The sequence below is a fragment of the Doryrhamphus excisus genome, linkage group LG21, assembly GCF_037039965.1.
Source record: "Doryrhamphus excisus strain RoL-2023G ecotype Guam linkage group LG21, RoL_Dexc_Guam_v1.1, whole genome shotgun sequence".
NCBI lineage: Eukaryota > Metazoa > Chordata > Actinopteri > Syngnathiformes > Syngnathidae > Doryrhamphus > Doryrhamphus excisus.
In genome coordinates this window covers 2,000,744-2,061,691 of record NC_136377.1, presented here as the reverse complement: position 1 = coordinate 2,061,691, position 60,948 = coordinate 2,000,744, and the positions used below count along the sequence as shown (strand labels likewise).

The 60,948-nt window shown below is 39.8% G+C and overlaps 2 protein-coding genes and 1 long non-coding RNA gene across 6 annotated transcripts; 1 reads left to right on the top strand and 2 right to left on the bottom strand.

The window, feature by feature from the left end:
* Positions 1-16,472: 16,472 nt before the first annotated feature.
* On the top strand, positions 16,473-20,129 carry rnft1 (ring finger protein, transmembrane 1). 2 transcript variants are annotated; one of them, XM_058088271.2, is made up of 9 exons: positions 16,473-16,672; positions 17,140-17,472; positions 17,538-17,614; positions 17,684-17,784; positions 17,996-18,149; positions 18,249-18,407; positions 18,477-18,542; positions 19,032-19,133; positions 19,203-20,129. In XM_058088271.2, exons 1-9 carry the CDS (start codon positions 16,666-16,668, stop codon positions 19,335-19,337), a joined length of 1,134 nt encoding a protein of 377 aa, XP_057944254.2. In that variant the 5' UTR covers positions 16,473-16,665; the 3' UTR covers positions 19,338-20,129. The 2 variants fall into 2 exon arrangements, with proteins under 2 accessions (XP_057944254.2, XP_057944253.2); XM_058088270.2 differs by having other exon boundaries at positions 17,027-17,472.
* A 1,086-nt stretch (positions 20,130-21,215) lies between these two features.
* Positions 21,216-30,408, bottom strand: rps6kb1a (ribosomal protein S6 kinase b, polypeptide 1a). Of its 3 annotated transcripts, XR_013625181.1 has the most exons (16): positions 30,031-30,408; positions 29,150-29,193; positions 28,823-28,943; positions 28,034-28,102; positions 27,220-27,367; positions 27,082-27,139; positions 26,687-26,787; positions 25,471-25,561; positions 25,309-25,399; positions 25,116-25,223; positions 24,980-25,042; positions 24,715-24,792; positions 24,535-24,642; positions 23,391-23,503; positions 22,957-23,276; positions 21,216-21,972 (listed from the first exon to the last, which is right to left on the bottom strand). XR_013625181.1 is itself a non-coding variant. In XM_078787643.1 (15 exons), the coding sequence occupies exons 1-15, from the start codon at positions 30,100-30,102 to the stop codon at positions 23,012-23,014; spliced, it is 1,530 nt and encodes a 509-aa protein (XP_078643769.1). In that variant the 5' UTR covers positions 30,103-30,408; the 3' UTR covers positions 22,238-23,011. The 3 variants fall into 3 exon arrangements, 2 of the variants coding, with proteins under 2 accessions (XP_078643769.1, XP_078643770.1); XM_078787643.1 differs by lacking the exon at positions 21,216-21,972 and having other exon boundaries at positions 22,238-23,276; XM_078787644.1 differs by lacking the exons at positions 21,216-21,972; positions 30,031-30,408 and having other exon boundaries at positions 22,238-23,276; positions 28,823-28,908.
* Positions 30,409-33,858: 3,450 nt separating this feature from the next.
* On the bottom strand, positions 33,859-37,419 carry LOC144894553 (uncharacterized). Its single transcript, XR_013625174.1, has 3 exons — positions 36,981-37,419; positions 36,746-36,853; positions 33,859-35,620 (listed from the first exon to the last, which is right to left on the bottom strand). It is a non-coding gene; the product is annotated as an uncharacterized LOC144894553 (long non-coding RNA).
* Between the last annotated feature and the right edge of the window lie 23,529 nt (positions 37,420-60,948).

Sequence of the window (60,948 nt, the reverse complement as noted above, 5' to 3'; positions counted from 1 at the left end):
TCCAGCGTTATCCCGCAGCCAAATAAGTGTCTGCCTCCAGTGGGAGTTTCAACCCACAAGAGCGCAACCGCCGCTGTGCAAGTCAGAGTGGTGTTGGTGCTGAGGAGGAGGCGCCTGGGGAAGTGAAGTGAAGAGGAGGCGGGAAAAAAAAAAAAAAAGGCATCGCATGCTCACTCATAACGATGAAGAATGACAATGAGGGATTGCCTCGGGGGGGCGGAAAGGTCTTCTGGTTCAGACGGCAATGAAATTAAAGGAGACAAACTGGACAAGGCAGAAGATTTTGTTTCCTTTTTTTCATCCTGCACTGAGCTCCACAACAACACGAGCAGCAAGAGCAGCACTTCCTAGTCGTGGAACTGGGCAGGAACCTGACGTAACGGACCAGGCAAAGTGCAAACGGGGAAGTATTGTACGGACGCTAGATTGGTTCAGGCACTGCTCCGGAACAAACCTAAATGGCCCTAATTGATCAGGCAATGGAGAACCCACACGTAAGCATGTAAGGGAGGGGGGATTCTGCATGTAAAAGCACTTTGCCGTGTTACACAGCGACGAACCCCTAATTATTGTTATGCTGTTCAAAAAGAGGGCAGCACGGTGAGCGAGTGGTTAGCACACAGACCTCACAGCTAGGAGACCAGGGTTCAATTCCACCCTCGGTTTGCATGTTCTCCCCGTGCATGTGTGGGTTTTCTCCAGGTACTCCGATTTCTTCTCACATTCCAAAAACATGCTAGGTTAATTGGCGACTCCAAATTGTCCATAGGTATGAATGTGAGTGTGAATGGTTGTTTGTCTATGTGCCCTGTGATTGGCTGGCCACCAGTCCAGGGTGTACCCCACCTCTCGCCCGAAGACAGCTGGGATAGGCTCCAGCACCCCCTGCGACCGTCGTGAGGATAAGCGGTAGAAAATAAATTAATGAATGAACATTAGTAGAGCCCTCTAGACATGAACTAACACCCCTATAGTCAACTTTACACTCATATTCCCCAATATAGTAGACATAATGAGAGTTAGGGCTGCAAGGCGGTCGAGTGGTTAGCGCGCAGACCTCACAGCTCAGAGACCGGGGTTCAATTCCACCCTCGGCCATCTCTGTGTGGAGTTTGCATGTTCTCCCCGTGCATGCGTGGGTTTTATCCGGGTACTCCGGTTTTCCTCCCACATTCCAAAAACATGCTAGGTTAATTAGCGATTCCAAATTGTCCCTTGGTATGAATGTGAGTGTGAATGGTTGTTTGTCTATATGTGCCCTGTGATTGGCTGGCCACCAGTCCAGGGTGTACCCCAGTCTCCCGCCCGAAGACAGCTGGGATAGGCTCCAGCACCCCCGCGACCCTCATGCGGATAAGCGGTAGAAAATAAATGAACATTAGTAGAGTCCTCTAGACATGAACTAACACCCCTATAGTCAACTTTACACTCATATTCCCCAATATAGTAGACATAATGAGAGTTAGGGCTGCAAAGCGGTCGAGTGGTTAGCGCGCAGACCTCACCGCTAGGAGACCAGGGTTCAATTCCACCCTCGTTCTAAAAGACATCCTGAGGTGTTTCTAATGGCTGAAGGGTTTGCCGTTGTTCACAGTAGCAAGAGGCTCTGTGAAACCAAAGTAGGTAAAAAAAAAAATGCATGCCAGCTAAGCCATTCTTTCTTTTTCTAAGGCCATTTATTCTCCATTTTTTACTCCTCTCTTCCCCTCAAACCCCCGGCTGTGTTGGATGAGACTGATGCTTTTTTCCCTGCACTTTTCATTTGCCAAGGAGCTTGGCACAGGAATAATTACCTGTCTCTATGATCAATTACCTGATTACTCACCAGAGACACACAAGACGTCTGAAGAGAGTGCAGCCAGGGCTTGTGCTGTGGTGCCTCTACACACACACACACACACACACACACACACACACACACACACACACAACAAACCCTCTGTATGTACAGACACTCACACGACATGGGGGTCATAAGGAGACAAACATGTATAAATACATACATAAATAAACCCAGATAGCTCTAGAGTCAATGCACACAAAATTGAAAGCACACACACATATACACACACACACACACAACGTATCGCCATCTCCAGACAGCCAAGAGCTGTCAGAGTCAAGGACACACTGACTGAAAAACACAAAGATCATTAAGAACAATCCCTGACCTACATCAGGGCAAGAAAGCCTCCCTGTTCTGGAGGAATCATTGAAATTGCCCTGCTATGATGATAAATATCTTCCCGAGGAGAACGCATGAGGGAAAAATAAGCTTTGAACAAACAGCGCTGGACACCATGCAGTCATATCCGGGTATTTACCCCATTGTGAATGAATACATGACATGGTCAGATACTAGCAATTATATGACTTGCACATAATACATAATACATAATACATAATACACAGGAGCGATCACTCTTTTCACATGCTATCACATTAGTGGCATGAGTTACCGAGAAGCAAGAGTTTAAATATTTCAGTTGGGAAACACTCAACACGCCATCCCAGCTAGGATAGGCTCCAGCATACCCGCGACCCCAATAATGGGGACATTCATTCATTTTCTACCGCTTATCCTCACAAGGGACATGGGGTGTGCTGGAGCCTATCCCAGCTGTCTTGTACACCCTGGACTGAATGGTTGTTTGTCTGTATGTGCCCTGTGATTGGCTGGCGAATCACCCGCCTCTGGCCCGAAGTCAGCTGGGATAGGCTCCAGCATACCCGCGACCCTAATAATGGGGACATTCATTCATTTATTCATTTTCTACCGCCATCCATCCATTTTTCGATGCCGCTTATTCTCACGAGGGTCGCAAGATAGTCAGCTGGGATAGGCTCCAGCATACCCGCGACCCTAATTCTGGGGGCATTCATTCATTTTCTACCGCTTATCCTCACAATGGTCGCGGGGGTATGCTGGAACCTACCCCAGCTGACTTGGGGCGAGAGGCGGGGTACACCCTGGACTGGTGGCCAGCCAATCACAGGGCACATATAGACAAACAACCATTCACACTCACATTCATACCTATGGACAATTTGGAGTCAAAAATTGTCAACCCATCGAAAATCTCAAGAAGTCAACAGTCTCACACACTGTGTCATCTTTCAAAGAACACATTACTAACAGCACTAAATTCATCACACAGCAACTTAACACTCAAATGATTCATTCATTCATTTTACTACCACTTATCCTCACGAGCGTCGCGGGATGCTGGAGCCTATCCCAGCTGTCTTGGGGCGAGAGGTGGGGTACACCCTGGACTGGTGGCCAGCCAATCACAGGGCACATATAGACAAACAACCATTCACACTCACATTCATACCTATGGACAATTTGGAGTCAAAAAAATTGGAGTCAAAAATTGTCAACCCATCGAAAATCTCAAGAGGTCAACAGTCTGACACACTGTGTCATCTTTCAAAGAACACATTACGAACAGCACTAAATTCATCACACAGCAACTTAACACTCAAATGATTCATTCATTCATTTTACTACCACTTATCCTCACGAGGGTCGCGGGATGCTGGAGCCTATCCCAGCTGTCTTGGGGCGAGAGGCGGGGTACACCCTGGACTGGTGGCCAGCCAATCACAGGGCACATATAGACAAACAACCATTCACACTCACATTCATACCTATGGACAATTTGGAGTGGCTAATTAACCTAGCATGTTTTTGGAATGTGGGAGGAAACCGGAGTACCCGGAGAAAACCCACGCATGCACGGGGAATAATGGGGACAATCTACCACAAATAATTGTGCACAATTAATTAACATATTCCTGAAAATAATTTGAAACATAAAGTGGCGCCTTTTTGCGACTTTTCAACTACTTAGCTGGCGTTCTCCATGAATGACCAACACAGGAACCCCTGCCGCTGCAGAGATCAGTGTGGTTGTCCAAAAGCACACCGAGTGGGAGGACACGATTACCGTTGACTACAGCGTAATTACCGACTTTTCACGACTAAGCATCTCCATCGTGTAACCCTTCTGTAGCGGGCGTACAGCCCATGTCCTGACGGCTCTTTTGATCACATGATCAATTCAATTGTCTTCTAAAGGAGATCTCTTCTCTCCAGTGTGCTTTGCGGTGCATCTTAAGCAACACTCCTTCACAGCCCTGGTGCTCTCCAGTGCCCCCCCCCCCAATCATCAGGGGTGGTGTTGAGCGTTATTCTAATGGAGTGTGAGTCACAGTGAAGGATGGGATGCTTGAGCGAGCCACGCGAGGGCAAGAGGGGTGGCCATATGTGCCTCTTCTCGGAGATTTGCACTCATTTTGATTCCTGACGCTGCAATATGCAGTGAGAAGCTGCCATCAGGACGGAGACGGAGATGTGGGAAGAGGGCGGGGTAAACCGGCGGGGTGGTTGGAGACGTGCGGGGATAAAAATGAGGTGAGCCCCCGCCTCGTGACTCGGCGTGTGGGTGCTCAGAGTCATCTAATTAATGCATATGTTGTCAAATATACAGTATGTTCGTTCATGGACACTATATATTGTACTATACTACTATACTATATTGTAGTACTGGGAGGGGCCAGACCTTTTCTGGGGTGACATTTGGCATAAAATTTACTAAAAAGAACCCTGTACTTAATTAATTTCATCAGCATTTCACACATTGGAGAATGAAGTCGTAAATTTACGTTAACAAAGTTATTAATTTATGAGAAAAATGTTGTAAATTTACAAAAATAAAGTCCTAAATTTACTAGATTTCCCAGACGACACGTAATATTACATTTTTTGTTGTAGTCAATTTTCCCATTGAACTTTCTTTTCTAAATACGGGACAATTTTGTTTTTCTTGACTCAAACCCAGGTCTTCCCGATCTGACTGTGTAGCCAATATGCTAAAATAAATACATTTTTAAAAAGCTAGCTTGCTAGCTAGCTCTGATTTTAGATCAACATTTGCAACAAAAGTCACTACAAATTTCCGCCAAATAGATTTCAATATTAATAGCTGGAATAATTTAATAGAAAACAGTTTTTTAACATTAGAGCCCTCTAGATGTAAAATAACAACCCTATAGTCACCTCTACATTTGTATTACCCAATACAGTAAATATAATCAGCGAAAATAAGACATATTAGAGATAAATAAGATAATAGACTCACACATTATTAGCTCGTTATCTTTTTTTCCTGGAAAATGTACTTCCTGCAGTGGCTATTGCGTCATCAGTGTATTGCAAAGGCGGCTTTACAGTAAACGGTTTTACACTTGTATGTCATCTGAGGTCCAGAGTTGGGTATTAGCTTGTCATGTGTTGTTATTATTATTATTATAATTAAGTGCCTGTTCTGGCAAACACCGAACAAATACTGACACCTAGTGGCTAGAGTAGAATACTACATTCACAATTAGAATGCTTCTTTTGCCTCGTATGAAAGATCTGTCACATTTGAAGACTCTGTGCGACTTGACAATGAATCTATCTGCGACTGTGATCCCCCCCCCCAAAAAATGAAATTATTTTAGCGTGTGAATGCTTTAAATAAGCGGCGGCGGCGGCGGCGGAGGGGAAACCAGAAAAGCGGCTAAGCTGAACGATTGCACGAGGCGGCGACATAAACAACACATGCAGATTCCCCCCCGCCGGCACTGTTTGGTTTGTGCCTGATTATTTAACAGGAGCAACTGGAAGTGGTTGACATGGTTTCATGGGCTCCTCCATTATGGATGGGGAAAGTGACACTGTGACAGCTGTAGCTCTCAGGGGGGTGGGCGGGTGGGGTCATAGAGAGCGAGCGGGAGTCATTCAGGAGACAGTCTTCGACATAGATGTGACATGCGAAGGGAAAAAAAATAATCAAACACAGACATCCTCTCTCTTTCTCTCTGACGCTACTTGTTAAATTAAATATGCTGTGAAAATGACAAGAGGGTGGGGGGGGTAACGAGGAAATTATTCAGAATCCTTCACATGCTTTAAATCAGATTACGCCGTCCGCCCGCCTGCCCGACCATCCGCCCGCCTCACCAGGCCCCCGTGTAAAAGACACAGGCCGATCCATTTCTTGCTTCAGGCACGCCGCCTCCTACTCACACACTCGCAGACCCAAACACACTCGCTGATTGCTCCCAAAAAAATACATCTCCATCCATTTCAGGAAAAGACAGGCAGGCGAGGAGAGGAGAGGAGAGGAGAGGAGAGGTGAATTAGAAGCAAAGTGGAATAGTGGGACTCTGATGTGTCATCATGTGCCATCTCCCACAATCATTACATCCCCGTCCTGAAGGTGTGAGTGGAGACGATTAACCACGAGAGCGTGGCCTCCTGCCAAATAAAATGCATATCAGCTTGATAGGCTGGGACGGGGTGGGGGCGGGTGGGGGGGGAGCGCTTGCTGTTACGTCCCTATACACTCACAGAGGATGCCATGTTTAGCGATAAGGGCTCTTTCGCTAATGGAGGCGGCGACACTTTTGTGTACCTGCTCAATGAAGCAGCTACCGGCATTCTCGAGTGCTTGTTTGTGGGGATCGGATAGCACAGCTGCAAAAATGTTATCCTCTTATTTCTGTACGCTGGAGAGTCTCTGCGGTGACCTTGTAACATGCGTGATCTATGCTAATATATGGAAATTAAGATCAGTGATTGCATAAATTAGAGCTGGAGACGTGTGTTTAGAGATGTACGGTATGCGGGTGGGGTGACACCGTGGCTTTAAGGGGGCCGCGTGGACGGCGTTCCGCCGACATGTCAATCACTCACACCGCGCACATCCAGTAATAAAGCGTTGTAATCATGCGGCGATGATCACAATGCATTCCCGACACAATTCTAATTAGCGTGATTTAGCTTACCGTACAAACACAGGTCTTATCTGGAATAGATCGCATCTGCCTAAGAGGCCTGGTGGCGTTTGCGGGGGCGTCCTTGTGTGATTGCCCCCCCCCGAGGACAAGAGGGGTGAGGAAGCTGAGGATGACAGGCAACGTAAGGCGCTGAGGAATTAGCATAAGTACATGAGTTGATTCTGTATTAATAGGGAATCAAACAGTTACAGAGGGGAACCTGACACTGATTGGCTGTTTGCAGAGGCTCGTTTGAAAAAAGGTGAGCACACACGCACACACAATTAAGTCGCATACGGTGGGAAAAATACCTTCTAAATCCGGGGATCTATTTTTTTAAATCCAAAAATATTTGGAAAAAAATATTTTTTTTTACATAATCACTTGCCTATCCCAAAAAAAATCTGCCCATTTGTTGACGGAAATCTGAGAGAATTTACGTCATAGTAATAGTACCTTTGCCCGAGGCCAAAGGTCACAGAATTCTCGTAATGTTAGAACTTTTTTTCACGTAAATTTCCAATTTTATTTTTGTAAATGTGCTTCTTTTTTTCTCGCAACATTGCAACTTTTTTCCTCAAAAATTTATAACTTTTTCTAGTAATATTACGGCTTTTTTCATGTAAATTTCCAATTTTATTTTTGTAAATGTGCTTTTTTTCTTGCAACATTGCAACTTTTTTTCCTCATAAATTTATGACTTTATTCTAGTAATATTACAACTTTTTTCATGTAAATTTTCTATTTGATTTTTGTAAATGTGCTTCTTTTTTTCTCGCAACATTGCAACTTTTTTTCTCATAAATTTATGACTTTATTCTAGTAATATTACGACTTTTTTCATGTAAATTTTCTATTTTATTTTTGTAATATTACGATTGTATTCTTGTAAAATTACAATTTCATTCTAGTAATATAAGGAATTCATTCCCATGTTATCCCGTAATGTTTTTTTATTTTAATATATATTTATTTTAATTAAATTTTAACTTTTTTCTCATAAATTTGAATGAATTTATTCTCATAATATTGTAAATTTACAATTTAAAAAAAGTCAGAACTTTTTTGTCATTTGGTAAATTTACAATCTTTGCTATAGTTTCTCTCTAATACTTAATATCACAACTTTATTCTCGTAAATGTACAACTTTATTCTCATAATATAATGACTTTTTCACTTAAATTAATGACTTGAAATCTCAGTTTTTTTCCCCATGTGGTCTTACTACTCTGTCGTACATTTGTGCTTTTTCTTCCAGAAAACCCATCACATCCACCTGTCCATTTTTAGTCTTCACAGGAAGTGACATCAGCTCTGTTAAAGCAGTAGATAATTACCATTCTGTAATAAATCCATACATACATGGAACCGACTCCCCTTGTCTGCCTTTTCTCCATGCGTTTGTGATGATTTTGCAGCTGCAGGTGCAGCCGGAGGTCGTCTCTTGCATTAACATTTTGCCATCCTGTGAGAACAGGCTGGAGGATCAAGGACGGAGACATATTTTATCGCCGTCTCGCGTTCATGCGAGGCATAAAGGCTGTTTTGTCTCAAACGGGAGGCTTGGATGGCAAGGTTACGGCTCGCATTAAAGGCCTGTCGACCACCAGCATTAGAATAGCTTTACACCGACTGCCTTCTAAAATACTACAACTCTGCTTTTATGAACCCCGGTTAAAGAATTTCACAGGCGTGCTATCAAATAAAAAATGGTGTCAAGCCTTCTTCTTTTTAAAGACTCTATCAGACGCTAACCTCGCTTGGCTTGATTCTTGCTGTAATAATAATAATCATAATAATAATGTTTTACACGGCACATCATAAATAGTTCCACGCATACAAACACCCTTACCAAGAAATACGCGAGCGTACAATGTTGACCCAGTTTACAAGCTGATGAGCTGCAGAAAATCGAGTGTTTTGTTTTCCTTCGCCGCGGGGAAACAACGTGTAGCGTCTACGGGCGCTATAAAAACAACACCGCATGGAAAAAGAGAAGAGGGCTAAAAAAGCCCTCGTCGCTGCCACACTGCAAGCTCAGCTCGTAGTTCCTGTTAATTAGCTTTTGACAATCAGTGTGAGATTATCTGCTTAATGACTGGGGCGAACAAATGGCGTCCGCCCTACGGGGGGAGGGGCTTCGGACCGGACCGATCAAACGCCCAGCCTGATTAAGGATCCTGCATTGAAAATAATCAAGTTGAGGTTGAGGTTAGGCCCGTCGGGGGGGCGGGGGAACAAATAATCACACCGCATTATTACTGCTTATTATTACTGTTAATTACATATGCTGGTTTTCTAACTTGTAATTGGTCACTTGTGGATGTTGTTAGCTTCCTCTATAGAATATCTGTGGCAAGGGTGTCCACACGGGGGGGGGGGCACTTTGATAAGGTCAAGCCATATCACAAACCAAATGCTGGCGGAGTTGTTTCATGAATTAATTCAATGGATTCTATATGTTGGAATGAGATCGGGAGCTCGGTTGAAGACTATGATGTCATCTGGAGCAGTTCCCGATAATAACATGACCAAAACATAAACACTTTAAATAAAATGCATCTACTCACCAGATATGTCCATTTCTTCATTTCTCCTGCGCAGTCAGCCATTGTGGGCGTGTCAAACTGTTTTGCTCTGATCAACCAATCGGAGGAGAGAAAAATGCTGATGTTATTATAGGCCAGCAGAGGTAAAAAAACAGCTCTTTACTAATAAAGTTGAAGTGACATGGGCCAGCGCTCCTGATTCTGAAACCCATGGGCAGATTACATTGACATAGCAACACACATACAGTAAGCTAAAATCTGATTGGACGACAAAAATCTGGAAGCAGTGCAGCTAAGAGACAAGCTACGAAATATTCATGTAACAAGTACTAGGATAGAAATGTAGGTCAGGGCTTCTGATAGGGGGTTAGGCCAGCAGAGAAGGCTTTGCTGGCCCTGACTGCGCACTGCTTCATCTGCATGCCGATAGTGTAATAAAACCCCCTTCTGCATCTTGTTATCGTGACTTAAAGCAAAGATGGAGGATGACGTGCGCCCGTCAGGACCCTGAGAGACATGCAACATCCATGCAACACACACACACACACACACACACACAATTAGGGTCCGGGTATATCAGACAGCGCACCGCCTCATTTGCATTCACCACAGACTGAGCGCACACCGAAGGGAGCCCATCATCTTCACCGCCGCCGCCGCCGCCACCGCCGTGCCCCGAGGGAACTGCTGCTCCTGCTCCTCTCACCCCTCCGAGCGGCGACGCCCAGGCTGCCGCGCTGATGAGCGAGCATGATGTTACAAAACAGAAACAGAAAGATGAATGAGAGGAACAGGGGAAATGTGTTTCCGACTGAAAACATGAATTATTCATATTAACCGTGAAATTATTTTGGTTGGAAATGACTCACGACAGAGGCCAAAGACTTGTTATAGCAACAGTAGAAAAAAGTAAAACAGCCAGACGCGTCATCGTGGATTAATTCATGAATCAAGACTTGGACTATCCCACTTATTTCCCGCACATTTTACACAACTTCCTCATTTTACTAAGCCATCTAGAACAAATGAACACATTGTAAAGGGACCGTCAATGTAACTTGTCATTACAACTCCATACAGTAGGTGGCAGTAAGGAACTCATCTCTTTAACACACCTCACAAGCGCCTGTTCTAAAATAAGAACACGTAGCAGGAGGGTTCATTAAAAATGAGGCGTCACTACTAACACGAACCAGACTTGAATTTTTATCTCACAACAGGCACGATAATAAAATAAAAATAATAATAACATCACCATAATGACACTGGCTACTGTTGTGTACTCTGATTATATCTACAATACCGAGTGATATGAGTGAAGAGGGATAAGCTCCAGCATACCTGCAAACCTAGTGAGGGGACAAGAGGTATAGAAAATGGATGGATGTAGTGTAAATGTGACTATAGGGGTCGAATAATGTCTAGAGAGCTCGAATAATGGTAAAATCTTATTTAGTAAGTCATAAAAAGGTTTTCTTGCAAACTTGCTTACTTTGCAGTTATTGGCTTAACAAATTAACTCAATTAACTCAATTACTCTGTTGTAAACTTAAGAGAAAAAATATTTTTATGAGAATAAAAGTCAGAAATATGAGTCATTCATTAACAAGAAAAAAAAAGTCATAATTTCACCTTTGTCCAATGCCAACATAGCTGTCTCAGGCAATGCCTGTTCCGAATGTTCAAATAAAGTTGTACAAATTTACAAAAAAAAAAAAAAAAAACAACATGTAATATTACGAGAATAAAGTTGGAAAAAACTCAAAATACGAGTCGGGAATTTATGACTTTTATACTCTCAGTATTCGTATAAATCGCACCTTTTCATAGCTGTCTCAGACAATGCCTGTTCCGAATGTTCAAATAAAGTTGTACAAATTTACAAGAAAAAAAAACATGTAATATTACGAGAATAAAGTCGGAAACTTAAGAGAAAAAACTGAATGAGTCGGGAATTTACGACTTTTATACTCAGAGTATTCGTATAAATGCCCCCTTTTCATAGCCGTCTCAGGCAATGCCTGTTCTGAATGTTCGAATAAAGTCGTAATAAATTTACACACTCGTAACATTACAAGAATAAAGTTGTAAATTTACAAAAAAATAGAAAGGCAGAAGAGACGATCATCTGTTTGTGCTCAAATGCTCCGTTTTGCTGCCACGTTGTAAATAAAAGCTTGCCTGAAGCAAGAGGAAAATGTCCTTCCTTACTTCCTTCCTGAAGATCTACAGTATGCTCCATCTACCTTAAGACTTTATTCTTGGAAATTTACGACTTTACCCCCCCCAACCCCCCAAATGTGTGGTATTCTTGTATCCATTTCATGCCTAACCTTTCGACTCTCTGCTTAAACTGCTGGCATTTTCATTTCACTTGTTAAGAGTTTCTCACTCGCATGAATGCAAGCCTGTCTCAACGGCTCAGCACATAAGGTCAGAGAGTAAAATCCAGGGTGTTAAAGTGAAAACAGCGGACAGGAAGGTATTAAGTGAAGCCCTGGCACTGATAACACAGAGGAGAGCGGTGTCAGATGCCAGGCACGGTTGTGGCAGCGCCCGTCTCTGCAGTCTCCCACTGGGCCCCACAGCATTCATGTGCTGCTGTAATTAAACACGGACCACCAGTGTACACAAATACACACACACACAAAGTTGTAATTTGCAGGCGAGGTGCATTTGAATCATTATGTGCAAAATGAAAGCCATATATTAGCAATGCCTTGCTATGTATGGGGGGGGGGTCGTACAGTACCAATACAACATGATGACATCTGAATGCACACATTTGCCAAAAACAGAAAAATATACAAACTTTTTCAGTGCTTTGGTTCAGATTTTCTACAAGAAAAGCTCTGATAAAACATTCTACTGTTCTCAAATATCTTCATTTTTATTTTTCTACACAAAATAAGATGAAAAATAAACAAATCAAGAATAAAGAAAATCAATCAATCAGTAATAAATATAATAATAAAACAGCAAATAATAAAAACTTAAACCACATATAGTTGGTGGGTAGACAAATGATTTTTTTCAGATTAAAATGAACAAAGCATTATTAGAGCCCTGTAGACATGACAAAACACGACTATAGTCACATTTATACTCTTTTTATTTACAACATATTGCGCAACTGCAGGGTCTTGAGACACATGCTAACTCGCAAACTAGAGAGCTAGGGACCTAAACGGTAGCCTCCAAGTTATTTCCCTTAAACTTAAAAAAGCCAAAAACTTACCACTTCCACACAGATCGGGAGGATAACTATTAACAGTTATTTAACCTTTAACATGAACATGAATCAAACGTAATAATTTTTTCTGGGTACATGATACCATACAGCATCCATATCAAACTTGCGCGGGCCGCACTAACATTAAACTTTCATATCAAGGCGAGGGCCTCAAATTAGTGTCCTGCGGGCCACATTTGGCCCGCGGGCCGCGTGTTTGAGACCCCTGTTGTAAAGGGAGCGACAGTGTGAGTAGATCCGTTTCGAGCATTCCTGGCGTTTTTACAAGTACATCATGCTCCCCGTCACCGGGGAGCCCCTCTCATCTCTCTAAGCCAGGCTAACTGTTGCTCCATCTCAGAGTTGGCCCGACTCCTGGAGAATGTACGCCTTCCGCTGCCACCCCCGGAGCTGAGGATTTATTTGGAATGAAGAGGATGCCCCTTTAAGGAAAAGCTTTCTGTCTGTTTCTGAGGTCTTGCAAGCAGGTGGTTTGATTTAAGGCAGGGGTCTCAAACATGCGGCCCGCGGGCCAAATGTGGCCCGCAGGACACTAGTATGAGGCCCCCGCCTTGATATGAAAGTTTAATGTTAGTGCGGCCCGCGCAAGGTTGGTATGGATGCTGTATGGTATCATGTACCCAGAAAAAATTATTACGTTTGATTAATGTTCATGTTAAAGGTTAAATAACTGTTAATAGTTGTCCTCCCTATCTGTGTGGAAGTGGTAAGTTTTTGACTATTTAAGTTGAAAGGAAATAACTTGAAGGCTACCGTTTAGGTCGCTAGCTCTCTAGTTTGCAAGTTAGCATGTGTCTCAAAACCCTGCAGTTGCGCAATATGTTGTAAATAAAAAGAGTATAAATGTGACTATAGTCGTGTTTTGTCATGTCTACAGGGCTCTAATAATGCTTTGTTCATTTTAATCTGAAAAAAATCATTTGTCTACCCACCAACTAGTATATGTGGTTTCTTAAGTTTTTATTATTTGCCGTTTTATTATTATGATTATATTTATTTATTACTGATTGATTGATTTTCTTTATTCTTGATTTGTTTATTTATTTTTCATCTTATTTTGTGTAGAAAAATAAAAAGTAAGATATTTGAGAACAGTGGAATGTTTTATCAGAGCTTTTATTGTAGAAAATTGGAACCAAAGCGAAGTTTTTTTAATTTTTTTGTTTTTAATAAATGCGTTTTTTTTGGGGGGGGGGGGGTTGTGGAAAACCTGATGCGGCCCAGTCTCGCCCAGACCCTAGCTCCAGTGGCCCCCAAGTAAATTGAGTTTGAGACCCCTGATTTGAGGGAATGGCATGTGGCTCACAGATGGTCAGTGACAACATGAACTGCACATTATTAGACAATGTGCAGTACATATTGGGACACAGAACCACAATACGAGCAATAATAAACACGATGCCAGCAGATAGAGATCAGAAAGGCCTGATGTACGAGGAAGATGATGACATGGGAAGGAGGAAGAGCGCTGTCAGACATGATGGAATGATTTTGTTCACCTTCGCCACCTGTGTGCTCTGGGGATATGAATACACCCCTCATGTGGCATCGCTGGCAAATTATCATTCATCAGTCAATCTGCAGCCTAGGATTTGACCTCCGTTGAATAGAAATGGAGAAATCATTTCATTTGTCACCGAGTCAACCGGTTTGTTGGAATTACTTATCCAATACCGCCACCTGCTGGATGAGGGACGTCCCATCCAACAAATATACCATTTTGTTCTTGATACTACCTGCTCCTGTACAGCGTTTGTATTATTAATAAAAGGCAAATCCACAATAATATTTCCTTCCATTTGTTCTTAGGACAGTAAGCTCGTGTGTAATGTTTAGTAGTTATATCCGGTTATATTAAAAAATCTGTTATATAAAAATTATTTAAAAAAAATTTAATTATTATTTGTATAAAATAATATATATATTCATAGATATAATATATATAATAAATATATATATATTTAAAAAATCTGTTATATAAAAATTATTAAAAATTAAAATTATTATTTATATAAAAAATATTTTGTATAAATTTATATATATACATTATTTTGTATAAATAATAATATACATAATTTAATTTTTTAAAATAATTTTATGACAGATAAAAAATTAAAATTATTATTTATACAAAATAATTTACATATATATATAAAAAAATATTTTATATAAGTAATAATTTAATTTTTTAAATTATATTATAATATAAATAATTAAATAAATAAATAAATTTTTTAAAAAGTTTTATAAAAAATCTGATATGGATATCAACCGATATTGGATTATTATGCAAATATCTGGCCCCGAGTAATTACCTTTTGGCCCCTCTGGCAGTAAAGGGACCTTGGAATTGCCCTGACTTTTCCCCTTTACACCACCTTTTTCACCTCTGAGCACTCATCATAAATAAATATAAAAAATATAAATATACCATTTACGTATCTGTGTGATCGGTATCAGTATTACAAAAAACCACATGACACGCAACAGTGACCTTCGAAATGAGTGCGAGTGGTGGCCAAAAGCAGCACGGCGGCCGCTGGAGGGTTGCATGGGAGGAAGCGTTTGCGGGGCAGCATTGAATGAAGAGGCAAAGAGGAAACGACAGGAAATATCCATAGTCTGTCAGAATGGATGTCAGGTCACCCAGTGTGGTGCGCTCCATCCATCTTGGCAGATAGTAATTTATATGTCAAGTTAACCTTCCTCTGCTGACTGCCTCTGATGTCTTTACCGAGGCTGTAAAACACTACGGTGCAATAACACAATTACAGGGAGGATACAGCTGGGTGACTGCTGTCCAGGCCTTGCTGCGTTCATCTATTTTCACCATGGCGGCTAATGTGATGCTGAGAGGGTGCTGGGCTCCTGGAAAGACTGACATGAGAGACAAAACATCAGTGTCTATTTGACACACTTTTTAGGACATCTCCCCAAAGCCATGACGTTTATAGTATTGTTACATTCTAATACCATAGAAATGCACTGTTTGTTAATTACTGGAAGTGGGTGCATCAATGTTTACTTTTACAAATATTTGTGTTTCTGTTATATTGTTCAAATGTTATTTATATTTATACTGTACATTGTTTACAAACGTACGTTTTATCGTTTCAGCCCTGGGTGCCCTGAAACGATAGATTTTTTAAAAACTGCTCCAGCTATGTGGCATTAAAAACAATGACGTCAGCAAGCCGCCGTCGTCACGTGACCAGAAGTGAGTTTGTACAGCATATCGAAATATTCTGACTGACATGACTCACCGTGTCAACATTCTCCTGCGTGGTTTAAATACACAGAATGATAAAGAACAATACGTGGATATTGTTAGCAGCATTTGAGTGTGCTCGGAAATTCCAGAAAACACACCCGAAACGTGTAGTAAACTATAACTTTTAAATTACGTGATGTCTTTGAACGCCACCCACTCACTGCTCACAATAACAGTTCTACTGTCGTTAGAGACAAAAACACATCTCCAGACATGATTAGCTTGATTTAAATTTGCTGTTAACACATCGTGTCTTGTCATGTTGTCTTTCTTTTAATAGAAACCTAACTGAATTGCCAGCAAGCCTGATGAACTTCTTGTTCAACTTGATTTCTGCAACACAACTAGCCATTTTGAAATGAAGAAATGGGTGTGTTACACTAAACAATACCACAGTTAATTCCTCGAATGTTACTCAATAGGCTTGTCAGTTCGGAACAGAAGAACTAGCTTCACCTGCTCGGAGTGAAAACGTCTTATTTCTTTACAAACTCTTGAAACGTACACTCGACTTCACTTCGCTTCATAAAGAGACCGCTAGGTGGCGGTAATGTAACACTAGTCCACCAACACCACATCACTCCGCAAGAGGAAGTTTGTGATGACGTCACATGTAATAACGTCGGGGCGGCCAGTGTTTGCCTGGGGTAGAAAGTCGACGGCGTTGATTTTGTTGTTATTTTTGCTCGACTTTCGCTCGGCGCTTCAGACGCGGCGTTAAATGGGGACTGAGGGGTTACCATGAAACTCCGGTTGCAGAATGACAGGTGAGTTTGACGGCCGAGCTCAGCTGCCGAAAGTGGCCTGACAGAAAGCATCTGCTAGCTGCTAATGCTAACGATATTACACTGTAGTCGGATGGCGTCGGGCTGATTTCCTGAAAAAAGTTATATATAAATAGTAATATATATAATTTATAAATAGTTATATATATATATAAAAGCTATATTTCACTGAACATTATGCGTTTGAATAATTTACGTTTCAGGGTGTAACAAGTGTTCTAGTGCCGATGATACAAATGAGCTGGATAGAGTTTAAACAGTACCATCATTAAAATAAAGAGATGTGAATGAAGAGTGAGTAGAAGTAGGTGTAAAAGTTTGTTTTTGTGTCAAAAGGAGTGATTCCAGAGGAGCTGTAAAAGCGAGGGAGTCTCCAACTGTCATGCATCCTAACTCAAGACAGGAGGGCACTCATGCCAGAAATGGTTTATCCCTTACTCTGCAAGCAGAGCTTCCCACCAGGACCGTGCCCGCTGCCCAAGCTAAGAGCAACGAGGTGCGGGTGCCCATGACCGGCGGCCCGGGGGAGTCGGGCGGAGGTGCGTCCACCCGGCGATCCAGAGTCAACTCCCACAGCCACACCCATTCCCATGGACACGGACATCATTGTGGGCAGCGGCAATCCCATTCAGAGCCCGAGCTTGACCAGTCTGACTCCGATCCGGACTCTGGGGAACCCAGTGCCTCGTTGTCTGAGCTGCGGTGTCTGGTCCGTTGGCTCCAAAAGAGTCTTCCCTTTCTTGTGATATTAAGCGCCAAACTGGTCATCCAGCACGCACTCGGTGAGTTAAACCAGATGTGGTTTGCATTCAAACACCTTGACTAACATCTCCTCCTCGTTCACCAGGACTGGCAGTTGGCGTTGGCCTCGTCACCACGTTCCTCTACGTGAATAAAAACATCCAAATACAAGTATTTCTTCAGGTAAGCGCCGACGTAGAGCGGCTGGCATCACTCATGGCATGCTGAAGTTTTGCGTCTTTGCATCCTCAGGATCGCCACGCAAAGCTGCAGTGTGTGTGGTTGCTGGTCCTCCTGATCTCCTCCACGCTCCTGCTTTACTACACCTTTCTCACGGAGACACTTTACAACTGGTAATGTTTGCAATATCCCAGAAAATACAGCTGGTCCTCGGTTTGCGATGTTTTCCGTTTGACGAATGCGCTCCCGTAAAATTACTAAAAAGTTACTTTTCCTGGGTAAACATTTCTTACTGTTATTTGTCGTTACACCAAAACTCGACTTGCAGCTCAGGATGGAATCTGTTGTCTGTGGCGTTTAACCTGCTTTGTTCTGCTCCCCCAGCCTTGTGTTCCTCAGTCCAACTATTGAGCCGCTGGGATTCTGGGAGGTCCTGTGGGCCGTCGGCATCACCAACTTTATAATAAAATTCTTCTTTATGGGGATCAAGTGCCTTATCGTGCTTGTGCCTGCTGCCCTAGCCACCTACAGAACACAGGTGAGTATTATTATTTCATACCGTGGGTACTACTAATAAATACTACGGCCACCTGAACCTGGTGTAAACACGACCGTCCTAACGTGCGTTTGTCTGCAGGGGCGTTGGCTGCTGATGACCGAGGAGCTGGGTCAGGTCTACCAAGCTGTGGCTCCTGTTCCTCTTTGGTTCCGCTACCTGGTCACCTACCAGGAGGTCGATGGCGCCGCGGCGCTCACTCTGGGGGTTTTACTGGCTTTGCTCTACCTCATACTGAAGGTGCGGCGGTTTGACGGTGCATCTTCCCGTTGGCCTGTTGGCAACTTGTTTTTTTTCCCTCTCTTGCAGCTTTTAGGATTGTATGGACAGTGGACGTCTTTGCTGAAAACTGTGAGGATGTTTCTAATGAATGAGGTCAGTAAAACAGTCAGGGTGTAACATGCAACAGGCCTGCCACCTAGCTAACGCTCGGTCACTGGCGCTCTCCGCACGCTAACGCTCGGTCACTGGCGCTCTCCGCACGCTAACGCTCGGTCACTGGCGCTCTCCGCACGCTAACGCTCGGTCACTGGCGCTCTCCGCACGCTAACGCTCGGTCACTGGCGCTCTCCGCACGCTAACGCTCGGCCACTGGCGCTCTCCGCACGCTAACCACGCTAACACTCAGCAACTCTACAGTAGCTAGCTGACGTTTACAGTAATAATAGGACCTATTCATCCACAACAGTGGTACTTTATTAATTACTTTTTGAAAAAACGAGTGTAATGTTTGAATTGTGACTAAAAAAATTGCCCCAGAGAATTGCAATTTCAATTCTAATTCACAATTTTTGCGGAATCGTGTCGATACCATTTGTCATTCCCGGCTAGCACGGGTCCCAAATTTTGTCTTCTGTGCCTCAGCATACGGGGACGGCGGCCACGAGGAGCCAGTGCATGGAGGCTGGAGACGTGTGTCCCATCTGTCAGGGAGAATACAGGGAGCCTCAAGTGCTCCTCTGCCAGGTAAAACCCAGCAGATGTTTTTTTTTTTTTTTTTAATGGAAACATTCTGACTGCTACTCTGTCTTGCAGCACATATTCTGTGATGAATGCATCGCTCTGTGGTTTAACCGGGAGAAGAGCTGCCCTCTTTGCCGGACTGTGATCACAGAGAAGGTGTACAAGTGGAGAGATGGAGCCACTTCTCCACACCTGCAGATTTACTGATCGCACTTCTTTTTGGGAGGCTTTTGAGAAAAACTGCACTTTTTTTTTTTTTAAGAATTTTGCCGATCAGCCACAATTCTTATGCAAGACTCTTTATCTGTGTGTTTTTTCAGCTAAGAATGCACGTAAAAAAAAAACTCCCAAGATTGTTGTTGGACCATCTTTACAACACTGAAAAGACATAAAAAAAGAAAACGCATAAGGATTGTGGAGGATGGGCAAAGTTCCAAACAATAGTGCGGTTTTCCTTTCACTTTTGGGTGCTTCCATGAATGTGACCTTGTTGGATTGTTAAATTGTACAGCAGCGTTCCTTTATTTTCTTCCATTAAATTCAACCGATGCGTTTCCTTTTGGTGTTTTTCCAGGTTTGTTTTCTCTTTGTGTCGGTTTCTGCTGTAATATCCCCCATCCCCACGGGCCCGCATGTGGAAAACCATTTTCATTTAAAATGACTTTTCTGAATGACAGATTTTAAGAGACGTGCTACATTTTGCATACGTCATCTTGAAGGTTTAACATACATTTGGGACTGCTGGTAATTTGCACACTGCAACACCCTGGTAGCAGCCTGTATCAGGCACTGGTGACGTATGAGATGGTGCTTTCAGGGGCGATTTTTCTATTCTTCATCTCGCAAGTTTGATCAAAAACAAGTTTTTGAATATTTCTATGGAAGAGATCCTTGTAAAAAACCAAAGAATGGGAGAAATCTATTTTATTATGTCATGAAATATTCCCACTTTTTCTGTCCATGTCACTCCATGAACTCCGAATAAAAATGTGCATTGAGTGATGTCTGTGCGTTCTTATTTTTTTTATTAGCGGAACTCATCTCTACAACATCATACAATATTTCCTTTAACTTAATCTCTGTAAAGTTGTGGAATTGGTACCAAGTGTATTTTCACTGTCTGTCAAATGTTTGCAGCATTTCTTAAAATGCTGGCACTTCAATAGTTCCAGCTTGGAACTGAACCATTAATTACCGAATAAATACATGAGGCAAGAAACGCTTCCTATCACTTTTAATGAGTACCCCTAATTGCTAAATATAGCGACCACAGATCTCTTCTATGTACAATATAGGCCCCAACGACCACTGACTAGTAACCCTCGACTCCATTATTGTACAATCAGTGCTAATGACACATCTCGTTTCCCACCAATATGAGGGCATTCATGTAGCTGATAGAATATAAACTTACCAAGTAGTTGAAGTAGTTAGTTGTTGCTCACCTGTAGTCTGTGCCGGAAGAAGAGTTGACGATTTCCCATTGAAAAAAGACGATGCTTCGGTTGGTTATGTCGTTTTTAAACGTTCCGCGGCTTCCTCGCCATAGAAGTTTAGCTAACATGTTCGGCTAGCTAATGGCAACTCTTTCCCGCCCGGTGATCTGATTCGACAGAAACAGGCTTTTCCTGTAATTCAACCAATCAAATGTAACGATAGGGCGGAAGTTTGTCTGAACTGTAATCTCGGTAACTTTTATGAGTCACTCATTAAAGTGAATAGAGTACTCATCCGCGCGAGTCGGGTGTCACAGTGCGCACGCGCAAAATCCACCCATAACTATATACACATCAAATACGCAGTTAGCACAGCCCTTTTCAGCGATTTCAGATCTTGGTGAAATTACATTATGTCCAGATGCCTGTGACCCGGGACAGAATAAAATCTAGATCAAGCAAAAAAAAAAAAAAAACATTTACAAAACAAGTGTATTTCACAACCTGTCAATCAAAAGACACAAGTACACTACATGCACTCTGTCAGGCACAAGGTACAATTTCATTTTGCTTCACAGTGGGCTGACCCCCCCCAAAAAGTTCAAGTGTCAAGCAAGACCAACAAAGATCTAAGATTTAAAAAAAAAAAAAAAAACCCTAAAAATATATCACAGTAACAGACACATCATTCACCGATGCTGCATCTGCATTTGCTGAACGACCTTAGTGTAAATCATCATTTTCCACGACTCTATTCGCCTTAAGACTACACAATAAATACCTAGCTTGCATAGTGTGAGCCGTTCAGGAACACAATGGCCCTTAAATAAATATGCTAACATGGAATACATAACTAATTCACAGTTGAGTCTGTTGTAATGCCTCGGAGCAAAATCTATTCAACACTGATCCATCCTATGCAACCTCTATGTCTGTTGAGTGGGGGGGGGGGGGGGGGGGTTGGTTCACTAAGAGATTCCGGGGGGGAGGGGGCGAGGGGGCAATATGCTGGCTCAAATGGCTTCAATCCAGAGGCTTGGACACTAACGGAGCGTTCAGGTCAGGTACATCCTGTTTAAAACATAACAGGTCTCAACCCTCTAAGGCATTACGTTTTTTTTTTTTACATTCAACAAAATTAAACTAAACACGGTTGTTTCTGCTATGGTGGTACACTCCTCCGTGGTGTGTTCACTGGGACTCGTCACAAATAAAACTTGTGGGTTTTGTGAGGTTATGGTTTTTCACATACATATAAAAAAAAAAAGTCTGAACTTGAGGAAAGAAGAGCACCATTAAAACGCAGCCTGAAGCACCTCGGTGGATTTCCTCAGATGACAGAGCTGGTGATCGACTTGAACAGCAACAGTGGATCCCCCGCTGATCCGAGATTCAGCATTGGTAACCTGTAGATTTTTGATCAAAGCATCGTTTTTTTCTTTCTTTCTTTGTGGCAAACCAAACGTACGTACTTCACTGGCTGTGCAACCAAACATGACACATTGTAACTGTCCCACATTGACGCAACACGCAAGGTATGCACGATGTTTAGTATGTTGCTATTTTATGCCAAATTACATATACATTCATTCATTCTCTACCGCTTTTTACTCGCGGGGGGTGCTGGAGCCTATCCCAGCTGTCTTCGGGCAAGAGGCGGGGTCCACCACATATAGACAAACAACCATTCACACTCACATTCATACCTATGGACAATTTGGAGTCGCTAATTAACCTAGCATGTTTTTTTTGGAATGTGGGAGGAAACCCGGAAAACCCACGCATGCACGGGGAGAACATGCAAACTCCACACAGAGATGGCCGAGGGTGGAATTGAACCCTGGTCTCTGCGCGCTAACCCCTCGACCGCCGTGCCGCCCCCAAATTTCATATATATTTACATTATTTGTGTTTATAAAACAAAATAAAATTTAGTATAAAATACCATTGTATTTTATACTAAATTATTTTTTATTTTAATACTTATGGTATTGCTTAGCATTTATATTCCAATTTTATACTAAATTATAACCTGCAAGGCATAATTTTATATTAAAAAATTGTATCGATTCTAAAATAAATTATATATATATATATATCTCAAACGCACGGTACTAAAAAATATATAATTTAGTACAAAACAGCATTGTCTTGTACTAAATTAATAATATATATAATAAAACATTAAAAAATGTGATTAAATTATGGCTTGCAGGATTCTGTCCTGTTGGGGAAGTGTGCACACGGGCCTCCCAGCATGCCTTGCGGGACGTAAATCAGTATAAAATAGTATTGCTGGTCGGTGTGGTGCCGTTCCATGTGTTATTTTTGGTTGTGAGGTAGGTGTTTGGTTTGAAGCCGACCCCTGGCAAATGGCGGGGATGTACTACCGTATTTATCTAAGGACCCAGGAAGTGATGAAGGTGTTGAGAAGAAAGCCGAGCGTCATAGATTTATCCGGAGGTGTTCCGGCCGCTTGGAGTTCATCGGGTAGACTTGCTTTTTGTACAGTCCGGCACTCATGCCTGACGGCTGCCTAATGGGGAGCGGCGCCGAGGCTTCCGGCGTGGCGCCGCCGCTTGTGTCCATTTGCTCCATTGTCGACACCTCCATGGGTTGCTCCGCAGAGATGCCGGGCGACAGCAGGGATGAGCTGCCGGCCAGCGTGGGGCCCCGGGGCCAACAATCTCCCCCTGCGAACTTTACCGGGCTGTGAAAGAAGAAAGCGAGACTTCATTGTGGAACATCCACACCAGGAAAAAAAAAGGTCTCCTGTTTTGAGGACTGCTGACGTCATAGAAAGAAAAGCAGAAGCTGCCGTCACCTCACGGGTGTCCTCGGGCTTCCTGTGAACTTGCGAGGTGAGCGGACCTTTGGCTCAAAGGAGAACTTTTCCTTGACGTTCTCCAGCACCGACGGAGCCACATATGTGAAACCCTGCGATGAGCAAAGAAACGCACAGTCAGCTGAATCCGAGCAATGTGGTGGAACACTGAGGTGTGGTGGGGGTGGGGGAGTGGGGCTTCCAGGAAAAGGACTTTCGAACCAGATGGGACACATTACGGGATTTTGGGAAAACGGTGTTTGTGTGTGCGCGCAGATGACAGACACATTATCCCGTTACATCACGGGAGTCCAAAGTGCGGCTGAGGGCCATATTCGACCCGCAACTCCTCTCAGCATATTCTAAAAATAGAATATATATATATATATATATATATATATATATATAAATGAATATTTTTTGTAAAAAAATAAAAAAAATTTAAAACATTTTAAAATTAATATACGTATATATATATATATAATGAATTAATTCATTTTAAAATTTTCTTAAGATTTTTTTCTTTTTTTACAAAAAATAAAAAATCTCAAGAACATTTTAAAATGAATATATATATATATATATATATATATATATATATATATATATAATGAATTCATTCATTCTAAAATTTTAAGATTTTTTTTTACAAAAAATAATGTAATGTAAAAAAAATTAAAAATCTTAAGAACATTTTAAAATGAAAAAAATATATATATATTATAATTCATTAATTAATTAATAATTCATTTTAAAATGTTCTTAAGATTTTTTTTAAATGAATAAAAATCTTAAGAACATTTTAAAATGAATATATATATATAATAATTCATTCATTCATTTTAAAATGTTCTTAAGATTTTTTATTTTTTTACAAAAAAATATCTGACAAATTTCATAAAATAGGGCTAAAAGCAGGCTAATAAGCAAGCCAATAAGCAGGCTAATACTAGCCTACTATTACTACTAGTAGTAGTAATAATCAGAATAATATAATCATAATATAATAATGATTATTATATATATACTGTATTCATGCTTTCTTTAGCTTAAAGACTCACACTGGGGAATTGATTGCTGTCGGACGGTAAAAGCGTAACGTGACTTCCTTCTCAACAAATGCACGCATCATTTCACCACGCACCAGGAAGACTTGATTGGCGCTCTCGCTCAGCGTGGAGTCGTCCGGGCTGTCCACTGGAGTCTGGCTGGTGAACTTGGAGTCAAACTGGCTGACGTCATCGGCCGATTGCTGCGCCAAATGAGCGGGTCAGTGAAGTTGGGGGGTGGGGGGTATGCGGTGCTGTGTTGCGGATCAACTCACCAGGAAAGGTTTGAAAGGCGGTTCGACTCTGCGAGCCAAGAGCTCCTCCCAGTTGATGTGGCGAAAGAACGGGTGGGCCTGCAGGAAATGACAACAGTATCCCATTTAATAAGTATTTGGCTTAAGCCCCCCCAAATAATTTGATATTTTTTTATTTTGTATTGATTTATTTTTTTTACAAAAAAAATACCTGACAAATGTCATATAATAATAGGCTAATTAATAATCTAATAATATATATATATATTTTTTTTAAAAACCTTACCTGGACTTCAGCAGCATCACTTGGCACCGCCCCGAGTCGCATGGAGGCGTTTCGCTTCAAAAGCTGAAATAAAAGGTCAAAGGTCATGTTCCAGCAGAGAAAGACAAATGACGAGAGTGGAGTGGCTTGGCTTCACCTTTTTGAGGAGGTCCCTCGCCTCTTGTGTCAGGTAGGGCGGAAGGCTGAGTTTGCATTTCAGAATTTTGTCAATGGTCTTCTTTCGATTTTCACCTGTGAAAGGTGGCTGGGGGGTGGTGGGGGGGTGAAAGAAAGCAGCTGAGACGGTTTGGCTTGCTGGGCGAGAAGTCGGCGCGACGGCGTGCACTTACTGCTCCGGTCAGCATGTCGTACATGAGGGCCCCCAGACTCCACCAGTCCACCGCCCGGTTGTGCCCGCTCCTCATTAGGATCTCCGGAGCCCTGAGGGGGAAGAGGGGCGGAGTCAGTGCAGCGAAGACCTGAGCCTGAATGAGGAGATGCTGGTGACGTACATGTACTCGATGGTACCGCAGAAGGTGTGTGTGACCGTCCCGTCGTGGATGGACTCTTTGCAGAGGCCGAAGTCTGTCAGCTTCACATGTCCTGGAAGATATTCGAGTAGATAAGAATTACAGGAAGCTTATCATTTTCTTCCATTTTTGATGATTTATTTCTTCTTAAATCAGCTTTTTGTTGTATTTGGACTTCATTGCCATAATACTCTTTTGCCCCAAAATAACAACATATGACTTTTTTCTTTAATATTCAACTAGAAGCTAATAAAATTACATTATTACACCTCATAAAATGACTGTATTTTCTGTAAGTCGCACTTTTTTCCTAGGTTGGCTGTTCCTGTGACTTGTACTCCAGAGTGACTTATAAATAATATAAAAAAAAGAAAATAAATGTTAAAACTAATGACAAATATAAATATAAATAATATAATGTAATATATATACCGTATTTTCCGGACTCTAAGTGGCACTTTTTTTCCTAGGTTGGCTGTTCCTGCGACTTATACTCCAGAGCGACTTATAAATGAAAAAAGTGTTTATGTTCCATAAACACTGGACACCTTTTGTGTTCATGTTTATTTTTTGTGTAGCTGAATAAGCATTGTGTTAGCATATCTTACACCTATTCAGCCTGTTCTCTATTCTTTTATTCATGTTAGAACTTGCCTTCCAAGAGGACGTAATGTCTGTTTTGGTCAAGTGGTTTGGAAAATAAATTACCCGCAAAAATTGCGACTTATGTATGTTTTTTTTCCTACCTAATTATGTATTTTTGGCCTTGTGCGACTTATACTCCGGAGCGACTTATAGTCTTTCTTGTTAGAATACGTCTCCTAGTATTTCTACTTTATTCTTGTAAAATTATAGCTCTTTTTGTCCCGTTTCTGATGTTGTATTTTTTTTTATTATTAATTTTCAACAATATCAACTTCATTATCAGAATATTTTGACTTCATTCTCAGAACGTAACTTTTCCACAACCACATTATCCAAAAGGACTTGAAGTCTTCTGCCTTTTAAGAGCAGCTATAGAGTCGTTGTGAATCAGGATTGAAACAAGGAATCTGAACCAGGATTGTTCAAATTCAAATTAAAAAAAGTTGTAATTTGAGGAGAATAATATTTTTTTCTGGAAATCTATGCAGTATAACTTCATAAGATACAGTCAGCGGCCCTGCCGGGTGAAAAAAGGTGACATGGTTGTCCGTACCGTTATTGTTGAGCATGATGTTTTCAGGCTTCAGGTCTCTGTAGATGATGCCTTTTTGGTGCAAGTGTCCCAGGGCCATTGAAATCTCCGCCAAGTAAAAACTGTCAACAAGAATAAAAAGGCGTTATCATCAGCAGCAGTGTGACACATCTCATCATCTGTGGGCTTGAACTATACAAAATCTATGTGCGTCAAAATGAAAGTAAATATAGAATATACCATGTCTATACAGCCCTAGAACACAAGATTCTGTGAGAGTCATCAATAATGGTACTGATGAGACTGCATTGAATGAATGACATTATATTTTTAGATTAGAATATGCCAAAGAGAAATGGCTGCGGACTGCATGTTGGACACCCCCGGTATAGTATCATATAAAAATTCATTTTTACCATGCTGTGTCTTCCATAAAGATGCCCTCTCTTTCCAGTTGCATAAAGAGTTCTCCACCTGGAGTCGGCCACAGAAACAAGTGTCAGCGCTGACGTCACATGACGCTGTTAAAGGCACACGCTCATCACAATGCTCACCGCTGAGATACTCCAGAATAAGGTACAACTTCCCTCCCGTCTGAAAGGCGTAGATGAGATCCACTATAAATGGATGCTTCACTTCCTCCAGAATGTTCCTCTCGGCTTTGGTGTGTGCTGTGTCCTTGGCGTTACGTACAATCATGGCCTGGCAAGAAATGGGAACGGAAGGCACAGGAGATCGAGACATGAAACTTATTCAGGAAAATTCCTTTTAGTCCCGTTAGAATTGTGTCAAATTGTCAGCAGCAGCGCTGGAATCAGACACCCGGCACGATAGCGAAGAGTGATGCCTCATTAAGTTAATAAACACAACATTGTCCAAAACCTCAAGCTTCTGGGAATGGGGCAAAGTTATCGTTTTGTGTCGGCTGAAGCTAAAAGGCCAGGCGGAGCAGAAAGTCGCTGTGAGGTTTTAAGAGACAGACACGGAACACGGAAAGAAAAAAAGTCTGTTCTTTGCATCTGGCTTCACAAACTGAATGCGCCAGTGTGTCCCCGGGACAGAAAAAGGCACATTGTTGCACCCAGTCCATGTGAAACACTATACACGATTAGCCTGCATTGGCCTTTAACAGTTTAGTATTTAAGGAGCTAAGTCCACATTAATAAGGGCTGCTTGTGTTTCCTCTAATAATGCTACCTCTATGACACTGCGTTCCTTTGAATGTCCACTAGGGGGCAGTTTTCAGCAACGGTGGTTTTTCATTCATGATGGGACTTCAATGGGCTACGCTGGAGCACATTTACTAGAAAAACAACCTTTAACACTCGCATTCACACCTCAAGTGCCAGTTGAGAGACGCACACTCACCTTCTTCAAAACTTTCATGGCAAATATCTTCCCGGAGGTGGTTCCTGATACCTTCCGAACCTGAAAAACCTAAGAAAAACCACAAAATTGAAATGTAACTGAATGATGTGGCATCAAACTTCTTGTATTCTCTCATGCTATGCGGATAGAAATGTTATTCGCCACTATTATTGTTGTTTTAATGTTGTTATTTAATTATAGCCTAAGCACGTTTTCACCAGTGTAATACCAAAATAATATGAAAAAGTTGTAATCTAACGTAATCTAAACATCTGAATAAAGCGGTAATATTATTTAAGGAAAAATTATTTTAGCAGAATAAAATATAAATATTAAAGAAAAAATTGTTTCAAAAAAGTCAACTTATTATGAGAAACAAAGCAAAGAAGTTGGAATTTTTCTGAAAATGACGTTGCGAAAAAAAGTCATCATTACAAGAAAAAAATGATGGAATTTTTGGAAAATAAACAGCTTAAATTTTACAACAATAAAGTCAAAATTCTAACAGCAAGTCATTCTAACACCAAAAAAGTCACAATTTCAAAGGGAATAATGAGGACAATAATGTCATATCACTACCAGAATATGAATTTTTAAGTCGTAATATGATGATAAACAAGCAGAATGGAGTAAGAAAATTAGATTAAATGAAGAAAAAAACAGAAAGCTAAAGAAAACCATCCCAAGCCACCACCAGGGACGGTGCGGTGGTGTCAGATAATGTCGTAAGATCTTCTTTGGATTGAATTTCCACGGCTTTAATGAAAAGAGATCAACAGAGTGCCTCACCTTTCCGTAGCCACCCTTTCCCAAAACCTTCAGCAGCTCAAAGCATTCAGGCCTAATCTGCTCAGTTCCCTTGTTCACGCTGTTCTCTGAAATTTCAAACTTCTCACAGTCATCCATGTTACTGGTAAAACAAAAAACAAATCACATTTCAGCATAATTAGCACTGAGCAGTACGTTTGGTGGAAGTGCTGTGCAAAACATGCCATTTATGTATACTTTTTGTACTAATACTGGACACTTTTGCTGAACCAGGTTATTGCTTCTATCAAAGTTGTCATGTAAAAGGGACGGTCTCTGTAAAATGTGAAGACTTTTTTTTTTACTCACAAATCAAAGCCACTGCACTGGTCCATATATTCACTGAATTGGACCTGAAAACAGTAGAAATAAAACAGTACACTCATAAGAACAAAAACTACAATTTCATTGACATAGTACCCGCACTGCTGAGAATGGAACTGTAGTATTACTTTGTTTTTTGTCTTTTCACTTAAAATGAAGGCTCAAATAAATATCATTTATAGTGGGCTTATTTGATGCTGGTTCGTTTATTTGGCTCAGAAAGTCACTGTGTTTTTTTGTCTTTTCGTATATAAACAATTTCTACGGTGGCCGACAGGGGCCGCAACTTTCACATACATTAGCTTCGTTTTGGAATGTTTATCGATAGGATTATAAATAAATGTGAATAATACGACGCATTTGTAATATAAATAAAGTTGTTACATATCACGTGCCGGCTAGCTAAAACATGTTTACAGTAAACAATTAATTTATCAAATATAATCGTTCTTAATCCGTAATACACAGACAATATGTAATTATGGTAACTATTATGGCAGCAAACATTTAATAAACCCTTAATAAACGACATGTGTACAAATTATTAAGCACTGTGGCGGTGTTCTGAGCCCCGGACACACACACACACACACACATTCAGACATAACCCAAAACTCGTACAATACTGAATATGAGGTCAACTAGCAAATGCAAAAATAGTCTGTAGTCATTTTAATTTGAGTAAATGTGGTAAAATAATGTTTTTCAGTACTGCAATATCTAGTTTTAAGTCATGAAGAAATTAGCGGGAAACGCAGGGCGAGGGCTGTCCGATAATGGATGCCACTCTAGATTAGCAATTGAACGCATCTGCTAAACACTGAGATGCCGTACTAGCATCGATGCTAGCACACGCTTGTACGTACCGCATCTTCAAGCTCGTCATCGGACACATTCTCATCCGGTTGGTCCAAGTCGATGTCGAAGACCCCCGCCATGGCCGCACAGCCGTGGCCCGGTGTTTTTACAGCGAATATAAACTCCCCCCAGCCTTACGGGTGAGCCATTACTGCTACAACAGAGCCGCCAGATTAGCTAACCAAAACACAACAAGCCGTGCCGACAGCCGGCGTAAAGACCTCTAGTGGCGGCTTCTGCTAACTGCTCGGCCCAGCTCGGGCACATCCGGAAGTGGTCGGCTAAATTCGGTCATAAACGGCACGAGTCGGCATAACACGAACAAACTTGAGTGATCAGTTTACCGCCATTGATCGTGAAGTACATCCGAAATACATAATCAACAACATATAAAAAAAAAAAAACCTTTGGGTGGATTGTCTTTTTTTTGCCTTCATTTGTATGTAGTTGTATGCTTGTTTTAGAATCAGCTGATTATATGTTGATATGTTTATGTTCATGAAACAAGCACACACAAATAGTGTTTTGAGAAGAAGATATAATTATATAAATATATGAATACTGAAACATAATAATGAAAAATAAATACATTTAACTGGCATCAACGGAGCAAAATTGTTCAGTGACACCTGAAAAAGTTAGTGCGCTCTTGTGTTTCCAGTGGGCCAAAAACAAGCTCCAAACTAACCCGGTGGGACAAAAACAAGCTCCAAACTAACCACATTGCTTTTTTAAAAAAAACCAAAAAACAAAATGTCACTGTGGTAAAATACCTTCATCAAGTGCAGCGCAAAACGCGAGCGCAGGACGCGAGCGCAGAACGCAAACGCAGAACGCAAGCGCAGAACGCAAGCGCAAAACGAGAAGATATAATTATATAAATATATGAATACTGAAAAATAATAATGAAAAATAAATATATATAACTGGCACCAACGGAGCAAAATTGTTCAGTGAGACTTGAAAAAGTTAGTGCGCACTTGTGTGTTTCCAGTGGGCCAAAAACAAGCTCCAAACTAACCCGGTGGGACAAAAACAAGCTCCAAACTAACCGCATTGCTTTTTTTAATAAAACAAAATACCTTCATCAAGTGCAGCGCAAAACGCGAGCGCAGAACGCGAGCGCAGAACACAAGCGCAAAACGCGAGCGCAAAACGCGAGCGCAAAACACGAGCGCAAAACGCGAGCGCAGAACGCGAGCGCAGAACACGAGCGCAAAACGCGAGCGCAAAACGAGGAGAAGATATAATTATATAAATATATGAATACTGAAAAATAATAATGAAAAGTGCGCACTTGTGTGTTTCCAGTGGGACAAAAACGAGCTCCAAACTAACCTGGTGGGACAAAAACAAGCTCCAAACTAACCACATTGCTTTTTTAAAAAAAACAAAAAACAAAATGTCACTGTGGTAAAATACCTTCATCAAGTGCAGCGCAAAACGCAAGCACAGAATGCGAGCGCCGAACGCGAGCGCAGAACTCGAGCGCAGAACACGAGCGCAGAACGCGAGCGCAGAACGCGAGCGCAGAACGCAAAACGAGGAGAAGATATAATTATATAAATATATGAATACTGAAAAATAATAATGAAAAGTGCGCACTTGTGTGTTTCCAGTGGGACAAAAACGAGCTCCAAACTAACCGCATTGCTTTTTTTAATAAAACAAAAACAAAATATCACTGTGGTAAAATACCTTCATCAAGTGCAGCACAAAACGCGAGCGCAGAACGCGAGCGCAGAACGCGAGCGCAGAACGCGAGCGCAGAACGCGAGCGCAGAAATTTTTAGGAATGGTCAGAAATGGGATACGGAAAAACTGATGACATTTCTTGGGCGATCCGGATCATCGTCTGGATCTAGGAATTTTTTAAAGGATTCTTTAACATTGTGACATAGGACTATTTTTGGCATTTGCGTATATACCGTAATCCCACAAAAAATGGTCATCATGACTCCTGTGGGAACATTCAGACCTTCCTAATTTGCATGTGTGCCGCTACGTATATATCAACACACATTCCTAGCATTGCAGCGGTGCATATGGACGACTCCCATCGCTTCAACGGCACGGCGTCATGACTCCGGTCGGCGCTTCCTGTCGTCAAACAGGTCAAACTCAAGATGTGTGCGTCACCAGCGTGTGTCATCACACAGTACATTTGGAGTATTCTACACCCACTCCGCTCCGAGGCATACCTTATTGTGTTCCCTAATCTCACCAAAGTTTTCACCACATCCCGTGTGTTCAGGACACACCTGGATGACGCACGTTCCCTGGCAAAACTCCTGCAACAACAAAGGAGAAATGGAGAAGCAAGGTGAGGCACGATGTGTACCGCAGGCCCATCTTTTGTGTCGAAGATAATCGAGTCACATGGTGCCACTCACATTTTTTTTTTTTTTACTTTCGGGCTTTTCCCTTGTGAGGGGTCGCCGTGGTCAGTCAATCGCATGAATGGCTTTGGCCGGATGTCCTTCCTGAGAATGGAACGGCGTGCTCTCTTGCCATGAAAGGTGGCTTTTCCGTTGCACCGCTGATGTTTGTGCAACTCATATCACCAGGTGAAATGTTGCAGTAATCAGTAACAACAAAATACAAGAGGCGGGGTACACCCTGGACTGGTGGCCAGCCAATCACAGGGCACATATAGACAAACAACCATTCACACTCACATTCATACCTATGGACAATTTGGAGTCGCTAATTAACCTAGCATGTTTTTTTTTGGAATGTGGGAGGAAACCGGAGTACCCGGAGAAAACCCACGCATGCACGGGGAGAACATGCAAACTCCACACAGAGATGGCCGAGGGTGGAATTGAACTGTGAGGTCTGCGCGCTAACCACTAGACCACCGTGCTGCCCTCCTTATTGTTCCTTGAGTTGAAATTCATTGCAGCGTTTCACGCTGTCATGCTTGAAGAGCGATATAAAAGTTTGGTAACCCATCCTGATACAATATTGACAATGTTCAAGGATTACGCATAAACGAGAAACCTTCAGGCGGGCAAATATTGATATTTACATAATGTGAACATGGCACCTTTAAGGTGCCACTTCTATTCTAGTTGACTGGAACCACTCTGGGCTGCACGGTTGTCCAGTGGTTAGCGCACAGACCACACAGCTAGGAGTTCAATCCCAATATTCCAATATTATGACTTCAGGACAAATAACATCCTTTTAATATTTCAACTTAAAAAAAATTTTTTCCCTCACAATATGATATTAATCTTGTCATATTTTGACTTGAATATTCTAACTTTATTGTGCTAATATTATTCTTGTGATAGTGCCGCTCTTCCTGTTTAATTTTAATTGTATTTTTTTGCACTTTGAACACCCCCCATAACATATATGTTGCATACTGAAAGAAATTGATATTGTATCATAAAAAAACATCAAAAACATTTGCATATTCTAATATAACATATTCAATTAACATCCTTTTCTTTAATATTTCAACTTTAAAAAAAAATTTCCCTTCCAATACGACATTAATCTTGTCATATTTTGACTTGAATATTCTAACTTTATTGTGCTAATATTATTCTTGTGATAGTGCCGCTCTTCTTTAATATTTCAACTTAAAAATTCAACTTGAAAATTTTTTTTCCTCACAATATGACATTAATCTTGTCATATTTTGACTTGAATATTCTAACTTTATTGTGCTAATATTATTCTTGCGATAGTGCCGCTCTTCTTTAATATTTCAACTTAAAAAATATTTTTTCCCTCCCAATACGACATTAATCTTGTCATATTTTGACTTGAATATTCTAACTTTATTGTGCTAATATTATTCTTGTGATAGCACAATAAAGTTAGAATATTCAAGTCAAAATATTCCTGAAAAAAATTCTTCCTGTTTAATTTTAATTGTATTTTTTTGCACTTTGAACACCCCCCCATAACATATATGTCGCATACCGAAAGAAATCGATATCGCATCATAAAAAAAAAAAAAAATCAATAAAATAACTGTAATCTCTGGCGTATGAACATTTAAGAGCGTAAAGTGGCATCATTCCCGGCGCTTGCCGTCTAAAACCGGAGATGATGTCAGCGTGGGGCCGAGCAAATCAGTAATACGATAAGCGCTTGAATGTGAAACATTAGAACCGTTGTGATGGATCCTCCTCGTCCTTTCTTGGCCGACATGTGAGATTCTTGAGAGGCTTCGGGGTCAACTCCGACTCTGTGCGGTCGACACTTGAAACAAAATGAACTGATTCTTTTTTTTTTTTTTTTTTTTTTTTTTTGAAGCACTCTTTATTGGAATTGAAGGGAAAAACAAACCAGATTAAGTCATGGCTCAGGTGCAATGTGACACATTTACACAATGGAAAAAAAGATACATTTTTATACACTTTTATGAAGTTTTTTTCCAATAAAATGCAGCAATGAAGCAAAAAAAAAAAAAAAAAAGAGGTGACTTTGTCGGGGAAGTGTCACAAGTAAAAATGACCTGCTGTCACAATAGCATGTGTTGCAATGAGGTGTGTACTGTTTTGGAGTCTATGGAAATTCAAGAAGACACAGATATCACACACACACACACACACACACACACACACACATGAATGCACGCTTCCACATAAAAAAAAAAAAAAAAAAAAACGCCTCTCACGTCATCAACAATAAAGCCATCTTCACAGGCGGTTGGGATAAAGGGAAGTATCACGGTATCACGCCCACCCTGAAATGGGAACTGATGCTCGCCAAAGACAAAGACAAAAAAAAAAAAAAAAAAAACAGGATGGCCGGTCAGATGAAGGAGCCCCGAAATGTCAGACAGCCTACAGACTGTTGTCGCCTTACAATCTTAAACAGCCAACACCAGTCTGATAAGCTATGTGACAGGACAGCGTGGACGACCACGACCACGACGATGATGGCGAGGAAGTGGGACCGGAACAAAGCCTAATAATAATAATCCTCCTGGCAGGGTGGAAAAAAGTGTCGAGAGATGGGAAATGCCCCCCCCCCCGTTCGACAGTACCTTCTCTGTTTGGCTGTTTTCGAATCGTGAATCGTCTTCCTGGCGCTGCGACTGAAGGCGGTGCAACGGGTTCATTTCAGGGTTCAGCTGAGGTAACGGCACAGCAGACGCTTTTCTCTGCGCGCTGGAGGCTTTTTTTTTTTTTTTTACTCTCCCTCCCCTCCTCCTTTTGCGCTCAGTCCGGCGTAGCGCGGGATAAAATAGAACATTAAAAAGACATTGTAGTAAAAAAAAAAAAAAAAAAAAAAAACGGAATTAAGAGGTGCCTAAAAAAAACTCATCCATGTGTCTACGTGGAAAATGAGCAAACATTAAAAAGACACCGTGCGAACACCATCTCTTGTCTGATTCAATACATGCGTGCATCTGGTAAGCTGACTCATGCTCTTCCTGCCGACGGAACAATAAGGGCAGACAAAGGAATCGAGCCGGAATCATTCACTCACATTTTTAGCGTCTTCTCCTCCAAAAAGGTATCGACGTGACTTCTAAAGAGCACTTAGAGGAGCAGACTCCCGGCGTCCTGAACAGCATCTTCCCGGCAGATGACTTGAGATCTTGTGCAAACACTTCCACGTCTCATGAAACTAACCCGGAATACCAATAAATGGTTAACAAAATGACAAGGGGATGATTCCCGGCGCTCCGGAGTACCGACCAGAAGTTAACCGGATGCTCCTTTTCCTTGTCACTCCCACGGGAAGCGAGGTGACCACAAACATCTCCAGACGTCCAGATTCTCCTCCCCCTGACGACTGATCTCGGTGGCACCACCGCCACCCGCCGCCCCCGACCTAAGACCCCAACCACGCTCGCTACTCACTGTGTTGTAGGCCGGCCGGCCGGACGAGCAAGGAATCCGGCTCCATGTGCAGGACAGATAGAGATCAGGGGTAATAAAACACGTCGCAACCCCCCACCCGTCCTCCCTCGGAACGCCCCCGCTGACCCCCCACCACCCACCCACCCCCGGGCCCTGTGAGTTAAATTGCCTCGCCGCTCTCCTGTAACTGCAGCAGGGTCCAGTTACAAGAAAAAAGGAACATTGTTCTTCAAAATGCCTTAATCTGTCTTTATGGAACTTAAAGTCCCCCCCCCCCCAAAAAAAAAAAAAAAAAAATTCCAAGTAAGCCCGTAAAAAAAAAAACCTTTAAAGAAGGACATCGGCTGCAGCTACAACTGACTCTTTTTGTTCTAGACGGGGAGGTTTTGATGGATTGTCACTGGTGGAGGTGGTGGGTGGGGGGGTTTAGGGTGGCTGCCCCCCCCCGCCCCCGCCCCGGTCTACATTGAGTGCTGAGTTCAGGCGGGGCACAGAGTGCAAGATGTGAGACGCACATGGGGAGGGAGGGACCATGCTCGCTATACGTGAGCGTGAGTCAGCACGCAATAGTAGTCGATACAACCACCCACCCCCCCCCATTTTCTCCACCCATCCACCCACCCTCCGTGGTGTTCTACTGTACAACATCAGCGTTTCTTTACCATCCAACCGAAGACGCAACCCGGAATTGTGTAGAAGTAGAGAGAGAGCGAGTGAAAGAGGCTAAAGTGAGGGGGCAACATTCCTTCCTCGGCACGCACATGTGAATGAATAGAGGCAGTGAGCTGAGGGGGGGGGGTGGCTTGAGGTAGGGGGTTGTGTGTTGGGGGGGTTGGGGGTTGGTGGGGGGGTCAACGCCCCCCCCCTTCACCGCCGCCAGCGTACTTACAGTCGGGATCCCCTCTCCGGCTTGGCCCTCCGGAGGCCCCCCGAGCGCTCCCTTGAAGGCTTTTTCTGCAGTGCCGCACCCAGCCCAGCCCAGCCCCCGGATACGAGTCTGCTTAACACACACACACATACACACATGGGAGAGAAGAAGAAGAGGAGAGAGGTGGAGGTTAAATGGGCGGCGGCGGCGGGGACGGCGAGGGGACGCCGAATCACGTCACATCTTTGTTACTCACCGGCAACCACAAAGGGGGTAGGCGTGCTGTCCTATCCGGTACCGTTGCTGGGAGAGCGCAATCACACACATTAAACACACAAAGAAAAATAATAATAATAATAATAACAAAAAGCACAAAAAATCTAAAGTTATCTGGTCTAAAAATGGTGGCCACATTCTCACACTCTGCTTTCCTGTCTCACATAAACTCAGCTTCCTCACGCTTTCTCTCTCCCTCTCCACACACACACACACACAAACACACACACACACGCAGATGAACCCGTTCAACTCCCTCGCCGTGCCTCCTCTGCCGCTGCAGCGAGGAGAACTGAATGACTTCTCAGAACTCTCACATTTATCGCAGGCGGTTCCTGTCAGAACTGGTTTCAGCCAATTAATGGGGAAGTGAGTCGTACCGAGCTGTGTCATCACTGGCTGGAACCTGGGCGGGGGGGCGGCGGTCCACACGGGGGAGGGTGCGGTGGGGGAGGGCGCTCCTGTAAGACGGCCCATATTAGGAAACCCTTTACAAGATTTAGCACACTACCAAACACCCGCCCTCTTCTAATCGCCTCACATCGAGAAGAAAAAAGAATTCCCCCGAAGAGCGAATGGTCGGCCCATCCCCAACATGGAGTTTGTGATTAATCACTGAACAAATATAACCAAAAATACTTCCTACAAGTATTCTTCAATGGTACAACTTCGTGTTGAGGAGGAACAGGAAACCAGGAAGCTTGATATTTTATAGCTGATCAATTTCTCCAAAGGTCGTTTCCGTGTCTTCCCACGTCCGTACACGCCTAGCTCTGGGGCCCAAAGTCCGACCGGGTGTTATTTTAAAAAAAAAAAAAAAAAAAAAAAAAAACATGACCTGCATCATTACCATTAGGGTCACACTGAAAATACAATTACTAGAAAAAATACTGCATATTCAAAAATAATTTACAACTTTAATTATGAAATCACCTCTCTTGTCCAAAAGGAGTAGGAAGAAGCAAAGCTTATTAAATCCTACCCCTCCATCTGGTACTTTTACAATCACTAACTGTTACATTTGTTCACTTCCTGCTTTCCTAATATAATTTAATTTAAGTTTTTTGTATTTTTTTTGTACCTCGTACTTCGGTACAAGGTACATTATTAAAAAAAAACAAAAAAACAAAAAAAAACTTAAACTGTATTATGGAAAGCAGGAAGTGAACAAATGTAACAGTTACTGATCCTACTCCTTTTGGACATGTGGAACTGTGAACTGATTTATTTGATGCATTCAATTGTAATCTGATGCATGTTCAAATGAAATTCTGTAAAAAATAATGTAAAAAAATATATATTAGAAATGCAGGAAGTGAACAAATGTAACAGTTACTATAAATAATGTACTTCACATTATGTAAAAAAAAAACAAACAAAAAAAAACTGTATTATGGAAAGCAGGAAGTGAACAAATGTAACAGTTACTGATTGTAAAAGTACCAGATGGAGGGGTAGGATTTAATAAGCTTTGCTTCTTCCTACTCCTTTTGGACATGTGGAACTGGGAACTGATTATGTGATGCATTCAATTGTAATCTGATGCATGTTCAAATGAAATTCAACCATTACCATTACCAAATACTCTTGACTAATAACCTAAAAATAATATCAACTATGCCGAATTCAGTAATTGTTATTTCATGCTTAAATTATACACTCCTGATGCTTCTTGATCCATTTTTTTAACACGTTCAATTCCTCTCACACAGGAAGAGAACAAAATGCAAAATGGCCAAATTCAAATAAAATATCAAAAGACTGAATTATAAGGGTTAGGTAGAATTAAAATAAGATCAGCTTCTTCCTGCTCCTTTTCGAGCCACAAATAAAACCCTACCATAATCGTACCATTCAGGTGTTATGGTAATGGTTATGGTTGAATTTCATTTGAACATGCATCAGATTACAATTGAATGCATCACATAATCAGTTCACAGTTCCACATGTCCAAAAGGAGTAGGAAGAAGCAAAGCTTATTAAATCCTACCCCTCCATCTGGTACTTTTACAATCAGAAACTGTTAGATTTGTTCACTTCCTGCTTTCAATAATACAGTTTAAGGTTTTTTTTTTTTTAAAAATACAAAAAACTTAAATTAAATTATATTAGGAAAGCAGGAAGTGAACAAATGTAACAGTTACTGATTGAAAAAGTATTACATGGAGGGGTAGGATTTAATAAGCTTTGCTTCTACCTACTCCTTTTAGTATTTTTTTTGTATTTTTTAAAATTTGTATTTATTTTTTGCCATGTACCAAAGTACAAGTTGATATGACCATACAATGACATAATGGGTACCATAGTAACTGTTAATATAGTGATATATATATATTTAGCACATCATGACTGGTTCAAGACTCTATATTGTTTCATTTAAAACAATAACACCAACAGAAACACATCAACCAGGAATTATTTGCCATTTTTTTTTATCTGTACATGACATTATTATCTATCATATTTGGATTTGTTACTAAAAAAAAAAAAAAAAAACAGTACTCGGATCATCCTTTCAACATCACACAAGGTCACCTCACAGAAAGCCGAGACTTTGCACCAAATAATGACTAGAAAACAAGTTCAAGCAGACAAAAGGGGGGGGGGGGGGGGTGAAAAAAAAAAGCCTTTTCAGAAATGGCGGGCGACTCATCTCCGACACGATGAGCAATGCTGAGTCACGAGCCCGTGGCCGTGTTCACCAGCTAACGCCGCAAAAAGCCGCAGTTCTCCAAGTTCTCCATGCCCCGGACTCGGCGGGGCTGGTTCTCGGTGTTAGCACTCAAAGGGTTTTTGTCAAAACGGATAAAAAAGTACGGGATTGGTTAACCTGTGAGTATGACTTATTTGTGTATATTAATCATTGTAATACACGGTACTGTTATCATTGTCAAATATTGCTTTTATAGCTTTGTGAGCTATTTATGTACTTCTGGAAAATCCTCAACTTGAAAAAAATGGCTTATTAATGTTTTGTATGCTAAATCATGCAGTGCCACGTGGTATGGGTTATTGCCTCATTATTATTATTATGGGTTATTATCATGTGGTAACACACACAAATAAATGAATAATATATACGTATGTGTATGTTTGTATTTGTAAACTATATTTGAAGGAAAATACTCATGGATTTCAGTGGTTGATGATTTTTTATGTTGTATAAATAAATGCAATATTTAAATCCTGAAAAGCTCGTAATTGTTTTATTTAATGCTATTTCATGTTTGTACAATATGGTTTTAATATGTTAGAAGGTCTTTTTATTCTCAATTTTTTTAATTATTATTATTATTTAACTTGGTTGAATAAAGTAAAAAAAAAAAATCTATTAATTTGTAAAGTTTAATATCAGAAAGTATTACAGCACCCACCCCAATGCACATATTTCAAAAATGTTTTAATTTTTAAAATTTTTTTACAGTAATTTTTCCAAGACACTGTGGTGAAAAGGGTGCAAATATAAAAATATAAAAATGTGTAATAAGCTGCTGTCTATGACTTTCCCAACATGGCAACATCTTGACTTGATCATGTCTGCGCATTCTTCCATGCAAAATACTTCAGATCTGTCCGTCATCCTGCAAGGGTCACCCCCCCCCCTCCCACGGACTGGCTGGATTGCTCCAAAATGTAGCTTCTAATGAAGCTATTTATTTTGTTGGTGGTCATACTGTCATGCTGGGGGGGAAGCACATGGAACACTTTTCAATTTTTCAATATTTTTTTTTATTTAATTCCACTAAATTATTTTTTTATGAATAATTAAAGCGGCACCTGAGATGGCTTTTTATATATATATATTTTTTTTTTGGGGGGGGGGGTATTTTTTGAGGTACAGGTGTCAAAGTTACTAAAAGGATGCTTTTGTCAAATTGTTCAGCTAAAACTGCTGTTTCATTGATAAAACGACGATATACACAAGCCCATATACTGTATAATGTATTACATGATGTATGAATGTACAGTCAATAGTAGAATATGGAAAAAAGGAAGTTATTATGATTGTTTTATTATTTTTTATTATTATTATTTTTTATTATGAATAATTAAAGCGGCACCTGAGATGGCTTTTTATAAAAAAAATTTTGGGGGGGGGTTTCAAGGTTACATGATGTATGAATGTACAGTCAACAGTAGAATATGGGGAAAAAAAGAACTTTTTTTTTTTTATTATTATTTTTAATGTTTTAAATTATGTATAATTAAAGCGGCACCGGAGATGGGTTTTTATAAAAAAAAAAAATTTGGAGGGGGGGTATTTTCGAGGTTCAAATGTCTGAAAAATAAATAAACAAATCAAGAATAAAGAAAATCAATCAATCAGTAATAAATAAATATAATAATAATAATAATAAAAGGGCAAATAATAAAAACTTAAGAAACCACATATAGTTGGTGGGTAGACAAATGATTTTTTTCAGATTAAAATGAACAAAGCATTATTAGAGCCCTGTAGACATGACAAAACACGACTATAGTCACATTTATACTCTTTTTATTTACAACATATTGCGCAACTGCAGGGTCTTGAGACACATGCTAACTCGCAAACTAGAGAGCTAGCCACCTAAACGGTAGCCTTCAAGTTATTTCCTTTCAACTTAAATAGCCAAAAACTTACCACTTCCACACGGATAGGGAGGATAACTATTAACAGTTATTTAACCTTTAACATGAACATGAATCAAACGTAATCATTTTTTCTGGGTACATGATACCATACAGCATTCATATCAAACTTGCGCGGGCCGCACTAACATTAAACTTTCATATCAAGGCGGGGGCCTCAAACTAGTGTCCTGCGGGCCACATGTTTGAGACCCCTGGTCTGAGTTAATCAATAATAATAACGAGCCTCCATGTCTCAGCTTCCTGGAGCCCAAAAAGCGCTGTGAAGGTTTATTGCAGGCCGCTATCTCCGTCTCCGTGTTTTTTTTTTTTTTAAAAGAAACGACCATTTCCTGCTGCTGTTTGCGGAGCCTCCGTGCGCGTGTGTTTGATGCGTCGGCATCCTGTGTTTATTTTATAAAAACCTAAATTCCACAGGCCGTGAGTCAGAGGTCACCTCTGACCTGTGTGCTCCTTCTTGAAGGCTGCCACCTCCGTTGGTATTCACACACACACACACATATACACACACACATATATACACACACACCCTGAGGTCCAAAGCAGGGTGATGCTGGAGAACAAGGGCTCACATGACAGCTTGGTTACGACACCATCACAACAACTAGCTTAGGCAAGCGCTAGTGTTACCCAACGCTGCGCGAGGACACAAGTTCACACCTAACATAACAGCCCCACAACACAAGACACTGGGATTTGGCACGCTTGAGACCAAAGTCATGTTCCTGGCTTGATAAATGATCAGCCATTTTGGATTGAAAGGAGGAAGAACCTGATGAGTCACGTGGAATTGCAATCACGTGATATCTGGATGTGTTCCTCCAGTCAGCTCAAGTGGGCTTTTTCCTCATGACCTCACCGCTGAAGCATGAAGAACCCACTCCTGGATGGATGGAGATCCCCCTGCTCGGGATGTTTATCACATCCACGCTCCGCAGCCATCAAATACCCAATTCCTCCTCTTCGGTTCATCTAAAAGCAGGTTCTCCTAGGACCAGCGTGCCCACATGGACCCTAAAGGTCTGGGTCTAAGGATATGTGGGGAGCTGCTTCACAAACCCCGGGCTGTTTTTTTCACTTTTCACAAATATCAGTGTTTGCTGTTCATATACTGCATATGACACATTCTCTAAACCTGACTCACATCCAGCCTTGCACTCAGTGATAACAATTGCGATGACAGGACACCAAATGATTTTTAGATACCAGATACAGCCCACCTGTATAGCCTAGCTTCTTTCTTTACATACGACAGGTCTGCTTTGGAAGCAAAATGAATGTTTCAGACGCTAATTATAATTAACACGTGTGATGACAGGACACCAAATGATTTTTAGATACCAGATACAGCCCACCAGTATAGCCTAGCTTCTTGCTTTACATACGACAGGTCTGTGTCGGAAGCAAAACTTATGTTTCAGACGCTAATTATAATTAACACGTGTGATGACAGGACACCAAATGATTTTTAGATACCAGATACAGCCCACCTGTATAGCCTAGCTTCTTTCTTTACATACTACAGGTCTGCGTTGGAAGCAAAATGAATGTTTCAGACGCTAATTATAATTAACACGTGTGATGACAGGACACCAAATAATTTTTAGATACCAGATTCAGCCCAACTGTATAGCCTAGCTTCTTGCTTTACATACTACAGGTCTGCGTTGGAAGCAAAACTGATGTTTCACACGCTAATTAACACGTGTGATGACAGGACACCAAATGATTTTTAGATATCAGATACAGTCCACCTGTATAGCCTAGCTTCTTGCTTTACATACTACAGGTCTGCGTTGGAAGCAAAATTGATGTTTCACGCGCTAATTAACACGCGTGATGACAGGACACTAAATGATTTTTAGATACCAGATACAGGCCACCTGTATAGCCTAGCTTCTTGCTTTACATATGACAGATCTGCGTTGGAAGCAAAACTAATGTTTCCCATGCTAATTAACACGTGTGATGACAGAGGACACCAAATGATTTTTAGATACCAGATTCAGCCCAACTGTATAGCCTAGCTTCTTGCTTTACATACGACAGGTCTGTGTCGGAAGCAAAACTTATGTTTCAGACGCTAATTATAATTAACACGTGTGATGACAGGACACCAAATAATTTTTAGATACCAGATACAGCCCACCTGTATAGCCTAGCTTCTTTCTTTACATACGACAGGTCTGCGTTGGAAGCAAAATGAATGTTTCAGACGCTAATTATAATTAACACGTGTGATGACAGGACACCAAATGATTTTTAGATACCAGATTCAGCCCAACTGTATAGCCTAGCTTCTTGCTTTACATACTACAGGTCTGCGTTGGAAGCAAAACTGATGTTTCACACGCTAATTAACACGTGTGATGACAGGACACCAAATGATTTTTAGATATCAGATACAGTCCACCTGTATAGCCTAGCTTCTTGCTTTACATACTACAGGTCTGCGTTGGAAGCAAAATTGATGTTTCAGACGCTAATTAACACGCGTGATGACAGGACACTAAATTATTTTTAGATACCAGATACAGGCCACCTGTATAGCCTAGCTTCTTGCTTTACATATGACAGATCTGCGTTGGAAGCAAAACTAATGTTTCCCATGCTAATTAACACGTGTGATGACAGAGGACACCAAATGATTTTAGATACCAGATTCAGCCCAACTGTATAGCCTAGCTTCTTGCTTTACATACTACAGGTCTGCGTTGGAAGCAAAACTGATGTTTCACACGCTAATTAACACGTGTGATGACAGGACACCAAATGAGTTATAGATACCAATAGAGCCCACCTGTATAGCCTAGCTTCTTGCTTTACATACTACAGGTCTGCGTTGGAAGCAAAACTGATGTTTCACACGCTAATTAACACGTGTGATGACAGGACACCAAATGATTTTTAGATAGCAGATACAGCCCACCTGTATAGCCTAGCTTCTTGCTTTACATATGACAGATCTGCGTTGGAAGCAAAACTAATGTTTCACATGCTAATTAACACGTGTGATGACAGAGGACACCAAATGATTTTTAGATACCAGATTCAGCCCAACTGTATAGCCTAGCTTCTTGCTTTACATACTACAGGTCTGCGTTGGAAGCAAAATTGATGTTTCACACGCTAATTAACACGTGTGATGACAGGACACCAAATGAGTTATAGATACCAATAGAGCCCACCTGTATAGCCTAGCTTCTTGCTTTACAGACTACAGGTCTGCGTTGGAAGCAAAACTGATGTTTCACACGCTAATTAACACGTGTGATGACAGGACACCAAATGATTTTTAGATAGCAGATACAGCCCACCTGTATAGCCTAGCTTCTTGCTTTACATATGACAGATCTGCGTTGGAAGCAAAACTAATGTTTCCCATGCTAATTAACACGTGTGATGACAGGACACCAAATGAGTTATAGATACCAATAGAGCCCACCTGTATAGCCTAGCTTCTTGCTTTACATACTACAGGTCTGCGATGGAAGCAAAACTGATGTTTTCCACGCTAATTAACATGTGTGATGACAGGACACCAAATGATTTTTAGATACCAGATACAGCCCACCTGTATAGCCTAGCTTCTTGCTTTAAATATGACAGATCTGCGTTGGAAGCAAAACTAATGTTTCCCATGCTAATTAACACGTGTGATGGCAGAGGACACCAAAGGTAACGATGTATACTTGCCTCCATATTATCTGTGCATCAGAAACCGTGTGTGTATTTTTCCTGTCATTTTTTTACAAGCTCAAAGGATAAGTCTTGAAGAATTTGAATGGTTTTTTTTTGGCTTATTGACTTTATTTTACTAAAACAATTGTATGTAAAATAAATTTTGTTTTGTCTAATTGTATTAATTTAATTAGCCTTCTGACATTTTTTTTGTTTGGTTTTTGTTTTCCTAAAATCATTGCTGGGTGATACTGTCCCTGTATTGACTTGATATCAAACTGTGTGGTATCACCCACCTCCCCTCTTAACTGTGTATTTTTGTACTGTAAAAAAGTACTATGTTTTAATGCACATATGACAATAAAACATGTTCTTTTGCCTGGGATGTCCCCAACAGGCATAAATCCACACACAAAAATTGTAAAAAGACGAGTAAACAGGTGACAAATGCTGAATCAGACAAATTATAATCAGAATTATGGGTCACCGTCTAGCATGAATCCACAAATCCAATAAAATAAACACGTCTGGGATGTCTTCATGATTCATGTTGTGTCCAAAAGGCGGCCTGGGCGCAATTTGTGGGTCATGGCTTGAGTATTCCATATATCAAATGAAACATTATGATGCAGGATTAGGGGCCACATTGATAAAACTGTTTATTATATATGATATATTATATACTGTATATACACACACATATTGCTATTTGTGGAATTTCCTCTTGCGGGGCTAATAAAGGCTTATCTTATCTTTAATCCGTAAGAAACCAGACCCGGTTCTGCTTCAAAGAAAAAGATGGGGACTACACCACAGACCAAGTGGAACACACAACGCATGATCCCCCAAAATACTGCTAATTATTGTCAAAGATGAAACTTTTTTGTGCTTAGCAGTAGTACTTTAAATTGAACAAAAGAACATAAATTAATTTAAAATGATTGGCATTTTTTCGATTGTGACAATTATTCGGCTAGTAGCTAGCTGGTGTGCTGTGTCGAGGTGTGACTATGCCAGTAAAGTAGTTCTTCAACGGAACAATGTTAATAATAATAATAATAATCATCATCATTCTTCTTCTTCTGATTATTACTACCACTACTACTAGTAACCTACTACTACTAGTAGTAGTAGGCTGCTTATTGGCTTGTTTATTAGCCTGCTTTTGCACTATTATATGAAATTTGTCAGAGATTTTTTTTTGTAAAAAATAAAAAAAATCTATAAAAGAATATTTTAAAAAATCTATAAAAAATATAAAATTATTTAGGAGGGCTTAAGAACATTTTAGGCCATTTTTTAAAAATAAGCCTAATGTTGCCACTGGTTGTAATAATAAGAAAATAAAATGTTCTCCCGCATTGCATGCTGCTGCAAGCAAAAAAAAAAGGCTTAAATGCTCAGAAAAAAAATATCAATAAAAAATATCAAATTTTTTAGGGGGGTCTGAAGCCCCCAGAAAATATGCCAAATGGCGCCACTGGTACCGACACACACACTACCGACAACCAACATCAGATGCATCCTCGCCGGTAGTAGCCATGTGCTGCGTGAGAGGTAAAAGTGTCGGGATGAAGGCTTTTCCCGAGAGGCACTTAACATGACACCAGACACGGAAAACACACGTGACCTCTCCCACTCTTTGTGTCTCTCACTCCTACACTCGGTGAAGCTGCCATTACATTATTAGCGTCTCTCAGTGCGCCATGAAGTGGAGGAAAAAGACCAGCATGCTCCGCTGTATGAACAATACTGACTCTGGAGCGAACCCCAAAGTATGACCCCAAATAATTGGGGTCACCCGGAGTCACCCTTGTCTGAACTGTGCCGTTTCTACTGTACTATTTAATAAACAGAAAGATAAATGAATAAATAAATAGCAGAACATTTGAATCACACATTAAACTGTGTTATTATGAGCAATGAGGTGTTGAGTTCAAAGACATCACGTAATTTAAGGTCAATTTACTTTTTTTATAGTCCTATTTCTAGACTCACACATACACACACATGCATTACGAAGCTGTTTTCTGATGTTCAGAGTGTCCCTGAATACATCCCGCATGCGTTCTTGGAATGAGAATGAGGAAGTGTCGTTCCCGGGATGAACAGACTAGAGATGAAAGTTAAAACTGGAGACACAGCGTTCCATCGCTACCACCTTTCACCGATTGGCAGGTTTTTGTCAGCGCCATTGTGTACTACGTCCTTGTGGTGTATTAGAGCGAGCTCCAGCATGCCCCCATGACCCTAATGAGGATAAGCGGCATAAATATTTCAACTTTGTTCCTAAAATTATATTATTTTTGTGAAAATGCAAAAATTTTTCTCTAAATTTTTTGACTTTATTCTTGTACAAAAATGTTTTTTCCCCATTTTTGTGTTTTTTTGTTTGTTTAGTTTTTCTTTTGAAATTATATATTTACAATGTGCTCTTGGGCCACACTTTGGACACCCTTGTCCTGTAAAACGACTGCTGACTTGTTTTGTTTTGTTTTTTTCTTTTTAATGGTAATGGTAGGCTGCACGGTCGTGGGGTTAGCACGCAGACCTCATAGCTAGGAGACCCGAGTTTGATCCCACTCTTCGGCCATCTCTGCGCCGAGTTTGCATGTTCTCCCCGTGCATGCGTGGGTTTTCTCCAAAAAACATTCCAAAAAAAACATGCTACGTTAATTAGCGACTCAAAATAAAAAATAAAAAATAAAAAATAAAAAATAAAAATAAAAATAAAAATAAAAATAAAAATAAAAATAAAAATAAAAATAAAAATAAAAATAAAAATAAAAATAAAAATAAAAATAAAAATAAAAATAAAAATAAAAATAAAGGCACAGTGTTCGCGTGGTTAGCACGCAGACCTCACAGCTAGGAGACCCGAGTTCAATCCCACCCTTCGGCCATCACACATTGTGTGGAGTTTGCATGTTCTCCCTGTGCATGCGTGGGTTTTCTCCGGGTACTCCGGTTTCCTCCCACATTCCAAAAAAAACATGCTAGGTTAATTAGCCACTCCAAATTGTCCATCGGTATGAATGTGAGTGTGAATGGTTGTTTGTCTATATGTGCCCTGTGATTGGCTGGCCACCAGTCCAGGGTGTACAAGACAGCTGGGGTAGGCTCCAGCACCCCCTCAGTGACCCTTGTGAGTATAAGCGGTACAAAATAAATGAATGAATAAACAGTTTGAGCAAAAATGTTGACTATGTTGAGGAACACATGCAAGTAAAAAAGAAGAGTGAAGGTACGAAACCTTTACCATGAAACCACAAACCTGGTTTCTGTATAAGTAAGGTCACGGGCGAAATTATGTGGAAATTAGTTCTAACCCCCCCCCCCCGCCAGTCATAACGGCACGGCTTTCGTTCATTTGCATGCGTCTCGCGGTTTGACTTGACTCAGTGATTTTATCGATAGCGAGACTATCGTCAGTTGAAGCGAATGACGAAAGGAAACGGGTGCAAGCAACCCTGGGTGACCTGCCCCGACCCGTAACTCTTCCCCCCGAGCAAGGCACCCTGCTGTGATCCAGGAACAGCCATCTGCGGGTCCATTGTGCTGGTAATCGACCCCCGCCTTAAAGATGGCCTCGCATGGAAATGACTGCATTCTTATGGAGAAATGCAAGGTTCCCACCCGCGGTCCGGCACACCGGTTCCTACTGGATCACCTTTTCAGGGCCTCAGATATTCCCTTTCCGCATTTCAATGGCGGTCTCCCGAAGAGCGACACAAGAGTCTGAAGGATTAGTCCAACACAATACTTGAGACGGGGAGAATCCCTGACTCAAATAAGATGGATGATTGACAGCAGTCATTTCAAAGGTGATGAAAACTGTCATCCTTCAAGTGCGTATTTGCACTTTAAGGAAAACTGCACCTTTTTGGGGAATTTTGGATCTAAAAATAGCATACCTGCGACCCCAAGTGAAGATACGTGGTATAGAAAATGGACGGATGGACAACAGCAGCCATTTTTTACACCACTTATCCTCACTAGGGTCGCATTGGTATGCTGGAGCCTATCCCAGCTGACGTCGGACTACACTTAAAAAGTACAGTATCTGAAAACATTTCCATCCAAAGTGAATTATTCCCTTTTTTTCCTTGTTATCATCTGATTATCTCAACGTTCCTACAATCATACATTCCATGTTTTGAGTTGCCTTCTGCTTCCTGCCTGACCAAAATTCTACAAGAGAGGGTTTTTCCCAGCCCTGATCTTGAAGATACCAAACCAGATCCAGCCAGAGTCATCACTGACAAGACGTAAACATCACAGCAGACAGTGAATCATCATAAACGTGTCGGTTTACACTATTTGTTCATAGTTGTAATCAGGGGCGTCACTGGGTTCTGAGGACAAATGGGGGGGGGGGGGGGGGCTTAGCCCCTTGGAGATGCACAGGATATGAATGAATGTAGTAGACATTTAAAAAAATCCCAAAAACAAATAAGAAACAAGAACCAGGATATAACAAGCAAAAGAAAAGGCTTAAATGCTCAGAAAAAAATAAAAAAATAAAAAATCAATAAAAATATAAAATTATTTAGGGAGGCTTAAGAACATTTTAGGCCATTTTTTAAAATAGACCTAATGACGCCACTGGTTGTAATAATACGAAAATTACATGTTTTCCCGTATTGCATGCCACTGCAAGCAAAAAAAAGGCTTAAATGCTCAGAAAAAATTAAAAAAATATTAAAAAATCAATACAAAATATCAAATTATTTATGGAGGCTTAAGACCATTTTAGGCCATTTTTTAAAATAGGCCTAATGACGGCACTGGTTGTAATAATAAGAAAATTAAATGTTTTCCCGTATTGCATGCCACTGCAAGCAAAAAGGCTTAAATGTTCAGAATTTTTTTTTTAATCAATAAAAAAAATCAATAAAAAATATAAAATTATTTAGGGAGGCTTAAGAATATTTTAGGACATTTTTTAAAAATAGACCTAATGACGCCACTGGTTGTAATAATACGAAAATTACATGTTTTCCTGTATTGCATGCCACTGCAAGCAAAAAAAAGGCTTAAATGCTCAGAAAAAATTAAAAAAATATTTAAAAATCAATACAAAATATCAAATTATTTATGGAGGCTTAAGACCATTTTAGGCCATTTTTTAAAATAGGCCTAATGACGGCACTGGTTGTAATAATAAGAAAATTAAATGTTTTCCCGTATTGCATGCCACTGCAAGCAAAAAGGCTTAAATGTTCAGAATTTTTTTTTTAAATCAATAAAAGAAATCAATAAAAAATATACAATTATTTAGGGAGGCTTAAGAATATTTTAGGACATTTTTTAAAATAGACCTAATGACGCTACTGGTTGTAATAATACGAAAATTACATGTTTTCCTGTATTGCATGCCACTGCAAGCAAAAAAAAGGCTTAAATGCTCAGAAAAAATTAAAAAAATATTAAAAAATCAATACAAAATATCAAATTATTTATGGAGGCTTAAGACCATTTTTAGGCCATTTTTTAAAATAGGCCTAATGACGCCACTGGTTGTAATAATAAGAAAATTAAATGTTTTCCCGTATCGCATGCCGCTGCAAACATAAAAAGGCTTAAATGCTCAAAAAATACATAAATTAATAAATAAATACATCAACAAAAAATATCAAATTATTTATGGAGGCTTAAGAACATTTTAGGCCATTTTTAAAATAGGTCTAAATGCCACTGGTTGTAATAATAAGAAAATTAAATGTTTTCCCGTATCGCATGCCGCTGCAAACATAAAAAGGCTTAAATTCTCAGAACTTCATCTTAAACACAACAACTGAAGTTGAGAAGAGACAAATAATAATGGAGCTCCAGAATAGGACAGCATTTAGCATGACAACATCTGCCTCCATCACCAATGAAGTCAAAGATGACCATTTTAGCCCCCCCGAGAGGCTCTGTGTGAATAAGTCACCGTGAGGTGTTCAAGGTCTCTTGCCGCTGTGGTGAAAATGCAGACAAAACACTGAAAGCACATGGCGTGTGACGGCTTCGGATGCTGATCAAAGCCGGACTGGTTTGCAGTAAATTTACCGACCATGGCCGCGGCGTGCACGCACGGCCGCTCTTGAAGAGGACACAAGTACATTAGTCACAGGATGCACGTCTGATCAGACGCGCGGCGCTCATCCACCATGGCTTCTTCTTATCACACTCAAAGGCTTGTCACTTCAAAACTTTATCTTTATTACTACATTTTTACATTTTGCACAGCCAGAGTTTTTTTTTTGGTTTTTTAACCCCCATTCAAATAATTAAATCTGCTCATAAAAAATAATAGTGATAATTAAGAGGATACATGTTTACATATAATTTGATCACAATTACCCAAGCAAGGCAATTATGCTGACTGGCTTACAAACACGCCACCAGTGTAATTATTTCATATATTTATGTATTTATTGGATGAAAATGATGAATTTGTTTTTTTTAGAATTTTAGACCAGCGGTTCTCAAATGGTCTCATCCTGGGACCCGCGTTTTCCCACCGTCATTTAGTGGTGACTCGTTTTGCAGAGGGATTTTTATTGACAAATAAGACTTCAGAAAGTCAAAAATAAATAAATAATTAAAATTTTAATTAAAAAAAAGTCAAAAATACATGTAATTGCATGTGCAAAATTGGAATTTGGAGCACAAAAATTGGATTTTGGAGGAATGTTCGCTACAGAAAATGTATAATATGAAATGACACACCGTCACAAATATATTTAAATTATTTTAAAATGTTTTATTATTATTATTATTATTAAAAATTATTAAACATAATGCCATGTACTACAGTTTTAAAATGTTTTATTATTATTATAAAAAATGTATTAAACATAACGCTGGGTACTACAGTTTTAAAATGTTTTATTATTATTTTATTATTAAAAATGTATTAAACATAATGCCGTATACTACAAAATAAAAATGTATTATTATTATTATTATTATTATAAAAAATGTATTAAACATAACACCGTGTACTACAGTTTTAAAATGTATTATTAATATTAAAAATGTATAAAAACACAACACTGTGTACAAAAGTTTTAAAATGTTTTATTATTATTATTATTAAATATGTATTAAACATAACGCTGTGTACTACAGTTTTAAAATATTTTATTATTATTATTATTAAAAATGTATTAAACATAACACTGTGTACTACAGTTTAAAATGTTTTATTATTATTATTATTATTAAAAATGTATTAAACATAATGCCGCGTACTGCAGTTTTAAAATGTTTTATTATTATTAAAAATGTATTAAACATAACGCTGCATACTAGTTTTAAAATGTTTATTATTATTATTATTAAAAATTTATTAAACATAATGATGTGTGCGATAGTTTTAATGTTTTGTGTTTAAATATTTATTAAACATAACGCCATGTACTCCAAACTTAAAATGTTTTATTATTATTATTACAAATGTATTCAACATAACGGCGTGTACTATAGTTTTAAAATGTTTTATTATTATTATTATGATTAAAAATTGATGAAACATAACGCCGTGTACTACAGTTTTCACATTTGGAATCGAACTATGAGTGTGCACGTGTCGAAATGTCCCTACAACACGTAGACGATGTACCAGCTGCCTCTTACTGTCATTTGTGTTTCTCCTTTCTCTCACAATGTACACCTGCTACTACTTAAATTGCTCTCAAGCCTCATCCCTTGGCGAGGAGTTGCATCAGCACCTCCTTGAGCCTCTCGTGCAAAACAAAACAAACAAAAAAAACAACCCGTAAAAGACACATAAACACGTTGCTGGGTTTATAAAAACGTAGAAATACATCTTTGGTATGAGTTGAAAACAACACAAAGTATCCAAAGAGTAATCATCTACTCATGTGTCATACGTGTGCGGGAAAAAACGGCATCTCGCTCACGTGGCGATCAAACAGCAGCAAATTCCATGTTCCGTGTTGCGTCATGGAGGGTCAAAATTCCAAGGACGTTTGGTGACCAACATAGCCGAAGGTAGTCTACTACTTTCCATGGATCACAGCTAGAAATAAACACAACTAAACAAGATTGTTGTGAAAAATATTTTTTCATGTATGTGTACTTTATAAGTACTTTATATGTATTTTTAATCTATGTATTTATTTGAATATCGTGGGAAGGTTAATATTGCATGTACTGTTTTAAAGAAAGTGCTAAAACATCCCACAGCAAAGTAATGTAATGTAATGTAGATAACAACAGACAATACAATACAAACGAATAATGCAGAATAACCAATAACTATTTGCCATTGACAACAACAGTGCAGCAAAGCACTCTGGGAAACAGGAAGAGATTCCGCATGGAGCGCCAGATGTGCTGCCCATATCGGCATATCGGTTATCAAGATCGGACATCCCTGTTGGTTATTATTAAAAAACAGTTGCAAGATATTTTTTCATGTACGTGTACTTTATAAGTACTTATCTTTAATCTATGTATTTATTTGAATATCGCGGGAAGGTTAATATTACATCTACTGTTTTAAAGAAAGTGCTAAAACATCCCACAGCAAAGTAATGTAATGTAATGTAGATAACAACAGACAATACAATACAAACGAATAATGCAGAATAACCAACAACTATTTGCCATTGACAACAACAGCGCAACACAACGTGCATGGTGGGCGGATGAGCTGGCAGTGTGTACAAGGTGCAAACCGCCTTCCAGCACCTGCACGTAACACGACACCTCCGGCAGGTTCCCGCCTAAACGGGGTTAAATATGAATGGCGGGCATCCATTCATAAGGTGATTTGTGACGGGAGGGAGGGACGGGAGGGGAACATGACTCAGCGAGCAGAGACACAGTCGGCTGATTGGCCGAGAGAGTGAAACTTTCTTTTATGGCCAAAGCAGGAAGTGAGTCAGAGCGAAACTACACGCAACCAATCAACTGTCACTTTGACTCGGCGCTTCAATGAATACTGGCGACTGGGATTTTTCACATCAGAACTGTAATAGAAACTGTATAAAAATAAAAATAAAAATAAAAATAAAAATAAAAATAAAAATAAAAATAAAAATAAAAATAAAAATAAAAATAAAAATAAAAATAAAAATAAAAATAAAAATAAAAATAAAAATAAAAATAAAAATAATAAATCAAAACAAAACTAAACTAAACTAAACTAAAATAAAAATAAAAAGCGATCAAGTGTTTCACGCGTAGACCTCACAGCTAGGAGACCAGGGTTCAATTCCACCCATGGCCATCTCTGTGTGGAGGTTGCATGTTCTTCCCGTGCGTGCATGGGTTTTCTCCGGGTATTTCGGTTTCCTCCCCCATTCCAAAAACATGCTAGGTTAATTAGCGACTCCAAATTGTCCATAGGTATGAATGTGAGTGTGAATGGTTGTTTGTCTATATGTGCCCTGGGATTGGCTGGCCACCAGTCCAGTGTGTACCCCGCCTCTCGCCCCAAGACAGCTGGGATAAAAAAATAAAATAAAAATAAAAATAAAAATAAAAATAAAAATAAAAATAAAAATAAAAATAAAAATAAAAATAAAAATAAAAATAAAAATAAAAATAAAAATAAAAATAAAAATAAAAATAAAAATAAAAATAAAAATAAAAATAAAAATAACCAAAGCAGGAAGTATTCAGTTTTGTGGAATTAGGCGGCCTTAACGAGAAAAAGGCTACCAGAGAACAAGAAGGTAAATCAGCAACAGCGAGAGAGCGAGACAAGGAACACAGGAGTCAAACCAAGACCATCCCGATTCTGTCAAGCTGCCACAAAATGTTCCGCCATTTGGTGGAAAAATCCGAGTCGTCCATCACCTAGCACGTTATCACGGTGCGGAGAGAAGCCGGAAAGAGGAACGGGATACGACAAACTGCTGCTTAGCATGAAGCAACTCACAAATCAAGACATCTCTGCTCTCACCAAGGGTTTGACCTTGACGAGGTACAAGGAGGAGGAACACACACACACACACACACACACACACACACACTTACCTTGAGGAAGGTTGTCCACTCAGACAACTGTGATGTGATGACGATCCATTTCTGTACGACAAAGACACACACAAATAGCAAGTCAGAAGCTGAGGTGAACCATGAGGTCAATAATGCAAAATGTGTGCATCATACACTTCACACACACACACACACACACACACACACACACACACACACACACACACACACACAAGCGACATGACTTGATCTTAATGAACCGATGACGCCCTTTAGTCCAGCCAGCAAGAACTAAAAGCTTTGGGATGTATGACACACCACCAGCAACCGTATATCATGTCAACGTGTGTAAGGACGGTTAGCCCGCGTACTGCAGGATGTGTCACTGCTGCAAAGGGGGGGGGGGTCTGGAGGCCAACTCATGTCTGGTCTGATTCCTGCTGAGTCACCGAGTCACCAAACAACCAGGCGACCGGTTGCCCGGCTTTGGGACCACGACGATTGGTTGTGCTGGTCCTACAAAGCTATCCGGCCTAGCCAAGCCTAACCTAGCCTAACAATGAAGACGTGGAATAAGCGGTACGATAAAGTTGGTTACCAAGTTGGTTTTTCTCGTTTTGTCTGACTTCACTGTTATCTTCTCCATGAAGCAGGAGCATCCGAAGCTCCACCAAGGGCCACACATGAAAAATGAAAGGACGCAAGGGCCACTTGGACGTTTTGTCATGCAGAAATGCTATGAAGTTGGATATGTACTTTTTTTTAATGCAACTCAGTTCCATTTTTTATATAATATTTTGACTTTAATGTTGTAAAAATAATTTTTCATTCCTGCTGTTGTTTTTTTTTTTTATATTTTCCAACCATTTCCAAACATTTTATGCCTTTCTTCTCAAAATATTTTGACTTTATTCCCATTATAAAACTTTTCCCTCCATAATTTTCCAAAAATGTACATTTTTAAAAAATGTTTAGAATATTTATTTATTTTCTCGTCTATTTTTTATATAATATTTTGACTTTACTGTTGTAAAAATAATTTTTCATTCCTGCTGTTGTTTTTTTTTTTATATTTTCCAACCATTTCCAAACATTTTATGCCTTTCTTCTCAAAATATTTTGACTTTATTCCCATTATCAAACTTTATCCTCCATAATTTTTCAAAAATGTACACTTTTTTAAAATGTTTATAATATTTATTTTCTCATCTATTTTTTATTTAATATTTTGACTTTACTGTTGTAAAAATAATTTTCCATTTCTGCTGTTGTTTTTTTTTTATTTTCCAAACATTTTCAGGTCATAATTATGCCTTTCTTCCCACAATATTTGGACTTTATTCCCATTATAAAACTTTTCCCTCCATAATTTTACAAAATTATACACTTTTTTGAATGTTTCTAATAATATTTATTTATTTTCTCGTCAATATATAAATCTATTATTTCAACTCAATACTGGCAAAAATTTAACCTTATATTATTATGATTATTTGCAATATTTTGAGTTTATTGACAGCTGTTTTTTCTTTCCTGCTGTTTGATTTTATTTTAACTTCCTTCTTTTAAATGTTCTCTTCTTATAATTTTTATTTTAAACATTTTTATTCAGCTTTTCCATACTACATACATGTCAACACAAAGCATGTTTGTATAGTTTTAGTTTTTCCCCTCATAAAACAATTCTAAATGCATATAAACGATGAATAAATGAACATTTAATGTTATTTTTTAGCTGTTTTTCCTTTCCTGCTGTTGGATTTTATTTTAAGTATTTTAACTTGATTCTTGTAAATTTTCTCTTCTTATAATTATGTTTTTTTTTCCGGCAGGGGTGGGTGCATAAACCCATTGCCACAAATACATACTATGTGTACTGCAATACACGTAATGGTAAATACTGTATGTGATTTTTTAAAATAGCAATTTCAACAGATACTAAATGATGCAAAGGTTTGGACACCCCGGCCTTAACCAAGACGGAGCTCTTGGCTAGTTAGTCACTGCAAACTTTAGTTGTGCAGAAAAGTAGCCGCTTGAACCCACAGGATCTTATTTTAAATTCTAGTCCAGCGATACTAAATATATACCGACCAATTACAGGGAAAAGTATATTCAATGACACACAAGACATCGAGACTTTTTCCATTTCCTGTAATGATAGTGCCACAAAAAGTCACGTCGGATCGGAATATTTTTTAAAAGAACAGAAAAATTAGTCGGTACAAAATAATGGCATAGCAGTTATTTCTAATAATGACATGAAATCAAGTTATATACAGAAACAAAAACTCCACAAACTCATACAGAATAGGCAAAAAGTGCCACTATAATTTGACCAAAAATAAATAGGACACTAGCACGACTCCAAAGGAGCATCGGTGTTACATCATACTGCAGCACACGCATGTGGGTGGGTGTTTATTAGCAAAAGCTATTCAAAATGCTAAGTGGGATCCGTAACGTGAAAACACCTTACGTGTAATATAGTACTGTAGAATAAATACATAAATATTCTTACCATATACATTTTTGGATGTTTTACATGCACAGTAGATTTTGTATTTGATATTTTTATTCATTTATTTTCTACCGCTTATCCTCACAAGGGTCGCGCGTGCTGGAGCCTATCCCAGCTGTCTTCGGGCAAGAGGCGGGGTACACCCTGGACTGGTGGCCAGCCAATCACAGGGCACATATAGACAAACAATATTACCAATTTTACAAAAAAAATGCAATTTTACAAGAAAATAATTATAATAATATAAGGTAAAATTTGTAACAGTATTGATGTATTTGAAATATTACATTTCGATATTGAAGAGAAAATAGTAAATATTAAAGTAAATATTATTAGAAACATGCAAAAAAGTGATTAATGCTTAAACATGCTTTTGTGTTGACATTTATTTTGTATGGAAAAGCTGAATAAAAATTACAAAATAAAAATAATAAGAAGAGAAAATTTACAAGATGAAATTAAAATACTTAAAATAAAATCCAACAGCAGGAAAGGAAAAACAGCTGCCATTTTACAAGTGTAAACTCAAAATATTACCAAAAAAATGCAATTTTACAAGAAAATAATCATAATAATATAAGAGAACATTTTTTACCAGTATTGATTTGAAATATTACATTTAGATATTGAAAAGAAAATAGTAAATATTAAAGTAAATATTATTAGAAACGTGAAAAAAAAGTGATTCATGCTTCAACATGCTTTTGTGTTGACATTTATTTAGTATGGAAAAGCTGAATAAAAATTAAAAAATAAAAATAATAAGAGAACATTTACAAGAAGGAAGTTAAAATAAAATCCAACAGCAGGAAAGGAAAAACAGCTGCAATTTTGTAAAGTGTAAACTCAAAATATTACCAAAAAATGACATTTTACAAGAAAATAATTATAATAATATAAGGTAACATTTTTACCAGTATTGATTTGAAATATTACATTTAAATATTGAAGAGAAAATAAGTAAATATTATTAGAAACATGCAAAAAAGTGATTAATGACCAGGGTCGAATCCCCCGAAATGTCTAAAATGTACGGCATTCACAGTGAATGTGGCCTTTTATTGTGGCCAGCCTAAGGTGCACATGTGTAATACATCGGCTTGCTGTCTAATTAGCATCTTAATTCATATCATGTCAACAAAGCAGAAGTAGTACACAAATAACTGTGTGTTATATTTGTTATTTTGTTGTTGTACATCATTACTGTCACCTTACGTGTAATATAGTACTGTAGAATGGAGAAGTAGTACACAAATAACTGTGTGTTATATTTGTTATTTTGTTGTTGTATTTCCAGCCATATTGTTTACATGTGTCCCACAGCAGAAGAAGAAGCAAGCGTTTTGCGGACACAGTGCGGAGATAAACGGTGGCCGGCGATTTTTGCATTGCTCTTTTGAACGCATATTGTTTTGAGAAGCCATACTCTTCACTTAAATGGGTCAAGCAACTAAGCCGAACTACTGTACGTTCCTTATCACGGAAACCCGGCCAGAACTGGACATGCAGGGAGGCAAATAGGGAGGCAAGTCGCCGTTGATGCACTACCTCAGAGACCGCATCAAACCACACTTTGATGCATTGACTGCACAACTAAATCTCCTTAATTTCTTTATGGCATCATAGCTGGACAAGAATCTGCCGGTGGGGGTCCCTGGGGGTCATCTTGGTGACTGTGTTCACCCCCCCCAGCACCCTCCACTCCCCCCACTCAGGGACCAGGACAATGTATGACAACCAACTGTGACACAATGATCACACTCCAGCATTCCCAACCTGCTCCGGCCCCCAGGACGGGAATCAAACATACTGTAAATAGCTTACGGATGTTCCCGGATTCCGTCTGTGTAGCCAAATCTTGGGGGGGGGGCTTTGTGTACATTTCTTCCCCACAACTTCTGATCGGCAACACTGAGCCATGCAATGGAGCCAAATGACTGACTGACTGACTGACTGCCTGCAGCTCCAAACACAAAATGGCCGACTCACTATGCTTGAACACAAAATGGCTGCCGCTGATTCAATATTTAAAAACCATCCGCCCTCTGAAACAACATGAAATATGCATGCAATTCTAAAATTAAACTCCATGTAGAGTAGAGATGAGGTATGACCGGTATGGGTAGAAAGCGTACTGTCGCTTTAAGAAAAAACACATTAAGTTATCATATTGATTTGAGTTGATATATTGATTAGAACTGATTTTATATCCAGGAATTAAAATGGCTTCTTTCACATTTTTACTCCAGTATTTGCACATTTACTTGTCTTTATTTAATTTATGTATTTTAATTAATGATTCTATTCAATTTTTGATTCTTTCCTTTTCCTTTACACGGCACAAGCTACTGTATATGGTGTCATTTTCTGAAATGACTGAATGTAAGCAAACACGTACAAGAGCAGCATATTGTAGAAATTAAATAAAAGTAAATTAAATAAAAGTAAATAAACAAGAAAAAGCTCAGCCTGCGTTGATCTCTTTATTTTTTTGTGCTCAAAATTAATGAAAAATCCCGACTGGATTTGGATGAAAATTTCATGAATTGTTGGAAATGGGATATTTTTTTTTTTTTTGGAAGGGTGGGGGGCGTATTGATCCAGGCATTTTTTAAAGGTCTTTTTAACATTGTGAGATATAATCATTTTCACACTTTTGGGCCAAGAACTCAGGTCCAAAAATGTTTAAAAAATTATTTTGGTGGTGGGGGGGGGGTACTGTGGCACTTCCTGGTTTTCTACTTAATAATATAGCATAAGATAAAATGCTGGTATTGATAATTTTATCTTTTTTTTAAAAGCACTTTTAGAAATAAAAAGTATGAAAACGGCCCTGATTTTTTCCCAATGCGGCCCTCGCCGGAGGAAGAATTCCCAAAAATGAAAGGAGTGATTTAACTTCACCAACCTGGAATGATTCCTCTGCCGTTGTTTCGTTCTGCAGGGACGAATCCTGTGAAGGAGAAAGCGGTAAAAATATTATTAATGTATTTAAAATTTGAATTTCATCTGATGGTGCTGCTGTTTCTTTTTTTTTAATCATATTTATAATAACTTTGTCATTTGTTGGGAACATTATACAGAGGAAAAAAATGAATGTAATTATCAGTCAAGCTCACAAGGCGTTAATGCTAGGGAAAATGTATTCAATTTC

Bases quoted from the DNA above. Each gene is read 5' to 3' on its own strand.
- rps6kb1a (XM_078787643.1), bottom strand. From the start codon at position 30,102: ATGGCGGGGGTCTTCGACATCGACTTGGACCAACCGGATGAGAATGTG. The intron at 25,224-25,308 runs GTAAGTGCACGC...ACCACCCCCCAG, and splicing joins ACGACATGCTGACCGGAGCA to CCACCTTTCACAGGTGAAAA. The intron at 24,793-24,979 runs GTAAGGTTTTTA...CATTTCCTGCAG, and splicing joins GTGATGCTGCTGAAGTCCAG to GCCCACCCGTTCTTTCGCCA.
- rnft1 (XM_058088270.2), top strand. From the start codon at position 16,647: ATGAAACTCCGGTTGCAGAATGACAG. The intron at 18,150-18,248 runs GTGAGTATTATT...GTTTGTCTGCAG, and splicing joins TAGCCACCTACAGAACACAG to GGGCGTTGGCTGCTGATGAC. The intron at 19,134-19,202 runs GTAAAACCCAGC...TCTGTCTTGCAG, and splicing joins CTCAAGTGCTCCTCTGCCAG to CACATATTCTGTGATGAATG.